Source organism: Staurois parvus, unplaced genomic scaffold (assembly GCF_062004578.1).
Source record: "Staurois parvus isolate SC_StPar_1 unplaced genomic scaffold, SC_StPar_1.0 ptg000997l, whole genome shotgun sequence".
Lineage (NCBI taxonomy): Eukaryota > Metazoa > Chordata > Amphibia > Anura > Ranidae > Staurois > Staurois parvus.
This window is the reverse complement of record NW_028318793.1, coordinates 2,499,796-2,571,884: the sequence shown is the minus strand read 5'-3', so window position 1 is coordinate 2,571,884 and position 72,089 is coordinate 2,499,796.

The window sequence follows — 72,089 nt, the reverse complement described above, 5'->3', positions numbered from 1 at the left end:
CACCAGCCCTGGGTATCACTTGTGGGGTTTATCTCAAGCCACGCTGCCTGGGTCCATAGACATTGACACCACGGCTCAGCCATGCCCTTGCTCCCTTGTCACAGGATGTGACTGGCAGCTCCCTCTGCATTGGCTCTCGATGCTTCAGCAAAGCCTGTGAGAGGGGAGAGAGCCGCTACAGACAGGCAAAGGACTGGATCGAGTGAGGACTATGGTGAGGTAAGTATTTAGGGGGTTGCTTTCCACTAGCAAGTATTTTTGGTGGAGTATGTGATTTTGCAGAATGTTAACATTCACTTTTCATCAACAGGATGAACATGCACAAGTAGTTTTCTTCTACCATATACTACTGGTGATGAGGAGCATTTCAGAAAGAGACTAACCTTTAACTGCCACTTGCAATGGGTCAAATGATCTCTCATTAACTGCCATTTATGTAAAATGTATGAATTATTGTAACTGCCATTTTTTATTTTATCTCACATAGATTTTAGAATAAAACATTCAATTTACATGCATGAAAATTAAAGTGGTTGTAAAGCCTCAAGGTGTTTTACCTGCATAAAGGTAATAATCTTCTGTGTGCAGCAACCCACCCAGCCCCCCTAAAAGTTACCTGAGCCCTCTCTCGATCCAGCAATGTGCACGAGAACCTCCCTCCTCATTGGCTGAGATAGCAGTGGTAGCCATTGGCTCCTGCTACTGTCAATCACAGTCAGTGAGCCAATGAGGAGAGAGCAGGGACTGAGCCGCACTCTGTGTGTAAATGGACACACAGAGCAATGGATCAAGGCGGGGCCTGCTCAGGTAATCCCATAGCAAACTTCTTGCTATGGGGGCATTAGGCAGGAAGGAGGGGCCAGGTGCGCCAGTGGGGGACCTGAGAAGAGCAGGATTGGGGCTGCTATGTGCAAAACCACTGCACAGAGCATGTAAGTATGACATGTTTATTATTAAAAAAAAATTACAATCTTTTGAATCACTTTAAATGAAAACTGCAAAAATGGGTCATGGCCTAAGTGGAAAAGCCTGTCACCTTCCTTTAATATCACTTTAAACATCTGTGCAATATTTTTTTTCTAGCCCATTAAAAGACGAAATAACAAAATAAATATTTAGTGTAGCATTCACCTTCAATGCAGATATTTCTCTCCCAGAGAAATACTAAATACAATCTGCTTCTTGTGAAATATATATATATATATATATATATATATACAGTTGCAAGAAAAAGTATGTGATTACGTGGATTACGTGGAGTTTTGCATGAATTGGGCATAAAATGTGCTCTGAACGTCATCTAAGTCACAACAATAGAAGAACACAGTCTGCTGAACATAATACTACACAAACATTAGATGTTGCCATGGTTTAATTGCACATAACATGTAAACATTCACAGTGCAGGGAGGAAAAAGTATGTGAGGCCCTAGCTTAATGACTTCTCCCAGAGCTAATTGGAGCCAGGAGTGAGCCAACCTTGACTCCAATCAGTGTGATGATATTGGATGTGTTGCTGACAGCTGTCCTGCCCTTAAAAAACACACACCTGTTTTGGGTTTACTGGTTTCAAGAAGCACTGTCTGATGTGAACCATGCCTCGCAGAAAAGAGCTCTCAGAAGACCTACGATCAAGAATTGTTGACTTGCATGAAGCTGGAAAGGGTTACAAAAGTATCTCCAAAAGCCTTGATGTTCATGAGTCCATGGTAAGACAGACTGTCTACAAATGGAGAAAGTTTAGCACTGTTGCTACTCTCGCTAGGCGTGGTCCTCCTGTAAAAATGACTGCAAGAGCACAGCGCAGAATGCTGCATGAGGTAAAGAAGAATCCCAGAGTGTCAGCTAAAGACCTTCAGAAATCTCTGGCACATGCTAACATTTTTGTTGACACATCTACAATAAGGAAAACATTAAACAAGAATGGAGTACATGGGAGGACACCACGGAGGAAGCCATTGCTGTCCAAAAAGAATATTGCAGCACGTTTGAAGTTTGCAAAAGAGCACCTGGATGTTCCACAGCACTACTGGCAGAATATACTGTGGACAGATAGAACCAAGATTGAGTTGTTTGGGAAGAACACACAACACTATGTGTGGAGAAAAAAAGGCACAGCACACCAACATCAAAACCTCATCCCCACTGTAAAACATGGCGGAGGGAGCATCATGGTTTGGGGCTGCTTTGCTGCCTCAGGGCCTGGACGGATTGTTGTCATTGATGGGAAAATGAATTCCAGAGTTTATCAAGACATTTTGCAGGAAAACGTACGACCATCTGTCCCCCAACTGAAGCTCCGCAGAGGATGGGTGATGCAACAGGACAATGACCCAAAGCATACAAGTAATTCAACAAAACAATGGCTGCAACAGCACAGAATACGCCTTCTGGAGTGGCCCAGTCAGAGTCCTGACCTCAACCCGATTGAAATGCTGTGGCATGACCTTAAGAGAGCGATTCACACCAGACATCCCAAGAATATTGCTACACTGAAACAGTTTTGTGAAGAGGAGTGGTCCAAAATGACTCCAGATCGTTGTGCAGGTCTGATATGCAACTACAGGAAACGTTTGGTTGAGGTTATTGCTGCCAAAGGAGGGTCAACCAGTTATTAAGTCCAAAGGTTCACATACTTTTTCCTCCCTGCACTGTGAATGTTTACATGTTATGTGCAATTAAACCATGGCAACATCTAATGTTTGTGTAGTATTATGTTCAGCAGACTGTGTTATTCTATTGTTGTGACTTAGATGACGTTCAGAGCACATTTTATGCCCAATTCATGCAAAACTCCACGTAATCCCAAGGGGTTCACATACTTTTTCTTGCAACTGTGTATATATATATATATATATATATATATATACTGTATATATACTATATTGCCAAAAGTATTGGTCGGCCTGCCTTTACAAGTACATGAACTTTAATGACCTCCCAGTCTTAGTCTGTAGGGTTCAATATTGAGTTGGCCCGCCCTTTGCAGCTATAACATCTTCAACTCTTCTGGGAAGGCTGTCCACAAGGTTCAGAAGTGTGTCTATGGGAAGGTTTGACCATTCTTCCAGAAGCACATTTGTGAGGTCAGGCGCTGATGTTAGACGAGAAGGCCTGGCTCACAGTCTCTGCTCCAATCCATCCCAAATGTGTTCTATCAGGTTGAGGTCAGGACTCTGTGCAGGCCAGTCAAGTTCCTTCACCCCAGACTTGTTCATCTATGACTTTATGGACCTTGCTTTGTGCACCAGTGTGTAGTCATGTTGGAACATGAAGGGGCCATCCCCAAACTGTTCCCACAAAGTTGGGAGCATGAAATTGTCCAAAATGTCTTGGTATGCTGACACCTTGAGTCAACCTGGAAGTGAAGTAGTGAGTTCACCTCAGGACAGGTTGGGAGGCTGTACAGGTCAGAGCTTCTGGAGCCCTCTCACCCTGCCAGAAACGTCTGGCACTTTCTGGAAAAGGGGGAGGGGAGGATACCCAGATTTGCTTGTTTAGGGGAACTTGGCCAATCCCCAGGCAGGAGGCCAGGCATGGTGGCCAAGGGCAACTCTGAAATATGACAGAGCCTGTGCAGCAGGGGAGTTGGGTGGAAGATGGACTGAAGGAAGGTGCTTGAGAGTGGAGCCTGGGTGGGGTCCCTAGGGAGGGGAACCTACCTACAGGCTGGTTGCTGCACAGAGGGATCTCCACTGTGAAAAGTCTCCTAGGGAGGAAAATCCTGTTGGCCAGTAAGGAGCCGGCCCAGCGTAAGGCCTTAAAGCAGCTGCAACCCACCAAGGTAACAGGACAATGTGAATACTTCTACACTTCATGGGCCAGATTAAGGGAGAGAGTGGTCAGGTGCAAGACCCAACGAGGGCTCATTCCGGGACTACTTAAGTGGCAGATTTTGGAATCCTTTGCCCAGGGGTACCCTCACTGCATCAGTGCAGCCGGGTGAAGGAGGAAGCATTCATCTGGGGTCTGAGGAGGTACAACAAAGGGATTTCAGTGCTCCTTAGAGAGAGTGCTGTTTTTGCTGATCCACATTTTTGCACGGTGTACAGTTTGCTAAGATGTTAGTCCTCAATTTGTAGTTCCTTGGGCATCCCTTATATCCCTAGACCCCATCCAAGTTGTTACCCCTCAATAAAAACAACAAAAACATCCCAAGGACTGTTTTACTGACTCTGTATGTGAAGATGTAGGAAATGTGTGTTGCTTGGCCGTGCAGAGCTTAGGGGGGACCCAATCAAATTCATCAAGCTCCTGAGGGGTAGCGCTACATACATATATATATACTCACATGCATACACATACAACCACACATGAGGAAAATTGTAGAAAACCAGTAGGACAGAACACAACAAAGTAGGTAAGAACAGAACAAACCGCATACAGACAGTATAATTGGTGGAACATTAAAGAAGAATTCCGGGTATGGATATTTGTACATAGCTACATTGGTCCAGCTTGCACCAATATATTTATGTAATGTATATACTATACCTGTGGGAACCCACTAGAAGCTGGAAATCCCTATAGTAGACATCGCTACTCCAGTGATCTCCACTAGCTTTCAGGTCCTGTGTTCAGGGTCTGCTCTACTGGATTATGAACACAGAAGGTCGCCTGCTTAGCACGGGACCTGTTCTGTCCTCACTACATGTTTTCCTGTGTGTAACTCAACATGCAGCTAAACCCTCTCATTCTGCAATAAGCCAGACTAAATGTATTATTAAAGATTTATTAACAAAATAAGGTGGGTAAAACTATTAGGAAAAAAAGATGAGAAATACATACAATCAATGTATGAACATACAAAACATAGTACAATAACTAGGCTGCAGATGGCAATAAGGCAATGCTCACTAGTGATGCTGCCTGTAAGGTTTAGTTCACAACATGTGCTGCAATGGCTGGTTCCTTCTCTCTCAGTTTCTAAGATGGAGTCTGAACTTTCAGGATGCAACTGTGTCTTTTTCTCAGAATGATGGGAATTTGTATTAACTCTTAGCTCTTATCTAAACAGACTCTAGTTTCTGTAAAACAGTAAATTTATTGCAGGATCTATCTAGTGACTGAATGTATTACTGCATAATGAATTTCCCTGCTGAAGGCAAAACAGGCCCAATTCAGAGAATATTTTTGCATTTTAGGAATGAATGCAAAGTGTTATTTGATTGCACATGGTGGGGAGCCCACCCTCTCCTGCTCGTCCAATCAGAGAACCCTTTGTATTTATTGAGAAAATGCAAATCATTAGCTGAATGGAGCCCGTTCCGAGTGCTGATGGCTAGTGGAGATCACTAAAGTAGAGGTGCATTCTTTAGTGATTACCAGCTCCCAGGGGGATCCCATAGGTATATATATATATATATATACACACACACAATACATGTAGCCGGCAACTTGTAAAGCTTCTTAATGGAAATCTTTAATGGTTACATAAATACAGGATCCATAAACGGATGTGTTTCAGCTTCACAAAGCCTTATTCGTATGCTATGAATAAGGCTTTGTGAAGCTGAAATGTGTCAGCTTTATGAATCTTGTATTTATGTAACCAATAAAGATTTCCATTAAGAAGCTTTCCAAATTTCTGGCTACTTGTATTGTGGATATTTGCTGTGAGGAGTGGACTCCTCAGCCAGTGCACCAGTATCCTGTCTCCATGTGGTGAATAGAGCAGTTGAGCTTGGGTAAGAGTTGTTTTCATATGGTATATACCTGGGGTCTGCAACCTTTAAGACATAAAGAGCCACTTGGACCCGTTTCCGAAGGGGAAAAAAAGACTGGGAGCCGCAAAACCATTGCAACATTTAAAACAAATCCGACACTGCATATATTGCAAAAAGCGCTCTGGTCATGAAGGGGGTTTAAGGGCCCAGTAAGCAAAGGGTTAATCAGGGCCACAGTGTATCGTCATAATCACAATCATAGCCTTAGGTCAGTGGTGGGCAACCTTTTTTTTCAACTGAGCCAAATCTCGCCAAAACCACGATTGAAATTTATTTTGAGAGACACATTTTTAAAACTGAAAATACATCCCCCATATAGTAATTCATCCCTCATAGTAATTCATCCCCCATATAGTAATTCACCCCCCATATAGTAATTCATCCCCCATAGTAATTCATCCCTCATAGTAATTCATCCCCCATATAGTAATTCATCCCCCATATAGTAATTCATCCCCCATAGTAATTCATCCCCATATAGTAATTCATCCCCCATATAGTAATTCATCCCCCATAGTAATTCATCCCCCATATAGTAATTCATCCCCCATAGTAATTCATCCCCCATATAGTAATTCATCCCCCATATAGTAATTCATCCCCCATATAGTAATTCATCCCCCCATATAGTAATTCATCCCCCGTAGTAATTCATCCCCCATATAGTAATACATCCCCCATAGTAATTCATCCCCCATAGTAATTAATCCCCCATATAGTAATTCATCCCCCATAGTAATTCATCCCCCATATAGTAATTCATCCCCCATAGTAATTCATCCCCCATAGTAATTCATCCCCCGTATAGTAATTCATCCCCCATATAGTAATTCATCCCCCCATATAGTAATTCATCCCCCATAGTAATTCATCCCCCATATAGTAATTCATCCCCCATATAGTAATACATCCCCCATATAGTAATTCATCCCCCATATAGTAATACATCCCCCATATAGTAATACATCCCCCATAGTAATTCATCCCCCATATAGTAATACATCCCCCATAGTAATTCATCCCCCATAGTAATTCATCCCCCATATAGTAATTCATCCCCCATAGTAATTCATCCCCCATATAGTAATTCATCCCCCATAGTAATTCATCCCCCGTATAGTAATTCATCCCCCATATAGTAATTCATCCCCGTATAGTAATTCATCCCCCATATAGTAATTCATCCCCCATATAGTAATTCATCCCCCCTATAGTGTCAATTCACTTACCTTTGCTCCGCGCGTTCCTCTCGCTGTGTTCCCGCGCCGTTCGGGTCTTCAGGGCGGACTGTGAGAGGAGAGGAGTTCGTCACGCTGCCCCGCCTACATCCTGACAGCCAATGTTTGGAGGAGGGAGGGGAGCGGGCGCCCGGCACACAGAAGAGCCACATTAAACTGTGTAAATAGCCGCGGCTTGCCGACCACTGAGCTACGGCAACCCTGTTGCCTGTCACCTGGTGGGCAGTGTGCTCCGGAGCCGCAGCAAAGTTGAAAAAGAGCCACGTGCGGCTCTGGAGCCGCGGTTTGCCGACACCCGGTATATACATAGTTACAGTCCAAACTGTAAAATATCCATACCTGGAATTCTTCTTCAAGCCAGAACCCAGCAGGAAAAGAACGATTTACCACTTAGTCCTAAAACCCCTATACACTCGTACCTTTATTTACAGGTCATTAAAGATCTACTTTCTAAAGATCCATTTGGAAATGTTATTAGTCATGCCATCTTAATTTCTCTGCCGTTCAAAATTAAACCCGAATTCCATCCCAACAATTTCTATAAAGAGGAAGCTTTGTATGTGTTACAAAATGATATGTTTACTTTGGATAGAAATAGCCCAAAAAGTTACAGTTTGTCTCCTCTAGTTGGGCATATCAGAGTCAGTGAAATGATTAATGTAGATTTTGGGTTGGAAGGAAAAGTTTATTGCAAAGCATTCTGGACAATATTATGCAAATTGGGACAAATTTAAAGATAATCATTTTTAACAGCTTTTAAACTTGCCAACAGGTCTATTCTTAGTGCCTGGCAGCTCCTAATGAATGCAGTACCATGACATGAATACAGCTGTTGGCTGTGACACTGGAGGGGAAAACAACTGACATGAGCGGAAAATACAAGAACACTCCAGTCAGGATAATAATTGCCAGTAAACTTACATAAAATGGATACATACTTGGAATGTCTGTCTTTTTTTTCTCCTTTAATTTTCACCCAAAACAAGTGTACTTGCAACCATCATTGATGCCATGAAGCCATCTTTGAAGCCACGTGACTAGTATTTTTTAGGGGGGGTTAGCAGCGGCTGTCTATTTTATTTCTCTCTTGGCAATTTTCCTTCAATCTTATCCCTTAAGACACAGGCTGTTGGAGAGGTACTGTATCCTCTTGTCATATGATTTCATGCGACTTAACCTCCGATTTCACTTGTAATTAGGGATGTGAATCTGCTTGGGTTTATTTAGCAAAACGTTGCACAAATTTTTCTTGAAGTTGGCAGATGTAAAATGTACTCACCAGGGGCGGACTGATAACTCATGGGGCCCCCGGGCAATAGGGGATCATAGGGCCCCTGTGTCCTTGCCCAAACTCAAAAAAGCTATGAAAAAGGTACCAGGGGAATCTCATGGGGCCCCCTACTAACCCCGGGCCCTCGGGCAGTGCCCAAGTTTCCAAATGGCCAGTCCGCCCCTGAAAGCACCACATGTAAAAGTATAGCACCAATGTAGAAAACAAACTTACTGTCAAATAATGCTTGGTGAATTTTTTCCTTTAATTGCGTACCAGCAAAAGTTCTTAGCCCCCCCTTAGATGAGAGTTCACAGCATTCCCCTTTGCATTAGAGTTCCCACTTACATCAGGGTGTTGAAAGCACCCAGGGACGGACTGAAAACTCATGGGGCCCCCGGGCAATAGGGGATCATGGGGCCCCTGTGTCCTTGCCCAAACTCAAAAAGCCTATGAAAAAGGTACCAGGGGCAGCTCATGGGGCCCCCTACTGACCCCGGGCCAGGCCCTTGGGCAGTGCCGAGTTTCCAAATGGTCAGTCCGCCCCTGGTACTCACAAAAAAGGGGAACAAACAAATTGCTCATCCAAGCAGGTGCAATGACATCAGTGCTGTGCTCCTCCCATAGCGGTGACATCATCACACCTGCTCGGATGAGTGGCGGCTGTTTGCGATGTGTTCATTCCCCTTTTCGCTTGTGTTTACCCTAAACGATTTGGAATTGCTGCAAAACGGAGTTACCTTTTCTCGTTCTCTGTGTATGTGGTGAAATTGTGCTGTATGCAGCTATTACCATACAGAAAGAGGGGGAAAAGCCATCCATCCATGCATCCATCAGGGATCTGAGCATTGTTTACAAAGTGCTGTGAGACTTCTTATGAAGTGAGATCTAGGCATCTAAGCAGCCTGGTGTGTTGGTGGTTGGAGAACTGTTGTTGGTGTTGAGCTTTTTTCCACTTACTATAGATTATGAAGGACTATACTTGGTGTTTTCACATTATTTATATATGCTCAAACTTTTTTGTTTTTAACTGGTGTATATAAAAAGACAATGCAACACATTTTTTTGTGTATATTGTGAAAGTGCGTGGCCCTGCCACTGTAAGAATGAAGGTAAAACTGACACAGGGTTCATACTAACCTACACGGAAAAAAAATATATTTTAAATATATTTAAAAAATATTCTTCCCAAATATATTGACATATATTTGAAATACTACAATTTTGGCTGTTTTTGTTGTTGCTGACTTTTATTTTTTTTCACCAGAGACTGGATCTCTGCTTTAAGCCCTCCTCCCAAAAGTTATGAAGATAAGAAGAGGAGGAGGTGTTTGTAGTTCAAATCAGGAGATCATCCTAAGGCAACAACACTGCTCTTTCTTAGATACAGAACAGTGAATGAGTGTTGCCACCAGGGGCGCACTGACAACTCATGGGACCCCCCGGCAATAAGAGATCATGGGGCCCCTGTGTCCTTGCCCAAACTCAAAAAAGCCTATGATAAAAGGTACCAGGGGCATCTCATGGGGCCCCCTACTGATCCCGGGCCCTCGGGCAGTGCCCGAGTTTCCTAATGGTCAGTCCGCCCCTGGTTGCCACCCTAGTATGAGAAGTGTGTTACTGGCAAGATCACCAGGTGAAAATTAAGGGGGAAAAGACTTTAAAAAGCACGATGGGGTTGGACACTGCACTGGGGAAAATGTACTAAAAAAAATAATAAATTCCAATTGGAAGAGAGTAGCAACCCCTTTTTCGACTGCTTAACACATACGTGTGGCACAAAAGGGTGGGCTTCAACACCCATATGCCGCACATACGCATCGCTGGCCACTAATGTTTCTGTACTGAGAGTACCATCACTGTGTGCTCCCAGCTGTGAAAAATAGCTCTTGATCCCCACTAATGATCAGTAATTGGCGGGACCAGGTCCTGATCATGTGAACACAGCGACAATCAATGACAGCGGTCACATGATAGGCCAGTCTTTCCCATCCCCCTCAGCATTCAGAGCTTTTTAAAGGGATGCTAGGTGGACAGGAAATTATTCAAATTGCTTTAAGTAAAACATTAAAAATTGTAAATTCCTTCAAATACCATGTCTGGGAGTGTCCCAACCCTGCCTGTGAAGTGGGGCATCTGTAGCATGTGCAGGGGTGGACTGACAACTCATGGGACCCCTGTGTCCTCACCCCCTCACACCACACACAAAAAAGCCTATGAAAGGTACTAGGGGCATCTCATGGGGGCCCATGCTGACCCAAATGGTCAATCCTCCCCTGAGCATGTGTACAATCTATTACAGTGTAACTAACATGTATAAAGAAATGTCAGTTTCCCTTCATCTATACTAGACTCTTATGCTAACTTAAGGTGTAGTATAGATGGTAATGGGAAATCCCCCCCAAAAACCAGCATGGAGCTTCCCCCCAAGAGAACATACCCTTATCCTTGATGAGGTTCTGGTATGAATGTCAAAGGGGACCCCACACAAAAACTACAAAACAAAATGGTGTTTACCCAGGCAGCTTCCATATGAATCTTCGGGCGTGTTACTGATTTTAAGGGGGAACCCAATGCAAAAAATATAAGAAAAAAGTGTAAGATCCTTCAAAAATCTAAACTAGACCTTTATCTGAGCACGCAGCCTGTCAGGCCAAATGTAAGAGGAAAAGACGATAAAGCCCAGGCAAATGTGCCAATGGCCAATATGGCCGCACTAATTCACGCAAAAATGTGTGAATGCGCACCGGCACGCGCGGGGTGCCATAATTGCTGACACTCAGTGGCCTTTATAAGGACTGCAGCTTCCCACAATAATTGCTGGATTATCATCATTCCCCTGTTTCCATGTTCCTGTGTGTTACTCTACTGCTGATTATCTGTTATGGCCTGACCTGCTTTGGCTCTCTTCCTGGCTCTCCACCCTGGCTTGATTCTGACCTTGCTCCTGTCTGCGGCTCTGTGTATGATCCCTGCTTGATCCTGACCTTGATCCTCTCTTCTGCTCTGTGTATGATCCAGACTTGATCCTGACCTTGCTCCTGTTTGCTGCTCTGTGTATGATCCCAACCTTGCTCCTGTCTGATGCTCTGTGTATGATCCCGGATTGATCCTGACCTGGCTCCTACCTGATGTTCCGTGTTGACCCTGGCTCTGGCTACTGACTTTGTTTCCTGCTCTACCCATCTACCTGGATCCACGTGTCCTCTGGAGGACCTCCTCCTGCATCTGGTCCACTCACGGGTACCTTCTCACCAGGCATCGCCAAGCATCCATATCATTGGCAACCCATGCTTTTTTGAGCACTGCACCTTCTGTTACCACCTTGAGGGGCGCACTGTACTTAGCCGTAAGGGGAGCCCTCTCTCCATTCCAGCCTCCGGTCAGGTACGTGACACCAAAAATGTGAGGGACAAACAATTGCCAAAATAAATGAAATCTTGAGCCCATCCCTAGTCTTAAGTGGACCTGTCGCTTTGCCTTACATGGGCCCACTTCATTAAGGAGTAGAGTTCACCCATTTCTCTCCATCTCATATACCCAACATTAACATTTATTAAACACATAACACTCTATATAAAGTAAATTCACTGCTGTTGTGCGACGTTGCCAATACCCACCATAAAACAAGCCCTATCCAATAGGAAAATTAACCAACAGTCTGGACCCCTGTTCTCTTTATAATTGACTTTCCAAGCAGCCACAATATAAATGAAAACACGGCATCTCATTATAGAGGTGCCATGACCTTCGAGAGCCCCGTCAGAAATTGCATTGCTTACTGTAATATTATTAAGCACATGGAGTGCCCCTCTTGCGCTTAGTAACTAATAATCCCCGATGAATAGATTCTGATTACAATCCAGGAGTGAAAGTCAATTGTACCAAGCACTGGAACCCTGCCTCCGTTGGTGATTAATGTGTTCATCATGTAGGCTCAGCTAAAGAACGTTTGACCAGGCACCCCACCGTAAATAGCAAATGTCAATGTATATGTTAAATGCTCCCACCAGACCCTCAGGGAACTCTCAAACAAATGCGGAGATGGATTGAAGTTGGCTGGCTATGTTGTTAAGCTTGATGGAGCTCTTTCTTCATAATTAAATGAAATACATTACGGGGTACATGCATTATGTTATTTAAAGGCCAATCCCGGCTAAGCAACTAAATAACAGAGTTGAAACAACTACAGTGGGACCATGCTGCCTCAAAAAAAGATTTTAATGGCTAACTTGAGTGAAAACTTTTTTTAAAGCTCAACTGAACTTTCAGTTTTAATTAACGTAATACATTTTAGGTATAACAAAGCAAAAGTTGTTCAATGTCTTACAGTTTCTTTTCATTAGAAAGCAGCCATGGCCTGAATAGAAAAGCCTGTCCCTTGTCTGAACAAGACCCTTGTTTTCCGTGTGGAAGCAGTCTTCTCTTTGTAGAGGTCCATCCCACATCCCATTCTACTAAATCAGAGCCCTGCTGATTGCAAAGTTATACTGTAGGTCTAACTTGTCTGACCTTTGCAAAGAGACCGCTGCTTCAACATACAGTTGCAAGAAAAAGTATGTGAACCCCTTGGGATTACGTGGAGTTTTGCATGAATTGGGCATAAAATGTGCTCTGAACGTCATCTAAGTCACAACAATAGAATAACACAGTCTGCTGAACATAATACTACACAAACATTAGATGTTGCCATGGTTTAATTGCACATAACATGTAAACATTCACAGTGCAGGGAGGAAAAAGTATGTGAACCTTTGGACTTAATAACTGGTTGACTCTCCTTTGGCAGCAATAACCTCAACCAAACGTTTCCTGTAGTTGCAGATCAGACCTGCACAACGATCTGGAGTAATTTTGGACCACTCCTCTTCACAAAACTGTTTCAGTGTAGCAATATTCTTGGGATGTCTGGTGGGAATCGCTCTCTTAAGGTCATGCCACAGCATTTCAATCGGGTTGAGGTCAGGACTCTGACTGGGCCACTCCAGAAGGCGTATTCTGTGCTGTTGCAGCCATTGTTTTGTTGAATTACTTGTATGCTTTGGGTCATTGTCCTGTTGCATCACCCATCCTCTGCGGAGCTTCAGTTGGTCGTACGTTTTCCTGCAAAATGTCTTGATAAACTCTGGAATTCATTTTCCCATCAATGACAACAATCCGTTCAGGCCCAGAAACAGCAAAGCAGCCCCGAACCATGATGCTCCCTTCGCCATGTTTTACAGTGGGGATGAGGTTTTGATGTTGGTGTGCTGTGCCTTTTTTTTCTCCACACATAGTGTTGTGTGTTCTTCCTAAACAACTCAATCTTGGTTTCATCTGTCCTCAGTATATTTTGCCAGTAGTGCTGTGGTACATCTAGGTGCTCTTTTGCAAACTTCAAACGTGCTGCAATATTCTTTTTGGACAGCAATGGCTTCCTCCGTGGTGTCCTCCCATGTACTCCATTCTTGTTTAATGCTTTCCTTATTGTAGATGTGTCAACAAAAATGTTAGCATGTGCCAGAGATTTCTGTAGGTGTTTAGCTGACACTCTGGCATTCTTCTTTACCTCATGCAGCATTCTGCGCTGTGCTCTTGCAGTCATTTTTACAGGATGACCACACCTAGGGAGAGTAGCAACAGTGCTAAACTTTCTCCATTTGTAGACAGTCTGTCTTACCGTGGACACATGAACATCAAGGCTTTTGGAGATACTTTTGTAACCCTTTCCAGTTTCATGCAAGTCAACAATTCTTGATCGTAGGTCTTCTGAGAGCTCTTTTCTGCGAGGCATGGTTCACATTAGACAGTGCTTCTTGAAACCAGTAAACCCAAAACAGGTGTGTGTTTTTTAAGGGCAGGACAGCTGTCAGCAACACATCCAATATCATCACACTGATTGGAGTCAAGGTTGGCTCACTCCTGGCTCCAATTAGCTGTGGGAGAAGTCATTAAGCTAGGGCCTCACATACTTTTTCCTCCCTGCACTGTGAATGTTTACATGTTATGTGCAATTAAACCGTGGCAACATCTAATGTTTGTGTAGTATTATGTTCAGCAGACTGTGTTCTTCTATTGCTGTGACTTAGATGACGTTCAGAGCACATTTTATGCCCAATTCATGCAAAACTCCACGTAATCCCAAGGGGTTCACATACTTTTTCTTGCAACTGTAGAGATCAAGGATCCTTCACTGCAGCATCCTGGCAGGGGGTCAGGATTTTTTACAAAAGCTGTAGCAGCTTTAGGCCCCTTTCACACTAGCAGACTGATTAGGTCCACCTGTCCGTTTTTCAGGCAGACCAAATCAGACTTTCCAATCTCCTCTATGGATGTAAATGGACAGATGGGTGGGGATCTGTTCCTCATTCGTCTTTCTGATCGGATGGCAGTCAGGTGTAAACGGATAGGTGGTCTATATACATCTGACCGCCCACAAAGGAGAGTGGGCTGTGTCTGTGTCAGGCACGAATCAGCCATCTGGCTGCTCAGTCGGGATCAGTGGACAGATCCCCTGCTGAGCAACTGGACTTCAAGGACACACACTTTGTGTGGAAGGGGCCTTAGAAAGAAAAGAAACAAAAGCTTTACAGAACTTTTGTTTTGATGCTCCTGGAATGTATAATAGATAATAAAAGCTCATTTGGGCTTTAAATATTAGATTTTGACACATCAGATAGTCATAGAGGAGATCTTCCCACACCTCCTGTTTTGCGTGGTGCTCCTCATATAGAAATATAGTACAGAGATTTCCCCTCACTTCCTGTTCTGCCTGATACATATCAAATAGAAACAAAATGTATAGACTTCTATTCTCTTCCTGTAATGTCTGATACTCATCAAATAGACACAAAGGGGTTTATTGACTAAAGCTGAAGACTGCAAAATCAGGCTTAGTTCTGCATAGAAACCAATCAAATAGACACAATGTGGGCTGGCTTCTCCTTCACTTCCTGTTCTACCTGGTACCCATCAAGTACTGTAGACAAAACGTTGGTAGATTTTCCTTCACTTCCTGTTCAATCTGGTACCCATCAAGTACTGTAGACACAACCTGGGGCGGACTGAAAACTCATGGGGCCCCTAGGCAATAGGGGATCATGGGGCCCCTATGTCCTTGCCCAAACTCAAAAAAGCCTATGAAAAAGGTACCAGGGGCATCTCATGGGGCCCCCTACTGACCCCGGGCCCTCGGGCAGTGCCCGAGTTTCCAAATGGTCAGTCCGCCCCTGGACACAACGTTTGGTAGAGTTTCCTTCACTTCCTGTTCTATCTTGGTACCCATCAAGTACTGTAGACACAACATTGGTAGATTTTCCTTCACTTCCTGTTCTACCTGGTACCCAATAAATAGACACAAAGTGGAAGGATTTCCCCTCACTTCCTGTTCTGTCTGATACCCATCATATAGACATAAAGTGGGTTGACTTCTCCTTGCTTCCTGTTCTACCTGGTACCCATCAAGTACTGTAGACACAATGGTGGTAGATTTCCCTTCACTTTCTGTTCTACCTGGTACCCATCGACTACTGTAAACACAACATTGATTGATTTTCCTTCACTTCCTGTTCTACCTGGTACCCATCAAGTACTGTAGACACAATGTTGGTAGATTCTCTTTCACTTCCTGTTCTACATGATATCCATCAAGTACTGTAGACACAACATTGGTAGATTTTCCTTCACTTCCTGTTCTACCTGGTATCCATCAAGTACGGCAGACACATTTTTGGTAGATTTTCTTTCACTTCCTGTTCTACCTGGTATCCATCAAGTACTGTAGACACAACATTGGCAGATTTTCATTCACTTCCTGTTCTGCCTGGTACCCAATGAATACACACAAAGTGGGAATATTTCCCCTCACTTCTTTTTTTTTTCGGACATCCAACAATTAGAAACAAAGTGGGTAGCTTTTCCCTCATTTCCTGTTCTATGTGACAGCGTCCAATAGACATAAAGAGGGGGGGTTTCTCTTCATTTCCTGTTCCGTTTGTTTCCTATCACATAGAAAAATGAGAAGAAATCTCCTTAAATAGACAGAGCGAAATAAAATCTAGACAGAAGTTCTAAAATGTTATCCTCAATTCAAAACCAAAAAAGGTGGCTAGAGTTTGTCTTTAAAGCAGTGCACTTGCTCTTAGAATCCAACCATCCCTGCTGTACAATACGGTTTCCTAGTATAAGCATGATAAGAACACTTTTCAACAAAAAGACAAGCCCCCCAGACACAGGTGCTTAGCTGTTGTGGAACTACAAGTCCCATTGTGCCTCTGCCCTTGAGAGTCATGCTTATAACTGTCAGCCTTGCAATGCCTCATGGGACTTGTAGTTCCTCAACAGCTGGAGGTCCACAGGTTGAGCACCCATGCAAGTCCCAGAGTCTAGGAGGCTTATCCTGTAGATTATTTTATTCCAGCAATGTTTCTGAAGCTAACTGTGCTGACTGCACACCGCCAGTAGTAACACAATGAAAGTTACTTTCAGGTAAATTCGATGAAATTATAAAATTACCAAATAACAAGTGAACGAAAAGTATGAGTGTTTCCCTTTAAACTTGTCAGGGAAAAAAGTTGCATTGTGATAATTATGTTTATTTGGTAATTCCCTCTAGCATCCTCTAAAATTGTTACTCTGTCTCTCGTGTCCGACCGTTGAGAAACTCTTATGGTGCCGCTCCAAGCTGGAAATAAAAAGAAGTCACCCCGCTGGTGTAAGGAAAGGAGGAAGCAGCGTCCCAGAACGATTCCGTTGTGGTGAAGGGACGCACGCCGCTCAGATCGACCTAAAGAGTCAGATGTATAGGATGGCCTCAGCCAGCGCTCTGGCCACACCCACTGACGCATTTCACCTCGCCCATTGGGGCTTGGTGACAGAGGAGAGGTTTGGGCACAGAGGCCTCTGGTGGGGGGGTGTGTGAAATGCATCAGAGGGCATGGCCGGAGCGCCAGCTAAGGCCATCCTATGCATCTGACTCCTTAGGTCGGTCTGTGTGGCATCCATCCCTTCACCACACCGGAATCACTGTATCTCTTGTACAAAAGCTGTATGCATTTCCTATGCTCCTCAGCTCCATATCATGGACTTAACCTCTTCCCCGCCACTCTATAGCAGAAATATTGCTACCGGGCGACAGGGCTGTGCAAAATCATTTATATATGTGATTTTTCATTTACAGGTAGGGTACACCCTACCCACGTCGACATTGGCGGCTACAGCTGTTGATCACCGGGTCCTGGCTGGAGATTCCCTGCTGGCACCCAACGATCGCTGAGGAACAGTGACAGGGGAGAGGTCTGTATGTAAACAACATAAATCTCTTCCCTGTCAGCACCGACATGCTGCTTTGTATTGCTCTGCATAGCAATACAAAGCAGTATGTTTCCCTAGTAAAATATCACACAGCTCACAGTTAACCCTTTGATTGCCCCAGATGTTAACCCCTTCCTGCCCAGTGCCATTAGTACAGTGTCTGTGCTTTTTATTAGAACTGATCACTGTATTAGTGTCATTGGGATGTCAGTGACACCAAGCCAGTCCCCTCCCCCCCATGTCAGAATGTCCACCGCAGTCCCACAGTCCCGCTATAAGTCGCTGATCACCGCCATTATTATTATTATATTAAAAAAATTCCAGTATCTTAGCACAGTGGCTAAGTGGTTAGCACTTCTGCCTGGCAGTACTAGGGTCATTGGTTCAAATCCCACCCATGGCACCACCTGCCTGGAGTTTGCATGTTCTCCATGTGCCTGTGTGGGTTTCCTCCCACACTCCAAAGACATGCTGGTAAGTTAATTGGCTCCTGTCTAAATTGGCCCTAGTATGTGTGTGTATGAATGTGAGTTAGGGACCTTAGATTGTACACCTTTTGAGGGTTAGGGACTGATGGAAATCAACAATATATATGTAAAGCGCTGCATAAATTGACGACGCTATATAAGTACCTGAAATAAAAAATAAATACTGCCATTTTTAGACGCTATAACTTTCACGTAAACCAATTAATTTACAAGTATTGGGATTTTTTCAGCAAAGACATGGAGCAGAATACATATTGGCCTAAATTTATGATGAAATTTGATTTTTTAAATTTTTTTACTGGATATGTTTTACAGCAAAAAGTCACAAGTCGCAGAGGCGATCAACTATCACTGAAAGAAAGCTCCATTTGTGGGAAAGAAGGACATCATTTTCATTTGGGTACATGCATAACTGCGCAATTGTCAGTTAAAATAACGCAACGCCGTATCGCAAAAAAATGGCCTGGTCAGGAAGGGGGGTAAATCCGGTACAGTAAAAACCGGATCCCTAGGCACATGAAATGGTAACTGAATATATAGTAAATATGCTGACTCACCTAGGGTGGTGTCCTCAGGACAGTAGAAAAGTGAACCAGTGGGTAAGACTCCAGTAGAAAAGAAGATCTGAAGAAAACATACTGCGGCTTAAGATTTTTGTATTTTGCCATTACGATGTTTATAAACACTATGTTTTAAGCCGCAGTATGTTTTCTTGAGGATTTCTTTTTTAGTGGGGTCTTAGCCAATGGTTCACATTTCTACTAGGGGGTAAATCATTTGGAGGGCAAGTGGTTAAAGTGATTGTAAAGCTTCATTTTTAAAAAAAATAATATGCATGTTATACATACCTGCTCTGTGTAATGGTTTTGCACAGAGCAGCCCCGATCCTCCTCTTCTAGGGTCCCCCGCCAGTGCCTCTGGATCCGACTCTTCTGCGAATGCCCCCATACGAAGCTGCTTCCAAGGGGAGCATTCCTGCTGGTTAAATCACAAGCCACCCTGTCTGTGTCTACAGACACAGACAGCACGACTCGGCCCCGCCCTCCTTCCTCTTGTCACAGAATTTGATTGACAGCAGTGGGAGCCAATGGGTCCCTCTACTATCAATCTGCCCTGTGAGGAGGGAGAGTGTGGAGAGAGCCATTTTTGCACAGTGCTGGATCATGATCAGGCTCAGGTAAATATAACGGGGGGGGGGGGGGGGTTGGGGGAATCATCTGCACAGAAGGTTTTTTTCCCTTAATGCAGAGAATGCACTAAGGTGAAAAACCTTAGGGATTTAGAACGACTTTAACACTGTAATTTACTACTGCCTATAATAAAAGAACATTCATTGAAATGATAAAGTAGCCTAAAGAACATTCGCTATTGCCCAAACTTGCACATAACAAATGTACATACAGATTCACTAGATGAATGGCTATGCACATTTTTTTTTAATAGACCCCAAAATATTGAAGTCAAAGGGTCTACCATGAAAGCTAGCTAGATAGCATTTTTAGAATGATAAGTCAACGATAACAGCTTCAAACGTTCACAACCAGCAACTAATCCATGCTGGCCATGCTGACACTTGTAGTCCCCTATATCTTTACTGGTCTTTAGGCTCTATTTTCTCTCCTCATTTTTATGCCCCTTACAGCCCATCGCTGACATCTTGACAGTTCCATGCTTCAGGAAGATTATCCTGTGAAAAGATTCATATTTTTGGTGACTTGGGTGCTAGATAAAGACAGAAGATTGACAATTATTGTGAGCTAAAACCATCATCCGTCCCCAGCTACTCAAAGCTTGTCTGACAGATAGAAACTCTTTTTAAACTTGTCTCTCAAATGTAATTTCATTCTGAGAACGACTATAACGAGCAGCACTAATACCACTTTAATTGTGCGTCAAGACCGGTGGAGGTGTTAAAGTGGAGGCCTACCTTATAGCGGATTATCGGTTAGTGTTGTGACGGGTTATCTAAATAGGTTATATTATGTATTTTTGTTTTATTTAGTCATATTATATCCTTTTTACTATTATTTCTTTTTTCCTTTTAAGACCCCATTCATACGGGCATGCCTATTCATGCACCCATGTGAAGGGCCGTCTTTGTCCACATGGGATGCACAAATGTTCCATGTATCTATAGCAGTCTCATTCATGTGTATTGGGATGCAGAAGCTGTGTGGACGCAGCCGCTGTTCCCAGTTTGACAGCCACATGAATGTGTAGCTCTGAAAACACTCTATCTGCGTTTTGGGGATTCACACCTGCAACCATACTTATATGGGAGTAGTGGCGGTGTCTGTGCAGCTGTTGCATCCCAATAGACATGAATGGGACTACCTGCATGGGGATGCATGGAGCACTTGTGCACACTGTGCAAGAAAGATGGCCCTTCGTATGGGTGTATGGATAGGTACACATGTCTGTGTGAATGAGGCCTTAGAAGAAGAGGTTCACATTTGCTTTATACACTGCTCAAAAAAATTAAAGGAACACTTTGAAAACACATCAGATCTCAATGGGGAAAAATAGCATGCTGGATATCTATACTGATATGGACTGGGTAATGTGTTAGGAACATAAGGATGCCCCATCGTTTGGTGGAAATGAAAATTATCAACCTACAGAGAACTGAATTCAAAGACACCCCAAAAATCAAAGTGAAAAAATGATGCATCAGGCGAGTCCATTTTGCTGAAATGTAATTTTAGCAACTCAAAATGGTACTCAGTAGTTTGTATGCTTATATGCTGGCCTGACAACATTGGGGCATGCTCCTAATGAGACCACGGATGGTGTCCTGGGGTATTTCCTCTCAGATTTGGACCAGGGCATCACTGAGCTCCTGGACAGTCTGAGGTGCAACCTGGTGGCATCGGATGGACCGAAACATGATATCCCAGAGATGTTCTATGGGATTTAGGTCAGGTGACCATGGGGGCCATTCAATGATATCAATTCCTTCATCCTCCAAGAACTGCCTGCATACTCTCTCCACATGAGGCCGGGCATTGTCGCGCTCCAGGAGGAACCCAGGACCCGCTGCACCAGCGTAGGGTCTGACAATGGGTCCAAGGATTTCATCTCGATACCTAATGGCAGTCAGGGTGCCATTGTCTAGTCAGTAGAGGTCTGTATGTCCCTCCATGGATATGCCACCACAGATCATCACTGACCCACCACCAAAACGCTCATGCTGAACGGTCTTACAGGCAGCATAACATTCTCCAACGCTTCTCCAGACCCTTTCACGTCTGTCACATGTGCTCAGGGTGAGCCTGATTTCATCTGTGAAAAGTGCCAGTGGCAGACCTGCCAATTCTGATGTTCAATGGCAAATGCCAATTGAGCTCTATGGTGCCGGGCAGTGAGCACAAGGCCCACTAGAGGACGTCGAGCCCTCAGGCCACCCTCATGTTTCTGATTGTTTGGTCAGAGACAATCACACTAGTGGCCTGCTGGAGGTCATTTTGTAGGGCTCTAGTAGTGCTCATCCTGTTCCTCCTTGCACAAAGGAGCAGATACCAGTCCTGCTGATGGGTCAAGGACCTTCTACGGCCTTGTCCAGCTCTCTTAGAGTAACTGCCTGTCTCCTGGAATCTCCTCCATGCTCTTGAGACTGTTCTGGGAGACACAGCAAACCTTCTGGCAATTGCACATATTGATGTGCCATCCTGGAGAAGTTGGACTGCCTGTGCAACCTCTGTAGGGTCCAGGTATGGCCTCATGCTACCAGTAGTGACACTGAACCTAGCCAAATCAAAACTAGTGAAAAACAATCAGAAAAGATGAGTAGGGGAAAAAATGTCATTTAGCTGCCTGTGTGTCCTCTCTTCTTTCCGCTGTTGCTGTCTTCATCACACAAGGGCAGAGTGCAGATAGAGGGTTTAAGCTGCTCTGCTTTCCAAGTTAATAAGAGGCTGATTGGTTGCTATGACATGTGGCAGTCCTAATAACCAATCACCCCTTGTTAAAAGGAGTTGGGAAGCTCTCACCCTTCATCCAGAACTATCGCTCCACCTTCCTCTGCTATGAAAGGAATGAAGGGAAGTGGGAGGGATGTTCTCACCAATGTACAGGTAGAGGGGCTATATTGTTAGGCTATGTAAAGAGTGGAATGCTATGGAAAGGGAGAACTGAGATGGTATGGGGGTGCTGCAATATAACGGGGGGTGCTATAACATAAAAGGGGGGGCTGTACTGTAAAGGGAGTGGACTTTAATGTAAAAGGCGGCTGCTATATAAAGAGGTAACTTTGATTTGAAGGGGTGCACTGTGATGTGAAGGGGGTCGGCAAAGTAAAGGGGGCCTGTGATGTAAAAGGGGAGCTATAATGTGGAGGGGGAACTGTATTGTAATAAGTGGGGACTTTTATGTGAAGGGGACTGTAATGTAAAGGGTCACCTATGATTGTAAACAGGGGAACTGCAATGTAAAGGGGGGCCTGCTAAGTGGGGGACTATAATGTAAAGTTGGGGAACTGCGATGTAACAATGGGGGATTGTGATGTAAAGTTGGGTTGACTGTGATGTAACAACGGGAGGCTGTGATGTAAAGATTGGGGACTGTGATGCAAAGGGGAGGGCTGTGATGCAAAGACGGGGGACTGTTATCTAAAGGGGGGGATACTGATGCAAAGAGGGGAGGGCTGTGATGTAAAGTTGGAGGACTGCGATGTAACAATGGGGGACTGTGATGTAAAGATTGGAGACTGTGATTTAAAGGGGAGGGCTGTGATGTAAACATGGGGGATTGTTATCTAAAGGAGAGAGACTGATGCAAAGGGAGGAGGGCTGTGATGTAAAGTTGGGGACTGCGATGTGACAATGGGGGACTGTGATGTAAAGTTGGGGGCTATTATCTAAAGGGGGAAGACTGATGGAAAGGGAGGAGGACTGTGATGTAAAGTTGGGGGACTGAGATGTAACAATGGGGGACTGTGATGTAAAGTTGGGGGATTGTTATCTAAAGGAGAGAGACTGATGCAAAGGGGGAGGGCTGTGATGTAAAATTGGGGATTGTGATGTAACAATGGGGGACTGTAATGTAAAGTTGGGGGACTGCTATGTAACAATGGGGGACTGTGATGTAAAGTTTGAGGATTGTTATCTAAAGGAGAGAGACTGATGCAAAGGGGGAGGGCTGTGATGTAAAATTGGGGATTGTGATGTAACAATGGGGGACTGTAATGTAAAGTTGGGGGACTGCGATGTAACAATGGGGACTGTGATGTAAAGTTGGGGGATTGTTATCTAAAGGAGAGAGACTGATGCAAAGGGGGAGGGCTGTGATGTAAAATTGGGGACTGTGATGTAACAATGGGGGACTGTAATGTAAAGTTGGGGGACTGCGATGTAACAATGGGGGACTGTGATGCAAAGATAGAGGACTGTGATGCAAAGGGGAGGGCTGTGATGCAAATATGGGGGACTATTATTTAAAGGAGGGAGACTGATGCAAAGGGGGAAGGACTGTGATGTAAAGTTGGGGGATTGTGATGCAAAGGGGAGGGCTGTGATGTAAAGATGGGGGACTGTTATCTAAAGGGGAAGACTGATGCAAAGGGGGGGGGGGGGCAGAGGCTGTGATGTAAAAATGTGGGATTGCCCTCTAAACTGTATTGAGACTGTATAGTAAAGGGGGCTGTGATATAAAAGGGATTGAGCAATAGCACAAATATTGGATCTGGAAGAAATATTTACTGAGCGGGCCTCTATGAATTTTAATTCATTATCGCTGCTCATTAGAGATCTCTACAATAAGTCACTTTAATGTAAGTGACAACTTTCTGCAGAGAATGTAAACATCTCCCCCTAAGGAGAAACTCCTGATACATTGTTCCTGCTCCGATATCATCGCCACGGCAAACTTTGCTGTAGCGGCTTTTGATGAATTGTCTGGTGCTTGTCATGCAGAGTTATTGCCGCGGCTCTGCACTTTAAAGTCCGTTTGCTTTTCCGATAACACAGACAATCATTTTCACAATTGTCCTTAGCGACTCCCAACTACAATAAATTTTCCTTTATTTAAAAAAAGGGATTTCTCTCCTTTTGGCTGACAGACCAAGGTTAAAAAGTACCATGATAGAGCGGAGTTTGAGATATTCTCTAATAGGGTTTTGTATCTCGCCAGATCTTGCCGTAAATAATGTTATATGGGCTTCATGTGCCAGTCATATCGGTGCACTGTCATAAAAGACTTTGGAACAAATTAAAGGAAACTTGCATTGAGTGAAATATGGACATTGTCAATGATGACCTTCTTCTAGAAATGCTAATTTCCTGGATCAGAACCCCTGTAGATGTGTTTTGGGTCTGAACCTTTTGATCAGGCAACTAGCTGAGAAATGGGAGCCTACAGATTCTCTCAGTATCATTTTTTATAGGTACACTTTGGTCAAAAGAGAGCATAAAGGTACACCTGTCCTAAGAGAGGTGCAGGGGCTGACATTTCTGGTCATCTGAAAATGTTAGTTGTCTGGATTTAAAACTTTTTAGTTACAGACGTAAAAAAGTATGCTGTACATAAGTGCCAACCTGTGTTAGAAATCCTTATCGCTATTGTTATTTCAGGGCAGTGAGCTGGAAAGCACTGATGCCAAATATCAGTATGACAGGCAGGGAGCTAATAAGAAGTAGCATTGGAAGCCAGTATAGTTATCTCATGACAGGTGAACCTTAAACCCTGAAAGGCACACAGGGAGCACAGCCTATCTGATAAGCAGTTAGTTTTTCATCTAGCCATTGCTGTTCTGCACCTGCCTCCCCTTCATGTTCTGGTGAACATGGAACACACCTACTGTTAATTCTGAAACATACCGATTGGTGATCCTGGAACATACCTGCTGGTGATGATGGAACACACCTACTGTTGATTATTGATGGGCTGAACACCCCCGTTTGGTTCGCTGTCGAACATTCGAACATACAGAATGTTGAATGCGAACTTTGAACACAAACAAATTACTGAGCGGTATCTTACCGCATCTGAGTATGTGGTAAGATACCACTCAGTTACTAAAATACTGCATGAGTTATCTTATTAAATCATGTGGTGTTTTAGTAGTGAAACATTCATTATTGTTTCAGCTGTCAGTGGGGTTCCCTGCTGACAGCTGAATGTAAAAAAAATTGTCTGCATTTCCTGACAATTAAAAGAATAAAAAAAAATGACATGGGGTTGACCCTTCAGGTCTGGTATGGAATCCCCGTGCCAAAAATAAAAAACAAAATGGCGTGGGGGTCCCCCCCAAAATCCATACCAGACCCTTATCAGAGCATGCGCCCCACCCCTCCTGAACCATACCAGGCCACATGCCCTCAACATGGGGGGATGCTTTGGGGCAGGGGGGGGCTCTCCCCCCAAAGCACCTTGTCCCCATGTTGATGGGGACAAGTGCCTCTTACTCACAACCCTGGGCTGTGGTTGTGGGGGTCTGCGGGCGAGGGGCTTATCAGAATCTGGAAGAATCCTTTAACAAAAGGGCCCCCAGATGTCGGCCCCCTCCCATGTGAATGAATATGGGGTACTTGGTACTGCTACCCATTCACAAAAAAAAGTGTAGTGTAAAAAAGACAGGAGACAATCTTTAACAAGTCCTATTAAAAATAAAAATGAAAAAAAGTCCCCTGAAGTACACCCTGTTCCACATTATTATGCAAATTCTATTTAAGTGTCACAAAGATTAAATATTTTGTTTTTCAGTTTAACTCATGGATGGCATTGTGTGTCAGGGCTCTTTTGATCACTGAAAACAATCTCGGACACCTGTGATAATTAAATTAGCCGGTGAGCCCAATTTAAGGAAAAACTACTAAAGGAGGGTGTTCCACATTATTAAGCAGAGCACCATTTTCAAGCAATATGGGGAAGAAAAAGGATCTCTCTGCTGCCGAAAAGAGTGAAATAGTTCAATGCCTTGGACGAGGTATGAAAACATTAGATATTTCATGAAAACGTAAGCGTGATCATCGCACTATGAAGAGATTTGTGGCTGATTCAGAGCACAGACGGGTTGGTGCAGATAAAGGCACATTGAGGAAGATTTCTGCCAGATCCATTCATCGGATCAAGAGAGCAGCTGCTAAAATACCATTACATAGCAGCAAACAGATATTTGAAGCTGCTGTTGCCTCTGGAGTCAGGTGCATTGCTTTGACCAGTCACAATGCACTGTCAGGGCGCAGTGCACTGTGGGGCGTGGTGGGGAAATAGCCCACCGAACACTCTTATGGTTTGTGTGTTCAGTGAACACACAAACAGTCAATGTTTGAGTCGAATTTAGGTTCGAATTTAGGAAACATCGTGCCCCATCGTTGGCGTCATGTTGGTGTTATTGGTGTCAATGAGAGGAAAAGTGGACTATTGTTGGTGTCAGTATGCAGAATAGTGCCGTATTGTTGGTATCAGTGGAAGGAATAGTGCTCTATGGTTGGTGTCAGTGGGAGGAATAATGCCTGTTGTTGATGTCAGTGGCAAGATTTATGTCCCATCATTGGTATCAGTGGGAGGAATCATGCCCCATTGTTGTCAGTGGGAGGAATAATGCCCGTTGTTGATGTCAGTAGCAGGAATTATGTACAATTGTTGGTGTCAGTGGGAGGATTAGTTTCTTGTATAAAGCGGAGGAAAAGTGCCCCAAAGGGCCAGATAAAGGCAAGCAAAGGGTCACCTCCAGCGCCCGGGGCCACAGTTTGGAGACCATTGAGCTCTCCTTGTTCTGATGAAGTATGCAGTGATTAGAGGAACGAAACGCGTCAACACAGTGGCGTCATCACGCCTGGTAACAAGGTCTGCGAGTGTCCCCTTGACGGACTAAGAATGGCTGGATAGGAACTGTATGCGGAACATCCTTGATACCGGGGACCTACTCCACACAGTCTGTTCCTTACAGCAGTATGTTGTTTTTGTTACCTAAGGGAAGTTCCATTCCATTCAAATGCAGCATTCAGGTCCATTCAAATGCAGCCTTCCTAGGAATACCCATTCCTCCATTCTAACATTTACCCACCAAGCCATGTGGATTGTAGCATAACTCCTCCCATGAGCCAGCCCACTGCTTGCATCAAGGCTAAGGGCTCTGGACAGGAGTATTGAGGCAAGTCACTGGGTCTCTGCTTCTCTATGCAAAGTCAGCTGATCATGGCCAATAGATAGGTTCCAGAAAACATTACAGCACTGTATTGGCCCCTCCCTTCAGCCATTACCTGTCTCCATTGCATAGAGAAGCACAAAGATCCAATGATGACATTACTAGGTATAAGGTATGTAATTAAAATGGAAAGGTTTTATATTAAAGCTTCATTAGCATGTTGATGGGGGGAGGGTGCTGTTATGCGCAGGTAGACTGTTGGGGTTGGCCATCGCTATTTGTAACATTTTCTTTTTTCATGTTGCTCTATAGCTTCATCTTCTGAACAGTAATTTGCGTTTTGTCTGCTGCTGTTGTTGTCTGAGTATCTCTTGACATTGGCACAAATTGCTTTTGTTATACTTATATTCATCTCATTAAAAGGGACTAACTATTGTTTAAAACAGAACAAAAAAAAAAGCATGCGAAAAATTCTTTCAAAATGATTTAATTGGCGCGGCGCTGTGTTGGATCAGTTCCACGCTATACATTTAGCAAAAGAGAGATTAAAATCACAAGAAGTAGATTAATCCCTTTCTATGCACTCCGTTATTTTTTTTCTGTTTCTTTTATTTACTGCTCGGAGACGAAGTTTCAGATGTCGAGCGCACACAGCCGACACGCTGAGCAAATATTTATGGCTGTACTTTAGTATTGGGTGTTTCTTGTTAGAGCGCAAAAAAAAAGATACAAATACCAAAGACAAGGATTTCATTTGCAGGAGTTTTATGCTTCGTTTTATTTTCTTATATTTATACAGCACGAAAATATTATGTATGCAAAGCTTTTTCAGACTTCATGGAATCACTGACTTGCCCCTAAACGAATTTACAGTATTACAGAAGGTTGTGCCAGTGAAAAAAAAATCTATCTATCTTTCTATCTATCTATCTATCTTAAATATTATAATAATATAAATAGATAAATAAATATAAATATTATAAATCAAAATGTAAATGCTTATTATCAATGGGAAACCTGAGCCTGCACACAGCTGCCTTGATTAAATTACCATCACATTGGAAGCCTTCCTTCACATCAGAGGTTCCCCCATCACATTGCTTCTGTCTGCCTTTCTGGAATCCCTAATCACTTATACTTCACCTAATACCTAAAGTGATTAAATAGCTTGTAGGCAGGTTGAAGTATGTTCTAGTCAGGTGCTGTCCTGGATGAGAGGGTAGGGGTTAATGCCTTTCCCGGTTCTTTGGTTTTGGTGAGTTATCTCTAGTTCCGACCAGGGGCAGGGTCAGTAGGGGGCCCCATGAGATGCCCCTGGTACCTTTTTCATAGGCATTTTTGAGTTTGGGCAAGGACACAGGAGCCCCATGATCCCCTATTGCCCCATGAGTTGTCAGTCCGCCCCTGGGTCCGACCCACTGATCCTGTGATATAAAAGAGGGACAGTGGTCTGGAAGAAGGAGCCCTGGACCTGAGTGCCCCTGAGAGGGGAGAGAAGAAGAGAGCAGAGAAGACTGGGAAGCCGGGAGTAGTACAGAGATGTTGCCTGCTGCTGCCATAAAGTAGAGGGCTCTCTGTACATGTTCACCCCAAAGACACCAGCTGCTGGGAAATTCCACTGATGGACATTTTAGCACATGGAATCTACCTTTTGCAGGTATGCCTGGGCAGCAGATAGCCTGAGGTAGGGACGTAGGAATAAACCTGTTTTGCATGTTGAACGTTGAGATTTTTTTTTGTACTTTTCCAAGTAAAGCTTTGAAACGTTGTTCCTGCCTGGTCTGAAGTTACTCAAAAGGGTGTAATGCAAGGAACTAGCACCTATAGTCTAAGGTTTGGGTCATGTAACACTGTGGGGTATGAAGACAGCTCAGCTAGATTTAACACAGTGTGAAGTGCAAATTAATGGTTACCAAGGTTAATGAAACTTTGACTAGCAAACTTTCGTTAGTGTGAACCTGGTATAGGTGGACTAGACTGTAGCAGAGAGGGAGATGTTGTCTGCAGTCCTTCTGTCAGCAGTCTGTCTCCCACAGCAATGGGAGTGGATCTGCATAGCAGAGGTCTCCATCCAGGTATGGAAGTTCAAGAGCAAAGTAAGTGTATGTGTGGAGCCCACGCAGGGTGCACGACAGGACCCACTCTGCTACAGAGGAATGGTAGTAGAAAAGGTTGGGTAGGTGGTAATCGGCAAGGCTCAGCGTGTTCCTCCTAATTTGAAGTCTACAATAAGAAGATGTACATTTACACAGGGACCCGAGAGTTAACTGGAGAACAGTTATGGTGCAAATGTACATGGTGTATGCTCACCTTTAATAGTAGAGGTCCACCTTAAGGTAGAGTATTCTCCAACAGCAACCTTAGTCTTGTCCCAGGGCATTGGTGAAAATGGCAAAGAGTAAAGGTACCCCATGTGTATTGAAAGTGATCCTGTAACAGGCCTACCATAGCCCAGTAGAACCCACACTACGGGTAGTCCTCTCATGTGCCCCAAAGAGTTAATGGGAAGCATGGAGGAAGTTCCACCATCACCCGCCTTACAAACTCATAACCCACTTCGCCAATACTTAACTAACCTACTAAAATGTAACCTTCACCCTAAATGTGGAACTAAACCCAAAATACCGGACTCTAATGTTCTTACCACTAAAACAAATCCTAATACTAAATTATTTCCTTCTTCATTATACTTACCTTATACCATGTCAAATCCTTACAGGTTGTCTGCCAAGTACTTCTCTACTAACAGGAACTCCATCTAAACATGGGAAAACCATACAGAATACAATAATTTCAAGCAATAGAAACCTTTCAGTGGCTCTAACCCATTCCATAACTGGGGAAAGAAAATCATACACAGCTACACTTTAAGCGTAACTAATACCAAGAACAAAAATATAATCTATTGTAGTATACCAATCCTTAGATGTTGTGGCTGCATTATTATTCTTTTTTAGACTTTTATCTTTTGTTTTCAGTTGGTGCTTCTGCAAGCAACACAAGTCCTAGGGTGACAATATTCAATGAATGTACTGTATCTGTGGAGGAGTAGAGTTGTCATCCTAGAGCTTAGAGCTGAGCTTCAGGTTTGAGTCAGCAGAGGATTTGACTCTAGCTGTTCGATTTTCACTGAATGGGCAAATCAAATAGTAAGACTTGATCTGTTTGCCAGTGTGTTTGCCAGTGCCAAAACTCTGGCTGCTTCTGCAGTCGGAAGTCGTTTTACTAGTGGTATTACTATAACCACTAGAGTTTTTTATTTAATGGACCAAAAGGGTGCCAAAAAAGTTCATTGTTAGGGTTTACATACACTTCAAGGACATCTAAACTGACACAAAAATGTAGAATAGCCTTTCTCAACATTTTTACCACAGCGAAACTCTTGCAATAATTTTCAGGTCTCAGGGTACCCCTGTTAAAGTGAAGTTATCAGGGGAGAAATGACCTTACATTGGCGGTCAGTGGGAAGAATGGGCCCTTACAATGGTTGTCAGAATGCCAACTTTAGATACAGATAAAAAGATCATTGGCATAATGTCAGGATAGTATAGTGGCTCAATGCTTTGCATTGGGGACCTTAGCTCAAATCCTGGCCAGGACACAATCAGTATGGAATTTACATGTGCTTGCGTGTGTTTCCTTCAGGAACTCCTTATACTTGCATGTTTTTCCTCCAGGAACTCCCTGTATTTACATGAGTTTCCTCCAGAAACTCCGTTTCCTCCCACACTCTCACAAACAGTTAGGTTATTTGCAATTGTCTAAATTGGCCCTAGTCTTTGAACGCATATAAAAATCCCAGCTGCAGACCTTGGTAACACTACATTAAGTGGCTACTGCAGCTTTGGTATGCTCTTCAGGTCATAGAAAAATTAAGGTTCCTTCCAAGGTTACCAGTGCACCAAAGACCGCAATATAGTCATTGTAGTAGGGATGGAGGTATAATTCTGTTGGCTCTGCAAAGTGGCATTGGACCCGGAACTTTGCAGGCACCATCTGGCCTGGTAGGTCAATCAGTCACAACTCAAGAAGCCCCTAGCAACTTCTGGTGGAGCTCTAGTGTTCCATAGTTGACATTGGCTGATCTAGAAATGATCAGAGACCTCTATTAAGCTAATCCTGTAACGGGAGTAAGAATGTAAGAGCACCCAGTAAAAGCTGGTGATATTGTTTTAGAACTTTAATAAAGAAGCAAAGGTTACAGGTGGATTCAGCATGTTTCAGGGGAACAGCTTCCCCCTTCTGAAGGGCTATTGATAAGACAAATTATAGAACAGTCACATTCCAAAGGAGGTAATTGAATGTTGTCAGGAGAATACAATGGATCCACCTTTACTTCTTCAATACAATTCTAAAACAATGCCATCAAGTGAGCTGACCATCTGTTACCAGGCATTCTTACTCAGGTTACTCCAGCAGAGACGGCTTTGCCACCATATCAGAAAAGTAGCAGCCCCAAGATCTGAACAGAAAAATCTATCACTACCTACTTTTGGGGATTAACACCCCTGAAGAGTCTCCTACCATATCCATCGATATCCGCCAATAAACTATTCCGTTGGTCCACCAGTCCAGCGTGGTCTTCCACACACACTAGAGATGCCAATCCTGTGGCTTCAGTACTGTCTAAAATATATGCCAATCAGGAATTATTCCTTCAATAGCTACTTTCTTGTTCTGAAATTTAAAACACATATTAGCCAGCATAGCGGCCACATCACTACCATTTTCAGGAGGTCGAGAGCAGCAGCCTCTTTATGTCTCTCAGGGTTCCTTTAACAAAAAAAGAGATTTACTGAAGATAAAAAAAACTTTATGAAAAGAGGAAACACTGAATGAAATTGTTTTGAAGACAAAGCTGAGAATTGAAGAAAGGGCTCTGCTCACCTGCTGGAGTATTCCGACTTTTATGTGATCTTCTATTTAATCACCGGCGCTCCCCGAGGATTGTTATGATTAAAAATGTCAGCTGCGATATAGCAAATTATTTACAATCTGCAAAGGGTCAAAACATGTCCATCACTTACAATTTACTTTATTATGCTGGATGGTAACCCTTCAAGCACTTGAATGACTAAGTAGCTAGCATTGTTGTTTTTCGTAACAAGGACGTGACACTCTAAAATAACTCTCATTGAATTACATTTTTTTTTTGCTAAGGTAGTGTGTATTGTTTATGATACAGGCTGCTGTAGCAAATACAATGTTCATAAAGTATTTAATTTAATCTTTTTTTAAATTAAAGTATTTCATTTAATCTTTTTTTAAATTCTTTCTTGCATCTTGGGGCTGCTGATATCCTGCAGCTTCTATGCAGAAACCTCCTGACTACATGCACTCCAGCAATGGCTGCATGGCATTTCTCAAGGTAGGTTTCCTGATGGTGACAAAAGTAGACAAGGCCTGTGTAATGTGTGTCAAAATGGCTGCTTTTAATCTCAGGGTGACAGGCAGACAACAAAAAGGTCCCTGCAGCACTAGATTCTCTAAAATAAAAAAAGAAAAAAAATGACTTCCACCAGGTAGAGTGGTGCTCTACCCAAAATCAGATTTCAAACTCACATGATCTATTGACCTCAAACTGCAAAAAGGGGTCAGTTTGTGTTTGTTTATGGTAACTTTATAGAAGTTCAAACATTTATACAAGTCACTGACCAACTCAATCAACTGTTGTCAGATATAACAGATATAAAATATGACATCCAACCATGTAAGAAGAAAAACATAATGGTGCTCCATCAAAAATGGAATTTCATACTTGCCAGATCCAAGGACCTCAAACTGCATTAACCTCCCTGGCGGTATGATTATGTCAGGAATTTTGTACCAAAAGCGGTACCATTTTTTTGCATGGAAATATGTATTTTTTTTATTGTAGGCCTGTAATTTAGGAATAACTCCCTGAAATCTGTTCGAACAAGAGTCTAGTAAACATTCCGGATATGATAAAACTTGAAACACGAAATCATAAATTATAATTTAATAAATACTCATAAAAAATAATAATATAATAATAATAATAAATTTAATTCAATAATATAATCAAACCAAAAACACTGAAATTTGAAATATAGCGCCAAGTTCGCACATCACTGAGCAAAGTCGCAAAATCGTTTTCAGTGTCTGATGACGAATTTCCCCCACAAATCATTATCACTCAATTCTGCAAGTGGTTCTAATTTACTATCGCTGTTCTCTAGCTGGTCTAAAACCGCTTTTGACCTAAAGGGACGCTTTTTGGACGACGTGGACTTTTCTAAGTTTCCAGGCAGAAAGAACAGTCAAAATGCAGGCAGGGTGCAGGACAAGGCAGTAGGGACAAAATTTATGTGAAATGCTTTGATACAGGAATGTTTTGCTATGAAATAATCGTTTTAAAAAAAATGTCATTTTTTAAAATTTTCAAATTTGCCGCCCATTCCGGCGCCCGTACATCCCGACGTCACAGGGACCGGAACACGGAAGCCAGATGCCAACATCGGCCGGAGGAGATGGCCGGGGACGCTGCAGGGGACGCATCGCAGGAGCGAAGGACAAGGTAAGTGCTGTAGGGAATCCCTGTGCAACGCTGCAGGGTATTCCCGAGTGGAGCTCGGGGTTACCGCTTGTGGTACTGAAACTTTACCCCGAGCTACACTCGGGAATACCGCCAGGGGGGTTAATAAGCTCGGTATATGCTTATGGTATGCTTGTGGAGAATGCATTTTTTTAAAATAAATTCATCCCTAGCTGTTTCCCTATGCTGTACAAGACATCCTGGGAAGACTGGGAACAACAAGTAGTTCCTGTAACATCTTTCTGGAAAGTCATTCTATCAAGCAAACCTATTTTATTAAGAAGCTAATATAAACATATAAACGTTTGAACAAGCATTATAATTATAATTAAGTGTTCTTGCATGGCAAGACCACTTACTGTTATCTCACGTATATATTCTTATTATTATAGCCAAATTTACCACCCTAACTCCTCCCACAGTTTTTACGCTACATAGACAGTAATATACGGAAACATGTGGATTGTTCCCGATTGGTGTGCTATTACTTTGTGGAATGTTTCGCCAAATGGTTCACGAAATATCGGCATTTTTGTGGTGAAATTGGACCCATAGGAATGAATAGTGGAATGCTCAAAACTAGAGTGTGAGCTGACAAAAGCTAGAGTGTGAGCTGAAAAATCAGGACATGATTTCTAAACTGCTATCACTCCCTCATTTTCAAGCCCACCTACACAAATCTTATATCAAAATGTTCAGCTATGCCTGCTGCCACAAAAAATGTCCACCGCTAAGCCATAGTCCTGATAGTTTTCACAATATGACCATTTGTTTGCAACTCAAGCCGCCCATTGACATTCATTGAAACTCCACTCTAGCGACCTCAAATTTGAAGGACAATTTCTAAGCTGCGACTGTGCCTTTATTTTTAATATTTCAGAGATATACTATGCCTCAAAATGTAGGTCTGGGTCTTGTGTTTTTTACAATATAAAGCTCTTCACTGTAGGATTTATAGTTTTTAAACTACAACCGTTTGAAGATGGCAACCGCCAGTGAAGTGAGCAAGTTGGAGCAGTTTGTTTTTAACCGCTCTTCTCTGCCCTTGCTGTAGAGTGAGTTGCCATAGGAACCCAGGTGTGTGAGCAGGCAGCAGAGTGACAAGCCACTCCACCCAGTTACTCCGCCCACTCCATTTGTAGACTACTGGTGGAGGCAAGAACACTTCACACAATTTCCCCAGAAATTGTAGCTTTTCTAGTTAATAAATATAATGTTATTGCAATAATAATAATAACAATGTATGATAATATAATATAGTAAATTATAATTTTTAATATAATATATAATTATATCAAACAATAATAACAATAATTGTATTATCATTATTAATTATATTGTATGTTAAGGTTTAAGTGCTTTTATGCTAAAGTTAACTTAACCTCCCTAGCGGTCTGATTTTGTCCATATTTCTGTGCTCAAAGCGGTACATTTTTTTTGCATGGAAATATGTTTGTTTTTTTTTTATTGTATGGCCTGTAATTTTTAGGAATAACTCACTGAAATCTGTCCGAACAAGAGTCTAGTAAACATTCCGGGTATGATAAAATTTGAAACACGAAATCATAAATTATAATTTAATAAATAATCATAAAAAATAATCATATAATAATAATAAATGTAATTCAATAATATAATCAAACCAAAAACACTGAAATTTGAAATATAGCACCAAGTTCGCACATCACTGAGCAAATCTCGCAAAATTGTTTTCAGTGTCTGATGACAAATTTTCCCACAAATCATTATGTCTTAATTCTGTAGGTGGGTCTACTTTACTATCGCTGTTCTCTAGCCGGTATAAAACCGATTTTGACCCAAAGGGACGCTTTTTGGACACCATGGACATTTCTCAGTTTCCAGGCAGAAAGAACAGTAAAAATGCAGGCAGGGCACAGGACAAAGCACTCGGGACAAAATGTATGTGAAATGGTTTGATACAGGAATGTTTTACTATGTGATTTTAGTGTATTTAGTGAATGTCACTTTTTGTCATTTTCCAAATTTCCCGCCAGTTCCGTCCTTGTTCGTCTCTACGCTCGCAGGGGACGGAACCCAGATGACAGATGCTGGCAATGGCCGGAGGACATTACAGGGGACACTGCAGGAGGGACATCGCAGGAGCGCAGGACAAGGTAAGAGAAGAAGAGTTCCCGCAGCAACACCGCATGGTAAGCCCGAGTGTAGCTCGGGGTTACCGCTTGTGGTACTGAAACTTTACCCCGAGCTACACTCGGGAATACCGCCAGGGAGGTTAATATAATAAGAGGTTTGCTTGCTAGCAGGGGCGGACTGAAAACTCATAGGGCCCCCGGGCAATAGGGGATCATGGGGCCCCTGTGTCCTCACCCACACTCAAACCACACCCACAAAAGCCTATGAAAGGTACTAGGGGCATCTCATGGGGCCCCCTACTGACCCTGGGCCCTCGGGCAGTGCCTGAGTGCCTAAATGGTCAGTTCGCCCCTGGTCCAAAGTCAAGGTAAGGGTACAAAGTCAAGGTAAGGGTCCAAAGCAGGGGCGGACTGACAACTCATGGTGCCCCCTGGCAATAGGGAATCATGGGGCCCCTAATGGTCAGTCCGCCCCTGCTTGCTAGAATGACTTTGCATAAAGATGTTAGTGGATAATTGTTACATTATTATATTATTATATATTATATCATAAATAATAATAATATATTATTTGTAAATATATTAACAATTATTATTATAACTTAAACATTTTGCGCTATAATATATATGTGACTCCCTAACAATAAGACACTCAATAGAACATAAGCAGCCACCTTAATATTACAGGCAACAATATATCAAATAATAAAACATAACAGTGCGCCGCACTTTTATGTTTAATTATTATTATTCCTATATTGCAAGCTCTAACAAGCAGGGTCCTCGGTTTCCTCTTTTATCAAATTGTATTGTAACTATAATGCTATAATGTCTACCTTCATTTTGTAGACATTACTGTTGGCGCTATATAAATCCTGTATAATAATAATCATTATATAATCATAATAATTAGAGATGAGCGAAGAAATGAAAAATTCGATTCGACTGATTCGGCGAATTCGTGGACAATATTCGATTCGAGTCGAATAAATTCGCTGTGAATTTAACTTAAAAAAGGGTGTTTCTAGGCTTCAGAGAGACTTAATATTAGTGCAGAACACTGTACCTTTAATTTAAATGCCCTTGGAGTCTGCTGGGGAAGAGAAATAATACTGTCTGTCAGTATGACATGCAGATGAGTGCCGTCGATCTTAGAATCACTGCACACTTCACTCCTTTGGCCAGTCACGGGGCCAAAACCAGTGTTTGGAGCCACAGTGTGGCGGTGGAGGCAGCAGCAATGGGAGGCCATACAGCAACCTATGACAAAATGGAAACCAGCAGGAGCGTGAGGAGACCTGAAAGTGGCACATGGCAGAGTGGGAGCAATGGGAGGCGGTACAGGGACCCAGGTCACACTATGGGCCCAGCAGCAGCGTGACCAGGCGGTACGGGGGCCCATGGCCGATATGGGGCTTGGTGGCACCTATGGAAGGCCTGTAATCTGCCAGCAACCTATGACAAAATGGACAACCGCAGGAGTGTGAGGAGATTTCAAAGTGGCACATGGCAGAGTGGAAGCAATGGAAGGCCGTACAGGGACCCAGGTCACACTGTGGGACCAGCATCAGCGTGAACAGGCGGTACGGGGGCCCATGGCCGATTTGACCTCATTCATCCCATAGTCCTGCCGACTCACGAATAGCGTGGCCTCCTCAAAGGGCCTGAGCAAGCGCAGGTGTCACACATGAGCTGCCAATGGCTGACATCTAAGTTACACAGGGAGTACCTTTATCCGCTTTTAACATCAGGAAATCTGTGATGGCCTTTAGCTGTTCGTAAAGGCGGTCTAACATATGTAGGGTTGAATTCCACCTTGTTGCAACGTCACAGCATGAGGAGTCGGTACGGGGGCCCATGGCAGATTACATGTCTGGCAGCAGCTATGTGAGGCCCGTAATCTGCCTGCACCCTATGTCAAAAAATTTAACACACCAGCAGTGTGAAGAGACCTGAAAGTGGCACATGGCAGCAGAGTGTGGCGATGGAGACAGCAGCAATGGGAGGCCGTACAGGGACCCATGAGAGACTCTGGACTTGGCAGCAGCATGAGGAGGCGGTATATAGGGGCCCATGGCAGATTAGGGGCCTGGCAGCAGCTATGTGAGGCCCGTAATCTGCCTGCACCCTATGTCAAAAAATTTAACACACCAGCAGTGTGAAGAGACCTGAAAGTGGCACATGGCAGCAGAGTGTGGCGATGGAGACAGCAGCAATGGGAGGCCATACAGGGACCCATGACAGACTCTGGACTTGGCAGCAGCATGAGGAGGCGGTATATAGGGGCCCATGGCAGATTAGGGGCCTGGCAGCAGCTATGTGAGGCCCGTAATCTGCCTGCACCCTATGTCAAAAAATGTAACACACCAGCAGTGTGTGAGGAGACCTGAAAGTGGCACATGGCAGAGTGTGGCGATGGAGACAGCAGCAATGGGAGGCCGTACAGGGACCCATGAGAGACTCTGGACCTGGCAGCAGCATGAGGAAGCGGTATATAGGGGCCTATGGCAGATTAGGGGCCTGGCAGCAGCTATAGGAGGCCCATAATCTGCCAGCACCCTATGTCAAAAAATTCTACACACCAGCAGTGTGAGGAGACCTGAAAGTGGCACATGGCAGCAGAGTGTGGCGATGGAGACAGCAGCAATGGGAGGCCGTACAGGGACCCATGACAGACTCTAGACTTGGCAGCAGCATGAGGAGGCGGTATATAGGGGCCCATGGCAGATTAGGGGCCTGGCAGCAGCTATGTGAGGCCCGTAATCTGCCTGCACCCTATGTCAAAAAATTTAACACACCAGCAGTGTGAAGAGACCTGAAAGTGGCACATGGCAGCAGAGTGTGGCGATGGAGACAGCAGCAATGGGAGGCCATACAGGGACCCATGAGAGACTCTGGACTTGGCAGCAGCATGAGGAGGCGGTATATAGGGGCCCATGGCAGATTAGGGGCCTGGCAGCAGCTATGTGAGGCCCGTAATCTGCCTGCACCCTATGTCAAAAAATTTAACACACCAGCAGTGTGAAGAGACCTGAAAGTGGCACATGGCAGCAGAGTGTGGCGATGGAGACAGCAGCAATGGGAGGCCATACAGGGACCCATGACAGACTCTGGACTTGGCAGCAGCATGAGGAGGCGGTATATAGGGGCCCATGGCAGATTAGGGGCCTGGCAGCAGCTATGTGAGGCCCGTAATCTGCCTGCACCCTATGTCAAAAAATTTAACACACCAGCAGTGTGAAGAGACCTGAAAGTGGCACATGGCAGCAGAGTGTGGCGATGGAGACAGCAGCAATGGGAGGCCATACAGGGACCCATGACAGACTCTGGACTTGGCAGCAGCATGAGGAGGCGGTATATAGGGGCCCATGGCAGATTAGGGGCCTGGCAGCAGCTATGTGAGGCCCGTAATCTGCCTGCACCCTATGTCAAAAAATTTAACACACCAGCAGTGTGAAGAGACCTGAAAGTGGCACATGGCAGCAGAGTGTGGCGATGGAGACAGCAGCAATGGGAGGCCGTACAGGGACCCATGAGAGACTCTAGACTTGGCAGCAGCATGAGGAGGCGGTATATAGGGGCCCATGGCAGATTAGGGGCCTGGCAGCAGCTATGTGAGGCCCGTAATCTGCCTGCACCCTATGTCAAAAAATTTAACACACCAGCAGTGTGAAGAGACCTGAAAGTGGCACATGGCAGCAGAGTGTGGCGATGGAGACAGCAGCAATGGGAGGCCGTACAGGGACCCATGAGAGACTCTGGACTTGGCAGCAGCATGAGGAGGCGGTATATAGGGGCCCATGGCAGATTAGGGGCCTGGCAGCAGCTATGTGAGGCCCGTAATCTGCCTGCACCCTATGTCAAAAAATTTAACACACCAGCAGTGTGAAGAGACCTGAAAGTGGCACATGGCAGCAGAGTGTGGCGATGGAGACAGCAGCAATGGGAGGCCATACAGGGACCCATGACAGACTCTGGACTTGGCAGCAGCATGAGGAGGCGGTATATAGGGGCCCATGGCAGATTAGGGGCCTGGCAGCAGCTATGTGAGGCCCGTAATCTGCCTGCACCCTATGTCAAAAAATGTAACACACCAGCAGTGTGTGAGGAGACCTGAAAGTGGCACATGGCAGAGTGTGGCGATGGAGACAGCAGCAATGGGAGGCCGTACAGGGACCCATGAGAGACTCTGGACCTGGCAGCAGCATGAGGAAGCGGTATATAGGGGCCTATGGCAGATTAGGGGCCTGGCAGCAGCTATAGGAGGCCCATAATCTGCCAGCACCCTATGTCAAAAAATTCTACACACCAGCAGTGTGTGAGGAGACCTGAAAGTGGCACATGGCAGAGTGTGGCGATGGAGACAGCAGCAATGGGAGGCCGTACAGGGACCCATGAGAGACTCTGGACCTGGCAGCAGCATGAGGAGGCGGTATATAGGGGCCTATGGCAGATTAGGGGCCTGGCAGCAGCTATAGGAGGCCCATAATCTGCCAGCACCCTATGTCAAAAAATTCTACACACCAGCAGTGTGAGGAGACCTGAAAGTGGCACATGGCAGCAGAGTGTGGCGATGGAGACAGCAGCAATGGGAGGCCGTACAGGGACCCATGACAGACTCTAGACTTGGCAGCAGCATGAGGAGGCGGTATATAGGGGCCCATGGCAGATTAGGGGCCTGGCAGCAGCTATGTGAGGCCCGTAATCTGCCTGCACCCTATGTCAAAAAATTCTACACACCAGCAGTGTGAGGAGACCTGAAAGTGGCACATGGCAGCAGAGTGTGGCGATGGAGACAGCAGCAATGGGAGGCCGTACAGGGACCCATGACAGACTCTAGACTTGGCAGCAGCATGAGGAGGCGGTATATAGGGGCCCATGGCAGATTAGGGGCCTGGCAGCAGCTATGTGAGGCCCGTAATCTGCCTGCACCCTATGTCAAAAAATTTAACACACCAGCAGTGTGAAGAGACCTGAAAGTGGCACATGGCAGCAGAGTGTGGCGATGGAGACAGCAGCAATGGGAGGCCATACAGGGACCCATGACAGACTCTGGACTTGGCAGCAGCATGAGGAGGCGGTATATAGGGGCCCATGGCAGATTAGGGGCCTGGCAGCAGCTATGTGAGGCCCGTAATCTGCCTGCACCCTATGTCAAAAAATGTAACACACCAGCAGTGTGTGAGGAGACCTGAAAGTGGCACATGGCAGAGTGTGGCGATGGAGACAGCAGCAATGGGAGGCCGTACAGGGACCCATGAGAGACTCTGGACCTGGCAGCAGCATGAGGAAGCGGTATATAGGGGCCTATGGCAGATTAGGGGCCTGGCAGCAGCTATAGGAGGCCCATAATCTGCCAGCACCCTATGTCAAAAAATTCTACACACCAGCAGTGTGTGAGGAGACCTGAAAGTGGCACATGGCAGAGTGTGGCGATGGAGACAGCAGCAATGGGAGGCCGTACAGGGACCCATGAGAGACTCTGGACCTGGCAGCAGCATGAGGAGGCGGTATATAGGGGCCTATGGCAGATTAGGGGCCTGGCAGCAGCTATAGGAGGCCCATAATCTGCCAGCACCCTATGTCAAAAAATGTAACACACCAGCAGTGTGTGAGGAGACCTGAAAGTGGCACATGGCAGAGTGTGGCGATGGAGACAGCAGCAATGGGAGGCCGTACAGGGACCCATGAGAGACTCTGGACCTGGCAGCAGCATGAGGAAGCGGTATATAGGGGCCTATGGCAGATTAGGGGCCTGGCAGCAGCTATAGGAGGCCCATAATCTGCCAGCACCCTATGTCAAAAAATTCTACACACCAGCAGTGTGTGAGGAGACCTGAAAGTGGCACATGGCAGAGTGTGGCGATGGAGACAGCAGCAATGGGAGGCCGTACAGGGACCCATGAGAGACTCTGGACCTGGCAGCAGCATGAGGAGGCGGTATATAGGGGCCTATGGCAGATTAGGGGCCTGGCAGCAGCTATAGGAGGCCCATAATCTGCCAGCACCCTATGTCAAAAAATTCTACACACCAGCAGTGTGAGGAGACCTGAAAGTGGCACATGGCAGCAGAGTGTGGCGATGGAGACAGCAGCAATGGGAGGCCGTACAGGGACCCATGACAGACTCTAGACTTGGCAGCAGCATGAGGAGGCGGTATATAGGGGCCCATGGCAGATTAGGGGCCTGGCAGCAGCTATGTGAGGCCCGTAATCTGCCTGCACCCTATGTCAAAAAATTTAACACACCAGCAGTGTGAAGAGACCTGAAAGTGGCACATGGCAGCAGAGTGTGGCGATGGAGACAGCAGCAATGGGAGGCCATACAGGGACCCATGACAGACTCTGGACTTGGCAGCAGCATGAGGAGGCGGTATATAGGGGCCCATGGCAGATTAGGGGCCTGGCAGCAGCTATGTGAGGCCCGTAATCTGCCTGCACCCTATGTCAAAAAATTTAACACACCAGCAGTGTGAAGAGACCTGAAAGTGGCACATGGCAGCAGAGTGTGGCGATGGAGACAGCAGCAATGGGAGGCCGTACAGGGACCCATGAGAGACTCTGGACTTGGCAGCAGCATGAGGAGGCGGTATATAGGGGCCCATGGCAGATTAGGGGCCTGGCAGCAGCTATGTGAGGCCCGTAATCTGCCTGCACCCTATGTCAAAAAATTTAACACACCAGCAGTGTGAAGAGACCTGAAAGTGGCACATGGCAGCAGAGTGTGGCGATGGAGACAGCAGCAATGGGAGGCCATACAGGGACCCATGACAGACTCTGGACTTGGCAGCAGCATGAGGAGGCGGTATATAGGGGCCCATGGCAGATTAGGGGCCTGGCAGCAGCTATGTGAGGCCCGTAATCTGCCTGCACCCTATGTCAAAAAATTTAACACACCAGCAGTGTGAAGAGACCTGAAAGTGGCACATGGCAGTAGAGTGTGGCGATGGAGACAGCAGCAATGGGAGGCCGTACAGGGACCCATGAGAGACTCTGGACTTGGCAGCAGCATGAGGAGGCGGTATATAGGGGCCCATGGCAGATTAGGGGCCTGGCAGCAGCTATGTGAGGCCCGTAATCTGCCTGCACCCTATGTCAAAAAATTTAACACACCAGCAGTGTGAAGAGACCTGAAAGTGGCACATGGCAGCAGAGTGTGGCGATGGAGACAGCAGCAATGGGAGGCCATACAGGGACCCATGACAGACTCTGGACTTGGCAGCAGCATGAGGAGGCGGTATATAGGGGCCCATGGCAGATTAGGGGCCTGGCAGCAGCTATGTGAGGCCCGTAATCTGCCTGCACCCTATGTCAAAAAATTTAACACACCAGCAGTGTGAAGAGACCTGAAAGTGGCACATGGCAGCAGAGTGTGGCGATGGAGACAGCAGCAATGGGAGGCCATACAGGGACCCATGACAGACTCTGGACTTGGCAGCAGCATGAGGAGGCGGTATATAGGGGCCCATGGCAGATTAGGGGCCTGGCAGCAGCTATGTGAGGCCCGTAATCTGCCTGCACCCTATGTCAAAAAATTTAACACACCAGCAGTGTGAAGAGACCTGAAAGTGGCACATGGCAGCAGAGTGTGGCGATGGAGACAGCAGCAATGGGAGGCCGTACAGGGACCCATGAGAGACTCTGGACTTGGCAGCAGCATGAGGAGGCGGTATATAGGGGCCCATGGCAGATTAGGGGCCTGGCAGCAGCTATGTGAGGCCCGTAATCTGCCTGCACCCTATGTCAAAAAATTTAACACACCAGCAGTGTGAAGAGACCTGAAAGTGGCACATGGCAGCAGAGTGTGGCGATGGAGACAGCAGCAATGGGAGGCCATACAGGGACCCATGACAGACTCTGGACTTGGCAGCAGCATGAGGAGGCGGTATATAGGGGCCCATGGCAGATTAGGGGCCTGGCAGCAGCTATGTGAGGCCCATAATCTGCCAGCACCCTATGTCAAAAAATTCTACACACCAGCAGTGTGTGAGGAGACCTGAAAGTGGCACATGGCAGAGTGTGGCGATGGAGACAGCAGCAATGGGAGGCCGTACAGGGACCCATGAGAGACTCTGGACCTGGCAGCAGCATGAGGAGGCGGTATATAGGGGCCTATGGCAGATTAGGGGCCTGGCAGCAGCTATAGGAGGCCCATAATCTGCCAGCACCCTATGTCAAAAAATTCTACACACCAGCAGTGTGAGGAGACCTGAAAGTGGCACATGGCAGCAGAGTGTGGCGATGGAGACAGCAGCAATGGGAGGCCGTACAGGGACCCATGACAGACTCTAGACTTGGCAGCAGCATGAGGAGGCGGTATATAGGGGCCCATGGCAGATTAGGGGCCTGGCAGCAGCTATGTGAGGCCCGTAATCTGCCTGCACCCTATGTCAAAAAATTTAACACACCAGCAGTGTGAAGAGACCTGAAAGTGGCACATGGCAGCAGAGTGTGGCGATGGAGACAGCAGCAATGGGAGGCCATACAGGGACCCATGACAGACTCTGGACTTGGCAGCAGCATGAGGAGGCGGTATATAGGGGCCTATGGCAGATTAGGGGCCTGGCAGCAGCTATAGGAGGCCCGTAATCTGCCAGCACCCTATGTCAAAAAATTAAACACACCAGCAGTGTGAGGAGACCTGAAAGTGGCACATGTTTGAGGCATGATTCATGGCGGATTTAGTCAGTTGTGTCAGGAACTGGTGGTTTGAAATCCAGACTAATCCACGCCTGATTCATTTTCACAAACGTGAGTCTCTCCACACTTTGGGTGGACAGTCGTGTCCTCCGCGGAGTTACAATACCTCCTGCCGCACTAAACACGCGCTCCGATGCCACGCTACTGGCCGGGCATGACAGCCTTTCAAGGGCAAATTCAGCTAGTTGGGGCCAAAGGTCAAGTTTCGTTGCCCAGTAGTCAAGGGGATTGTCTACCTCGGTTGGCAGGGTGCTGTCCAAGTAGGCCCAAGCCTGTTGTTTGAGCTCCTGCTCCAGGTCCACCTGATGCTGCTGCTGCTGCTGCGGCTGGTTAGTAGTTTCCTCACTGCGCTGGTGAAGAAAGCTACTCATCATCGACTGCAGACTGAGGCAGCCGCTGCTGGTGGAGCTGCCACTGCTCCTACCACCCCACCCCTCCCCTGCTGCCATGCCAGCGGAACGCGAGCGCACAGGGCCCACAGTGTCTGAGGATGGACGTTGGCGCACAAAGGCAGAGACCAACTGACTACATAGGTGGTTTTTATAGTACGTAATTTTGGCCTCCCTCTCAGCAGGTGTGAAAAAGGCCACCATTCTGGACCGGTAGCGAGGGTCCAACAAGGTGGACAGCCAAAAGTCATCCCTCTGTCTGATGGTTATTATTCGGCTGTCGCTACGCAAGCAACCGAGCATGCTATGGGCCATTTGTGCCAAGGAATGCGAGGGACTCCCTGCCTCCATCTCCACAGCATACTGCCACGGTGCGTCTGGGTCCTCTGTCTCCTCCTCCTCCTCTACCAGATGCTCCTGCTCCTCCACTCCTGTCCGCTGAGTGGAAAAACCACCCATTTCACTCAATAATTCCTGAGCACAAATGTCCTCCTCTACCTCCTCCTCTTCTTCCTGTCCTGCCCCCACAGGGGTCATGTGGCGTTGAGATCTGTGCGCCATGTCTACCGCACCCTGACCAGCCATTGTTAACAGCATTTGTTCCAGGACGTGCAACAGAGGAATGACGTCGTTCATCCCATAGTCCTGCCGACTCACGAATAGCGTGGCCTCCTCAAAGGGCCTGAGCAAGCGGCAGGTGTCACGCATGAGCTGCCAATGGCTGACATCTAAGTTACACAGGGGAGTACCTTTATCCGCTTGTAACATCAGGAAATCGGTGATGGCCTTTCGCTGCTCGTAAAGGCGGTCTAACATGTGTAGGGTTGAATTCCACCTTGTTGCAACGTCGCAGATCAGGCGATGCTGTGGAATTCCGTTCTGCCGCTGCAGCTCAATGAGGGTGTTCTTTGCGGTGTAGGAATGGCTGAAATGCATGCACAGTTTACGTGACATTTTAAGGATGTCTTGCAGTGGGATGGTGGATTTTAGGAACCGCTTGACAACCAGATTGAACACGTGAGCCATGCATGGCGCATGGCACAACCTTCCTTGACGCAGAGCAGACACCATGTTCTTTCCGTTGTCAGTCAACATGGTTCCGATTTTTAGTTTGCGCGGAGACAGCCATCTGTCGATTTCTCTGTTCATTACACTCAGCAGTTCCTCCCCTGTGTGACTACGTTCGCCAAGGCATACCAGGTGCAGCACAGCGTGACACCGTTGCGCCCTGCACATGTGATATGCCGGTCGGGTAATGGGACTTGGCACGGGGGTGGCGGCTGAGGACACGGCGGAAAAAGAGGTGGTAGAGGCGGACATGCTTGCTGGACCAAGGACGTGCAAACGTGGAGGCAAAAGCGTCGTGACCTGTCCAAGTTGCTGGTGCGGCTGTGCCGGCACCACGTTCACCCAGTGGGCCGTAAATGACATGTACTGTCCCTGACCGTAGTTACAGCTCCACACGTCGGCGCTGCCGTGCACTTTGGCAGAGACCGACATGCTCAAAGACTGGCCCACCATCTCTTCTACATGTGAATGCAGGGCTGGCACTGCCTTTTGGGCAAAGAAATGACGGCTTGGCACTCTCCACCGCGGCGCGGCACAAGCCATCATTTCTCGGAAAGGTGCTGAGTCCACCAGTTGGAAAGGGAGGGACTGCAGCACCAGCAACTTGGACAGGAGGACGTTCAGCTTTTGCACCGTCGGGTGCGTGCTCGCAAACTGTTGTCTCTTGGATACGGATTCCAAGAAAGACTGTTGACGGAATCCGAGAAGAGGAGTAGCAGGAGAAGGAGCATCTGAACGAGCGGAAGATGCCAATGAGCGACAACTCCCCTCAGCAGAGGTGTTGGAGCCTTGACTGGCTGATAGAGGGCGATTGACGACGTCGGGTGACGGAGCAAGTAACGGAGCGGGTGATGGAGCGGGGGCTGGGGCAGGCAGAACCGCCGTATGTTTATCACGGTTTTCCCAGGCCACCGAATGGTGACGCTGCATATGCTGACGCAACGCTGTAGTCCCAACATGGGCCCCCTGGCCACGCTTGCATTTCTGGCCACATAGTCGACATACGGCTACGTTTACTTCCTCGGGCGGCTTGAGGAAAAATTGCCACACCACCGAGTAGGAAACTTTGCCCCCGCTACTCTTCACTGGCTGACTGCTACTTCCTCCGTGCGCAACGGCACCACTACTGGCCGTGGTGGTAGGCTGCAGTGGAGCTGGTGCTCTACTCCGTGGACGTTTGGCTCCACTGACACTGATGCGACCCTGCTGCTGTCTCCTGGGCAACCCACCGACTGTTTTGCTCGCTGCCAAGCTGCCACCCTCTTCTCCTGATGATGCGGAAGAAATTGCCTGATGACGACGAGGCTGCCAAGTGCGATCAACCTCCTCATCATCAAGTAGGGTCTCCGCCTCACTACTAGCCCCCTCGGCTGCGTCTGGGTCAGGAGACAGACCTGTCTCTAGACCGGCTACCGAGCCACTCTCCTCGCCAGTACTTGTTCGCTTGGCTGCTGAAAAGGCCGATGTCTCCCCCCGTTCCTGACCGCCCTCTGTTAGCTCTTCCTCACTGTACAGTGGGGCTGAGCCCACAGCATGCGATACTTCGCTTGGTGAGGGAACAGCAAAGGACAGGGGCAGGTAGAGGACACGTGATTTCAGTGGGCTTGGTCCCGGGCCATGCCAACTAACGGTTGTGTCTGACGTACCCACCGACCGTTGGCTGTAGGTGTCAGAGGTGACCTGGGAAGAGGAAGACGACCGAGCCAACCAATCAATGACGGCAGGGTTGTCGGTGGAGACACGACCGCTGGATGACACCGGGAGCACTGGCCTCTGGCTGCGAATACTGCTGCCTCGACCCCTTCCTCTGCTGCCACGTCTGCTCGCTCCTAAAACATTGCCTCCTCTGCCACTCCTCTGCATGTTGTCTGACATACTATTTAATTCAACGATTAGGTGTCCCTGAGTAACAATTCTCTGGCACTCAGTAACAATTCTGTCTGTCCCTGAGTATGAATTCTGTGGCCCTGAGTAACAATTCTGTGTCTGTGCGAGTAACAATTCTGTGTCTGTGCAAGTAACAATTTTGTGTCTGTGCGAGTAACAAATCTCTGGCACTCAGTAACAATTCTGTCTGTCCCTGAGTAACAATTCTCTGGCACTCAGTAACAATTCTGTCTGTCCCTGAGTAACAATTCTCTGGCACTCAGTAACAATTCTGTCTGTCCCTGAGTATGAATTCTGTGGCCCTGAGTAACAATTCTGTGTCTGTGCGAGTAACAATTCTGTGTCTGTGCAAGTAACAATTTTGTGTCTGTGCGAGTAACAATTCTCTGGCACTCAGTAACAATTCTGTCTGTCCCTGAGTAACAATTCTCTGGCACTCAGTAACAATTCTGTCTGTCCCTGAGTATGAATTCTGTGGCCCTGAGTAACAATTCTGTGTCTGTGCGAGTAACAATTCTGTGTCTGTGCAAGTAACAATTTTGTGTCTGTGCGAGTAACAAATCTCTGGCACTCAGTAACAATTCTGTCTGTCCCTGAGTAACAATTCTCTGGCACTCAGTAACAATTCTGTCTGTCCCTGAGTAACAATTCTCTGGCACTCAGTAACAATTCTGTCTGTCCCTGAGTATGAATTCTGTGGCCCTGAGTAACAATTCTGTGTCTGTGCGAGTAACAATTCTGTGTCTGTGCAAGTAACAATTTTGTGTCTGTGCGAGTAACAAATCTCTGGCACTCAGTAACAATTCTGTCTGTCCCTGAGTAACAATTCTCTGGCACTCAGTAACAATTCTGTCTGTCCCTGAGTAACAATTCTCTGGCACTCAGTAACAATTCTGTCTGTCCCTGAGTATGAATTCTGTGGCCCTGAGTAACAATTCTGTGTCTGTGCGAGTAACAATTCTGTGTCTGTGCAAGTAACAATTTTGTGTCTGTGCGAGTAACAATTCTCTGGCACTCAGTAACAATTCTGTCTGTCCCTGAGTAACAATTCTCTGGCACTCAGTAACAATTCTGTCTGTCCCTGAGTATGAATTCTGTGGCCCTGAGTAACAATTCTGTGTCTGTGCGAGTAACAATTCTGTGTCTGTGCAAGTAACAATTTTGTGTCTGTGCGAGTAACAATTCTCTGGCACTCAGTAACAATTCTGTCTGTCCCTGAGTAACAATTCTCTGGCACTCAGTAACAATTCTGTCTGTCCCTGAGTAACAATTCTCTGGCACTCAGTAACAATTCTGTCTATCCCTGAGTATGAATTCTGTGGCCCTGAGTAACAATTCTGTGTCTGTGCGAGTAACAATTCTGTGTCTGTGCAAGTAACAATTTTGTGTCTGTGCGAGTAACAATTCTCTGGCACTCAGTAACAATTCTGTCTGTCCCTGAGTAACAATTCTCTGGCACTCAGTAACAATTCTGTCTGTCCCTGAGTAACAATTCTCTGGCACTCAGTAACAATTCTGTCTATCCCTGAGTATGAATTCTGTGGCCCTGAGTAACAATTCTGTGTCTGTGCGAGTAACAATTCTGTGTCTGTGCAAGTAACAATTTTGTGTCTGTGCGAGTAACAATTCTCTGGCACTCAGTAACAATTCTGTCTGTCCCTGAGTAACAATTCTCTGGCACTCAGTAACAATTCTGTCTGTCCCTGAGTAACAATTCTCTGGCACTCAGTAACAATTCTGTCTATCCCTGAGTATGAATTCTGTGGCCCTGAGTAACAATTCTGTGTCTGTGCGAGTAACAATTCTGTGTCTGTGCAAGTAACAATTTTGTGTCTGTGCGAGTAACAATTCTCTGGCACTCAGTAACAATTCTGTCTGTCCCTGAGTAACAATTCTCTGGCACTCAGTAACAATTCTGTCTGTCCCTGAGTAACAATTCTCTGGCACTCAGTAACAATTCTGTCTGTCCCTGAGTAACAATTCTCTGGCACTCAGTAACAATTCTGTCTGTCCCTGAGTAACAATTCTCTGGCACTCAGTAACAATTCTGTCTGTCCCTGAGTATGAATTCTGTGGCCCTGAGTAACAATTCTGTGTCTGTGCGAGTAACAATTCTGTGTCTGTGCAAGTAACAATTTTGTGTCTGTGCGAGTAACAATTCTCTGGCACTCAGTAACAATTCTGTCTGTCCCTGAGTAACAATTCTCTGGCACTCAGTAACAATTCTGTCTGTCCCTGAGTAACAATTCTCTGGCACTCAGTAACAATTCTGTCTGTCCCTGAGTATGAATTCTGTGGCCCTGAGTAACAATTCTGTGTCTGTGCGAGTAACAATTCTGTGTCTGTGCAAGTAACAATTTTGTGTCTGTGCGAGTAACAATTCTCTGGCACTCAGTAACAATTCTGTCTGTCCCTGAGTAACAATTCTCTGGCACTCAGTAACAATTCTGTCTGTCCCTGAGTAACAATTCTCTGGCACTCAGTAACAATTCTGTCTATCCCTGAGTATGAATTCTGTGGCCCTGAGTAACAATTCTGTGTCTGTGCGAGTAACAATTCTGTGTCTGTGCAAGTAACAATTTTGTGTCTGTGCGAGTAACAATTCTCTGGCACTCAGTAACAATTCTGTCTGTCCCTGAGTAACAATTCTCTGGCACTCAGTAACAATTCTGTCTGTCCCTGAGTAACAATTCTCTGGCACTCAGTAACAATTCTGTCTGTCCCTGAGTAACAATTCTCTGGCACTCAGTAACAATTCTGTCTGTCCCTGAGTAACAATTCTCTGGCACTCAGTAACAATTCTGTCTGTCCCTGAGTATGAATTCTGTGGCCCTGAGTAACAATTCTGTGTCTGTGCGAGTAACAATTCTGTGTCTGTGCAAGTAACAATTTTGTGTCTGTGCGAGTAACAATTCTCTGGCACTCAGTAACAATTCTGTCTGTCCCTGAGTAACAATTCTCTGGCACTCAGTAACAATTCTGTCTGTCCCTGAGTAACAATTCTCTGGCACTCAGTAACAATTCTGTCTGTCCCTGAGTATGAATTCTGTGGCCCTGAGTAACAATTCTGTGTCTGTGCGAGTAACAATTCTGTGTCTGTGCAAGTAACAATTTTGTGTCTGTGCGAGTAACAATTCTCTGGCACTCAGTAACAATTCTGTCTGTCCCTGAGTAACAATTCTCTGGCACTCAGTAACAATTCTGTCTGTCCCTGAGTAACAATTCTCTGGCACTCAGTAACAATTCTGTCTATCCCTGAGTATGAATTCTGTGGCCCTGAGTAACAATTCTGTGTCTGTGCGAGTAACAATTCTGTGTCTGTGCAAGTAACAATTTTGTGTCTGTGCGAGTAACAATTCTCTGGCACTCAGTAACAATTCTGTCTGTCCCTGAGTAACAATTCTCTGGCACTCAGTAACAATTCTGTCTGTCCCTGAGTAACAATTCTCTGGCACTCAGTAACAATTCTGTCTGTCCCTGAGTAACAATTCTCTGGCACTCAGTAACAATTCTGTCTGTCCCTGAGTAACAATTCTCTGGCACTCAGTAACAATTCTGTCTGTCCCTGAGTAACAATTCTGTCTGTCCCTGAGAATGAATTCTGTGGCCCTAAGAATTCTCTGGCACTCAGTAACAATTCTGTCTGTCCCTGAGTAACAATTCTCTGGCACTCAGTAACAATTCTGTCTGTCCCTGAGTAAAAATTCTGTGGCCCTAATAACGTTTCTGTGGCCCTAAGTAACAATTCTCTGGCACTGAGTAACAATTCTGTCTGTCCCTGAGTATGAATTCTGTGGCCCTAACTAGCGTTTCTTTGTCCCTAAATAACGATTCTGTGGCCCTCATTAACAAGTCTGTGTCCCTGAGTAATGGTTCTCTGTCCCTAAGTAACTTCTCTCTGTCCCCAATTCTCGTTTCTGTGGCCCTAACTCTGTCCCTGTCCCTAGTACAGAGCGGTCTGCCTCTGTTCAATGACTGCAGGCAAATGAAGATTTCCAAAATGGCCGCTATATATACCTCGACCATTACACAGTGCTGGCTGGCTGGCTGCTGATTGGCTGATGCGATCACATGTCGTTGAGGAATGCATTATGGGGCAGCGCGCCTTGTCTGCGCGCCTTCCCCGACATCCCCGCTCCGTCGCCGCACATGTCAGCCGCCATTTTCGGAAAAATTTCGATTCGCGCGTCCGAATTAGGCTGTTTTTCGGATTCGGCACGAATCGAAATTTTTCCGATATTCGACTCGAATTCCACTTCGGATGCTTCGATTCGCTCATCTCTAATAATAATAATGATAGTAATAATTATTATTATCACATATTATCATAATTAGTAATGTAATATATTATTAGATATGATATTAATAATAATTACTGTTTTTAATTATAAATAATATATCATATGTATAATAAAAACAATACTACTACTACAAATACTACTGCTACTACTACTAATGATAATAATAATAATTATTATTATTGTATAATTGATAACATGTATAAATAATATAAGCATTATTAATGCTTATAATATTAAATAATAATAATCATTAGTATTAATAAATAATATAATCATTAGTAAAATATGTGGTAATCATTATTTTCTTCATCACAACCATAAACCTTTATAATTTCAGGTACTATGGTAAACATCTGAGGGAGTGCGTCATCAGAAAAGAGTCCGAAAAAGTAAAATGTCACCAACACATTTTGTATTCGAATGGTGTGATGGTGACATTTTGCTTTATTGGATTTTTGGTGGATATTTTGTGGATATTTTTTCTTTTAATTCTGCCTCTTCCAGTTTATACCCAAGTTCACAATCCCCATACACTTTAACCCTTGAGGGTTTGTTCTGTGACAATTTTCCAAATGTAAATACAGATTGTGTGCTATCAAACTCTTCCTAATATTACAAATGTGTTCAGCAATCCTAACATGCCATTCCCTCGTGGTGCGTCCAATGTATTGAAGTCCGCACGGACAGTCCTCAAGATAACTACATGTGTGGAATAACAAGAAATGTATTATGTTAAAATTCTCCATGTGTTACCACAGAACAAAAAGTGTCTCTTTGTACAGTTTGATATATTCAATTTACAGAATGCACAATGTTTGCAAAGAAAAACCCACAGAGGAGGAAATGTCACCTTGCGAGGTTGCTGTGTCCCAATTGAGGCTAATATATTTCTGAAGGAAGGAACCATTTGGAATATCACAGCTGGATTAACTGAGAGAACTTCTGATAATAATTCATCCCTAATTAAAGCAGGACTCCAGCCCAAAATAACAAGATACAATTTAAAAGCTCATTAAAAGATAACATAGAAAAAAACAGCTTTTGTTGCAATATTCACTTTTAAATAAGAGCTCTTCTACTTTTTTTCAGCCACTAGATGTCCCAAGTCTGATGGTCATTATCAGTTAACCCACAGTCTCTGAGCCCAGATCATCCTGAACCCACCCAAGCTGGTGGACACTGGAATTACAACCCTCCACCCAGGGAACCACAGTGTCACCAGCAGGTGATCCAGGTCCTGACACTATCACTCTACTCTTTCCTCCTACCAGCATGCATCATGTCAGTACATTAAATAATTGGCTCTTTATGTTGCTTCCTCTTCTCACACTTTAGCCCTGTTGTACAGGGACTGCAGGAGGCTAACACCAGGTCATGTTCAGGGCAGGGGCGGATTGACCTGCCCTGTGAGGAGGGAGAGCGTGGAGAGAGCCATTGCTCTTTTGCACATTGTTGGATCGTGATCAGGCTCAGGTAAGTATAATGGGGGGGCTGGGGGGAATCATCTGCACAGAAGGTTTTTTTACCTTAATGCAGAGAATACAGAGAAGGGTGAAAAACCTTAAGGATTTAGAATGACTTTAACACTGTAATTTACTACTGCCTATAATAAAAGAACATTCATTCAGATGATAAAGTAGCCTAAAGAACATTCGCTATTGCCCAAAACTTGCACATAACAAATGTACCAGGGGCGGACTGACCATTTGGAAACTCGGGCACTGCCCGAGGGCCCAGGGTCAGTAGGGGGCCCCATGAGATGCCCCTGGTACCTTTTTCATAGGCTTTTTTGAGTTTGGGCAAGGACAGAGGGGCCCCATGATCCCCTATGGCCCGGGGGCCCCATGAGTTGTCAGTCCGCCCCTGGTTCAGGGACTTTCGCTGCTTGTGTTTTTATGATGTATTAAGGATTGCATTAATTGTGTCTTTTATATCTGTCTAGAGTTCAGCTTTAAAAGTGGGACTTCAGCCCCTGTTCTTTATGGTTCAGCCCCCTTCCTGTGCCGCTATTGTGGTGTATGAGCAGAAATGCTGAGGGTTGAGTCCTGGCAGAGCAAAGTATTTTCTGCACGTGCGCAAAGACACAGAATTCTTGTGTGTCCCCTGCTACCTGTCTGCATGTGCATGGGGAAACCCCACATGTGCGTAGATGTACGAGGGAACTTGCACAAGCGTAAATGTGCCACAGGGCTGTTGAGACCTGAAGGCTTGCAGCACATTTCCACATGTGCAGAATCTTGTTGGGGGGGCGGAGAGAATTGTGAAAGTGTTGCTTTGTAGCACATTAAATGTTAAAAGAAAATTAAAAATCCAATTTAAAGACAGGGAGCGGGCAAGAGGAGATATGTTTTAGGGATAAGGTCTGCTTTAAAATAGGACAAATTTTTGTTACCTTGTTCCATGGATTGAAAAAAAATAAATCAACGACAAGTTCTGTGACCAAGCCTTGATGAGAGGGGTGAAACATGTCAGAGGGCATGGCTGGAGCAGCACTGGCTAAGGCCACATTCATCTACATACTAATGCATTGGGTTGGTGAACGGCGCCTTTTCTTCTCTTTGATAAATTCTATCTTGATAAATTACTTTTAATTACTATCAACTATTTTTCTTCCAATAATAATTTTCTATCCATTATTATACCATTCCTTATAACATAAAACTTTCTCATTAAAGTGTTTGTAAACCTCAGATATAAAATCTGAAAAAAGTACATATTTCTATAGTATTTACTTACCTCTCTCCAGATCACTAAGTGTAATTTCTCTCTGCTGCTTCATCCCTCTGCTATCAGCATGAATAAATTCTGATGCGTTTTCCTGACACCAAGAGAAAAATGGTGACAGAGGAGGGACGTCCAGTTGACTGACAGCCTCAGCTCTGTTTCTGTGAGCTGTTTGAAGGGGGTGTGTCTCTTCCCTCCAATCGGCTCCCAGAGCTCTTCTACTGTGTGTAACTGCAGCTCCCCACCCCTTGCTTTGTGAGTCTGTGAAAAATCCTTTTCACCTCTGAGTTTTACAAGTATGCACATGACAAATGGCTAAAGATAAACAGGTACAACGTATGTAGGATGCTTTGTTTCATCTCTGTGTATCACCTGAGGCCAGTCACTTCACTGGGTATATGGAAGGGTTTACAAACACTTTAAGTATACTTTTTCCATAAATAGTTTTTTCTTATTTTTATAGCCTGCTTCCTCTACAAAGTCACTCATCTGATCACAAAGTTGTAAAATTTCAAACTTCCCCTCAGGGATTCACTTTATGTAGTTGGTGACAACTTGTGAAAATGTATCCATGCCAGTCCATGGATATAGAAATGTCTTAGTATGGTTTTTTTCACAATTCTAATGATATCCAAAAAATGTAAGTATAACTAATGGCAAAATGTTAACTTTTTTTGCATTTTGGATAGATTCCTCCTACTGACTCCAACGATAGGGCACTATTCCACTGACTGAGAGCAATGATGGGGCACTATTCCTATGACTGACACCAACAATGGGGAATTATTTCTCTCACCAACACCAATAATGGGGCACTATTCCTCCCACTGACACCAATAATGGAACACTAGTCCTCCCACTGACACCAATGATGGGGCACCATTCCTTCCACTGATACCAATAATGGGGCACGATTCCTCCCACTGACACCAATAATGGAACACTAGTCCTCCCACTGACACCAATGATGGGGCACCATTCCTTCCACTGATACCAATAATGGGGCACTAGTCCACTAACTGACACCAGCGATGAGGCACTCACTATTCTTCCTGCTTACAACAAGGATAGGGCACTATTCCACTGACTGAGAGCAATAATGGGGCACTATTCCTGTGAATGACACCAATAATGGAACACTATTTCTTCCACTGACACCAATAATGTGGCACTATTCCTGTGACTGACCCCAACGATGAGCCACTATTTCTCCCACTGACACCAATAATGGAGCACTATTCCTTCCACTAACACCAATATAGTGGCACTATTCCTGTGACTGACCCCAACGATGAGCCATTATTTCTCCTACTGACACCAATGATGGGGCATTATTCCACTGACTGACACCAACGGTGAGGCCCCTGTTCTAGAACTTGCCCCAGCATTTTTTTCTTTTGCTTTTTATTACTCCCTTTGATATCATATATTCATATGCTAGCGATCAGGTACGGGGGGGGGGGGGGTGGTGGTGAGTTGGAGTAGGGGGGGGGGTGATAGGTGTCACCCAGAGATCAGCATTAAATAATACACTTGAAGGCATTGTGTGCTCGGCTGTTTTTCACCAAAATAGTAACTTTATTTTAATTGTTGCATTCTGACAAGATCCTTCTTGTATGTGAAAAATAGCAGATTCTAACAGTTTAAATGCAATACTTGTTATTTAACGGTCTTAATTAGACATGATTCCATCCACTGAGAGTTTCTCCATTTGTCAGTTGCTAACTACCCAATTAGATTCGTTGACAGGCTTCCTCTTTGAAACCAAATCTAAGCAGTGACACCAGCCTTTGTCCCAGCCGGAGGACTAATCAGATCACAATGGGGTTAACCGGTAAATGGTGTGAACGCTCCAGAATTATGGGAGAACAATAGGTCCAAGCTTAATATGTTAATGGAAGACGAAAACCATGGGTAATTTTGCCATATATTACTAAAATCTTTATGACAGGCTATTATGGTAGCTTCTATTATAATTAATGGAGCAACGAGAAGGATTTATGGTTTTGGAATCATTAAAAATAGAGGGAGAAGGGAGGAGTGCGGCATTACTTGGCAGTTAAGTTAAATTAATGACAGCAACGCTTTATGGATATTTAAGTGCTGTTTTCCATCGCTTTTCTAGAAGAATTGGGTTTTACTGTTATAACTAGCTGTTCAAAGCTGAATTCTAGGCGAACAGCTGAATTCACAGATGAAATATATATAATGGAGCTGTTTTAACTGTTAAACTGTATTTCTTTCCATCCAGTCCTGAGATTTAACCAGCTCTGCCTTCCACAAATCTTTGTCTGGAAGGAGAGCAGACCAAATTTTTCTCTGATCTTTCACTTACAGGTCTGCTCTTCACCCCCGACCTGTGACTGGACCAGGGGCGGACTGACCATTTGGAAACTCGGGCACTGCCCGAGGGCCTGGGGTCAGTAGGGGGTCCCATGAGATGCCCCTTGTACCTTTTTCATAGGATTTTTTGAGTTTGGGCAAGGACACAGGGGCCCCATGATCCCCTATTGCCTGGGGGCCCTATGAGTTGTCAGTCCGCCCCTGGACTGGACAGTGAAAAGAGAAGCAGCAATAGGGTGAGCTCATCCCGCTGCCATCAGCAATTTCCTTGTACTGCAGCATAACTGATTGGCTCTTTTTGCTGTTTCTTGCTCAGCCATTCTGAGCATTACAGGCAGGGCCATGGATAAGAGAGTACCACCAGTTCTCCTGTAAGGGGCCCAGGCCAGCAGAGGGGCCCAGGCAGCTGGGTGAATCAGATGTGGGCAGAGAGGGTGATTGGCACGTTGGGGGCAATTACTGGAACCGATCCCCTGTATGGCTCTCTCTGCAGCAGCTGAAAGCCAGCAGGAGGGAGAGGGAAGAAGCCAGCTTTCCGCTGCTGCAGAGAGAGCCATACAAGGAAACTGCCCCACCGCGGTGCACCCATCACCTCCCTGTACACCATACATTTCTCTCTGCTGCCCCCACCCCTGTAATGTTGCCGACTTCCCTCCTCTCATTCCCAGCTGCAAGCATACAATAGGATCATTCAGGATGGAGAGTGGGTGAAGGGTCTGGTAAATATGTCACATGTAACAGCTCCCTTTCTTTCCTGAATGAACACAATGAGTGATTGGTACCAATGAATCATTGTGTTCATTCATAATTGAAGCATACTAAACTGTTTTCTTGTGGGGATGGGATGGCTTGTCAGGTTGGCTTTATGGGGCCCCATGGTTTGGGGGACCCTGTCAGGTTGGCTGTATGGGGCCCCGTGGTTTCTAACTGCAGTCCTAATTACAGGTTCAGGTACCCTAACATTTTGCATTTAAATTATACATTTAATGTGGTTGCAAACCTCAGAAAATACATATGAACAAAGCATATCCATCTATAGTGTCTACTTGTCTCAATTAAGAGTGCTAAGCATCATTTCTGTCTGATGCTTCATTCCTTTGCTATCAGCATAAGTCACTTCTGACAAGTTTTCCTGACACCAAGAGAAAAAAGGTGACGGGGAGGGAGCTCCAGTTGATTGAAAGCCTCAGCTCTGTTTCTGAGAGCTGTGTGAAGGGGGGTGTGTTTCTTTCCTCCAATCAGCTCTCAGAGCCTTCTTCATGGACCTCTGCAGAGTGTAGCTTCAGCTCTCTACCTCCCTTTTTCTGAACACTCAGACAAGAGCCATAAATTCTGGATTTTGAACGGATGTACAAAAGAGAAGAGAGCAGATAAATAGGTACAACTTATGTAGGAGGATTTGTGTGTCATCTGAGGCCAGTCGTTCACTTGGTATATGTAAGGGTTCACAACTACGTTAAGGATGTATTAACACTTTCGCTGTCAGGTTCATACATCGTATGGAACTGACAGCAGAGGGGGGGGTTATACACAACTTCAGCTTCAGCTCCTTGGATTTCTTTTAATCCTTTTAACCATGAGGTTAAATTAATAGCACCTTTTGCAGCAAAACTCATCCTCTTCCTATGCTGTCGTTCCAAAAGTCCGATTTCTTCTGTAACTCTGTGCCATGGCAATCCTAGACATTGTCCTCGGTAGTCCTCAGGACTAATGGCAGGGTCATCATTATGTTGCCTATGTTCACTGCAGTGAGCAGATTTATACATTCCGTCCAGTAACTCCCACTGCAAAATACTGACCCTGCAGCTGTGTATGCTGGGATTTGTAGTTTTATAGCAGTGACACATGCTACAGGTGTGTTACGCGCAGGGCCGTGGATAAGGGGGCACCACCAGTCCTGCTGTACGGGGTCAAGGCCTGCAGGGGGGCCCAGGAAGCTGGATGAATTGGATGAGGGCAGGGAGGTTGATCAGTAGGGCAGGGGGGCAATTACTGGAACCGATCCCCTGTATGGCTCTCTGCAGCAGCTGAAAGCTGGCTTCTTCTCTTCTCCCTCCTGTTGGCTTTCAGCTGCTGCAGAGAGAGCCATACAGGGAATCGGCTCCAGTAATTGCCCCCCCCGCCGCACCTATCACCCTCCCTGTCCCCTATACATTTCCACCTGCTGCCCAGGCCCCCTGTGTGCCCCCACCACCCGCAGTGCTGCCAGCTTCCCTCCTCTCCTTCCCACCAACAGCTGCAAGCACACAATAGGATCCTTTAGAAGAGTGGGGGAATGGTCCTGTAAATATGTCACATTTACCAGCCCCTTCCTTTCCTGAATGAGCACAATGAGTGACCAACACCAATCAGTCACTGTGTTCATTCATAACTGAAGCATAGTAAACTGTGTTTTTCTTTTTTGGGGGGGGGGGCTCTTAGGCTGGCTGTATGGGGCCCCATGGTTTCTAACTGCAGCCCTGGTTACGCGCGAGCACTGTTCAAATCCACGCATGGCATGGCACTGCATGGTAGGCAGAAAGGACTCAGGTGGTCATGTGATGAAGACTTTTAGTGCCGGTCATATGAGTGCAATTTGTGAATCGAAATCTCAACTGAAATCTCTAATGAATGTGAATGTGTAAGGGATTTCCAGCTAGAAGAATTGAGATCAGGAACGCGCATGCGCATAGGAAATCCCGCAGAAGAATTGCTGGTTGTGCGCATGGGCGCAGGAACGTGCAATCACGCACATGCACACGCACGGCCCATTTAAGGAGTGCCTCTGCTCAGGTTCAGTGCTGACTGGTCTTCAGCTCCCCCCCGTGTCCTGCTTTTTCCTGTACGATTCCTCCGTTACCAACCCGGCTTGTTCCTGACCCGACTTCGATTACTCTTCTGCTACCGGTTCCTGACTTTGGCTTTTCCTTCTGATTCTGTACCGAGCTGCCCGACTGCTGATGACCCTGGCTATTTGAAACCCGTCACCTAACTCATCACCTGACCCGTCCTCGCATCCCTATTGATTGACCTTAGGTTCCGGACATCAGTGCGTTCCACGCTGGTTATGGTGCCTGTCACGGCATCCACTGCTGACACCGCCGACAGTCCACCACACACATCTCTCTCTTGGGACCTCGGGCATCACTGGACACCATCAGCTCCTATACTGGTCCTCCTGAGGACATATTATCAACACCATATTACATTTCTTCTTTGTGAGTAGCTATTTGGCTAATTTTAACAAGAAACCTTTTTATACATACTGCACTTAGGTTGGTGCCCCCTTTTGTTTTTCTTATGTTTATAAACACTGCTGCAGTAATAACCTGCCAGCAGCCAGGACCAGATGGCTTGGTTCATAGACGCAGTGTACAGAGCCAATCTGAGTGGCTCTGTACCTTATGATCACTGTGATGACCAATCAAAAAGAATAATAGTGCACTATTATCAAGCTTCCAGTTTTAACCCCATCAATTACTGCAAAGTGAAACAAAAAAGAAAGCACACCAACCTTGCGCATTACCTCAGTAAACCATCATTTTATTAAATTCAGAATGATACTCACAAACAAAGAAGTAACTCAAGCATGTAAGTCCTCAAAGGAACTTTAGAAATGTGAAGCCTGTGCAAGTCACATCGTAGGGGTAGACACAGAGTACGGCTGACGCATTTTGAAGGGTATCCCTTCTTCATCAGAGCTCTGCGCAAGGTTGGTGCGCTTTCTTTTTTGTTTCACTTTGCAGTACTGGTCTGGCTTCCCCAGCCTTGTTTAGAGCTGCACAACCCTATATGCATTGGTGGTCGAATTTTTCAAGTTCTGGTTCCATCCATCCACACTTAGTCTGGGTCATAGAGCACAGGAGAGGTTGTTTCTGGTTCTGTTAACCCCATCAATACCAGCATGTTTCTTCATTTGAAAAATATAAAATGGCAAAAAATGAGATCACCTTGGGCTGTTTACATTCAGAAAGGGGGACATTTTGGGGGTATCTGTACTGTCTTGGCATTTTTGTATTATAAAGAAAGTAAGAGAAACTGCCCTTTTTTCAACATTTTTGGTCTTTTTCCCTTTATATAGTAAAAAATAATAAAGGGATAAACATCCCTGAAAAGAGGATACGCCTACGTGAACCTAAGGAAGAGAAACCTTTTTTTGTGTTCCTCCAGGAAACACATTTTGTGTCATACTCGATACCATTAAAAACTATGGTTATTAAATGCTATTGTGTTGCATGATGGAGCAATTGTCAGTCACACTATCACAGCACTGAAAACTGACAACTGGTTTGGTAATGAAGTCGTAATGGTATACAGGTAGTCAACTGGGAAATGGTAATTAGAGGGCGAAAAGTTTTTTTTTTTAAATTGCTAGGTATGCAGGGAGCAGGACACTGAAAAATTGCTTTACAATCATCCTAGAATTTTATTAAACATTTTGGCTAGGGTATAAAACAAATTAAAATCAACTTAAAGACCCATCCATTAATAAACATAATTTAAAATGGAGAGCAAAACATATTCATCCAGTATAATCAACATCCCTTTTGCCAGCTGTGTAACATACGTGAAATGCGTAAAAATATGACCTGCTGTATGTTATATTGTGATCTAAACAGTTCCTGAGCTGATGATGCAATGCACGGACGTCAGCCCTCAAAGTACATTTGATGTTAGTTGAGTTATTGTACCTGGATTTAATAGTCTTTTTTTCAATTCTGCCTGGTTTTTAATCTTTAAAAGCCCATCTATACATTAACTCTATGTAAAATGGGACCCCAATATATGAAAGTCTATAATGAACGCTGACTCATCCACCTTACTAACCACTCCATATGTGCCATCCTTCTCTGCCAATCCCTCCACTGGCTTCCCATTGCCCTACTAATAAAATTCAAAACATTAACAATAATATATAAAACAATTTATAAATCTACCCCAAATTACATCACCAATCTTGTCTCCAAATATCACCCAAACTGTACTCTCCGCTCCTCCCACGACCTCCTGCTATCTAGATCCCTTGTCTCCTCCCATGTTCATCTCCAGGACTTCTCCAGAGCCTCCCCCATCCTGGAAATGGAAAGCATGGTTGTCATTAGTAGTCATGTATGGAAATGGAAAGCATGGTTGTCATTGAAAGGATCTAGATAACCTCCATTTTGTATTATGTACGCCATTTTAAGTATTAAGTTAGCTTTTTGCAGATATATTAGAAGTTTAATGAAACTGTTTTAGTTGTTCAAGGATGTATCAACAGAAGCTAACATGACCCTGACAATGTTGGTTGTTTTCAGAAAGTTAGCCAAAACAATTTGTACCAAGAAATGTATATGTCATGTTTTATGTAGTTAGCTCATGATGGAAATTTACAAGTTACAGTTTTGAAACTCGCTCCCCCCTCCCTTATTATTATCTGTAGTCTATATAATCTTATTAATGTCTAATAAACTTTGAACATCTCTGAACATAAGCTGCCGTTATTCCCGTGTTCAAGGGGTGTTCCCAGAATTCTGCTGATAAACCAGGAATCTCTCCACAGACCGGGGGTCTCTGAGGGGAAAAGAAAATCATTCCTTTCAGTCATTAGTAGTCATGTACGGAAATGGAGAGCATGGTTGTCATTAGTAGTGATGTACGGAAATGGAAAGCATGGTTGTCATTAGTAGTCATGTACAGACATAGAAAACATGGCTGTCATTAGTAGTCATGTATGGAAATGGAAAGCTTGGTTGTCATTAGTAGTCCTGTACGGAAATGGAAAGCATGGTTGTCATTAGTAGTCATGTATGGAAATAGAAAGCATGGTTGTCATTAGTAGCAATGTACGGAAATGGAAAGCATGGTTGTCATTAGTAGTCATGTACGGAAATGGAAAGCATGGTTGTCATTAGTAGTGATGCATGGAAATGGAAAGCATTTCCATGCATGAAATGCTTTCCATGTACGGAAATGGAAAGCATGGTTGTCATTAGTATTCCTGTATGGAAATGGAAAGCATGGTTGTGATTAGTAGTCCTGTACGGAAATGGAAAGCATGATTGTCATTAATAGTCATGTACGGAAATGGAAAGCATGGTTGTCATTAGTAGTCATGCATGGAAATGGAAAGCATGGTTGTCATTAGTAGTCATGTATGGAAATGGAAAGCATGGTTGTCATTAGTAGTCATGCACGGAAATGGAAAGCATGGTTGTCATTAGTAGTCATGTACGGAAATGGAAAGCATGATTGTCATTAGTAGTCATGTACGGAAATGGAAAGCATGGTTGTCATTAGTAGTCATGTATGGAAATGGAAAGCATGGTTGTGATTAGTAGTCCTGTACGGAAATGGGAAGCATGGTTGTCATTAGTAGTCATGTACGGAAATGGAAAGCACGATTGTCATTAGTAGTCATGTATGGAAATGGAAAGCATGGTTGTCATTAGTAGTCCTGTACGGAAATGAAAAGCATGGTTGTCATTAGTAGTCATGTACAGACATAGAAAACATGGCTGTCATTAGTAGTCATGTATGGAAATAGAAAGCTTGGTTGTCATTAGTAGTCCTGTACGGAAATGGAAAGCATGGTTGTCATTAGTAGTCATGTATGGAAATAGAAAGCATGGTTGTCATTAGTAGCAATGTACGGAAATGGAAAGCATGGTTGTCATTAATAGTCATGTACGGAAATGGAAAGCATGGTTGTCATTAGTAGTCATGCATGGAAATGGAAAGCATTTCCATGCATGAAATGCTTTCCATGTACGGAAATGGAAAGCATGGTTGTCATTAGTATTCCTGTATGGAAATGGAAAGCATGGTTGTCATTAGTAGTCATGTACGGAAATGGAAAGCATGATTGTCATTAGTAGTCATGTACGGAAATGGAGAGCATGGTTGTCATTAGTAGTCCTGTACGGAAATGGAAAGCATGGTTGTCATTAGTAGTCATGCATGGAAATGGAAAGCATGGTTGTCATTAGTAGTCATGTACGGAAATGGAAAGCATGGTTGTCATTAGTAGTCATGCACGGAAATGGAAAGCATGGTTGTCATTAGTAGTCATGTACGGAAATGGAAAGCATGATTGTCATTAGTAGTCATGTACGGAAATGGAAAGCATGGTTGTCATTAGTAGTCATGTATGGAAATGGAAAGCATGGTTGTGATTAGTAGTCCTGTACGGAAATGGGAAGCATGGTTGTCATTAGTAGTCATGTACGGAAATGGAAAGCATGATTGTCATTAGTAGTCATGTATGGAAATGGAAAGCATGGTTGTCATTAGTAGTCCTGTACGGAAATGAAAAGCATGGTTGTCATTAATAGTCATGTACAGACATAGAAAACATGGCTGTCATTGGTAGTCATGTATGGATATGGAAAGCATGGTTGTCATTGGTAGTCCTGTACGGAAATGGAAAGCATGGTTGTCATTAGTAGTCCTGTATGGAAATGGAAAGCATGGTTGTCATTAGTAGTGATGTACGGAAATGGTAAGCATGGTTGTCATTAGTAGTCATGTACGGAAATGGAAAGCATGGTTGTGATTAGTAGTCATGTACGGAAATGGAAAGCATGGTTGTCATTAGTAGTCATGTACGGAAATGGAAAGCATGGTTGTGATTAGTAGTCATGTACGGAAATGGAAAGCATGGTTGTCATTAGTAGTCATGTACGGAAATGGAAAGCACGGTTGTCATTAGTAGTCATGTACGGAAATGGAAAGCACGGTTGTCATTAGTAGTCATGTACGGAAATGGAAAGCACGGTTGTCATTAGTTGTCATGTACGGAAATGGAAAGTATGGTTGTCATTAGTAGTCATGTACGGAAATGGAAAGCATGGTTGTGATTAGTAGTCATGTACGGAAATGGAAAGCATGGTTGTCATTAGTAGTCATGTACGGAAATGGAAAGCATGGTTGTGATTAGTAGTCCTGTACGGAAATGGAAAGCATGGTTGTCATTAGTAGTCATGTACAGAAATGGAAAGCATGGTTGTCATTAGTAGTCATGTACAGAAATGGAAAGCATGGTTGTCATTAGTTGTCATGTACGGAAATGGAAAGCATGGTTGTGATTAGTAGTCCTGTACGGAAATGGAAAGCATGGTTATCATTAGTAGTGATGTACGGAAATGGAAAGCATGGTTGTGATTAGTAGTCCTGTACGGAAATGGAAAGCACGGTTGTCATTAGTAGTCATGTACAGAAATGGAAAGTATGGTTGTCATTAGTAGTCATGTACGGAAATGGAAAGCATGGTTGTCATTAGTAGTGATAGGCCAAACACCCCCTTGTTCAGTTTGCGGTCGAACATTTGAACCTTACAAAAGTTTGACCTCGAACTTCGAACTGGGACAATTCACTAAGCGGTATCTTACCTCATCTGAATATGCAGTAAGATACTGCAGAGCTACTAAAATACTTCGTGAGTTATATTATTAAGTCATACGGTATTTTAGTAGTGAAAACATTCTTTCATGTTTTAGCTGTCAGCGCAGTTCACCGCTGACAGGTAAATGTAAAAAGAATTGCTGCCAATTCAAAAATTAAAAAACAAATGCGTGGGGTCCCTCAGCCCTTCGGGTCTGGTATGGATTTTGAGGGGAACCCCAAAAAAATGCCTTAGGGGGCCCCCAAAATCCCTACCAGACCCTTATCTGAGTATTCAGCCCGGTTGTTCAGGAAAGGAGGGGGAAGAGCAAGCACCCCCCCAAACCATACCAGGCTACATACCCTCAACATGGGGGGGATGCTTTGAGGTAGGGGGCTCCCCCCAAAGCACCTTGTCCCCATGTTTATGTGGACAAGGGCCTCTTCCCCACAACCATGGCCGGTGGTCATGAGGGTCTGCAGGCTGGGGGCTTATTGGAATCTGGAAGTCGCTGCTGGCTCCTGCCATCTGACAGCTACGCTGGCCTGACAGTTCTTAAACACTGTGATGATGTCACAAGGGAACATGGTCACCTGGTTGACTTCACCAGGTGACCCCGCCCCTTTGTAACACCATCATGAGCTGTGATTAGCCAAAGCATTGCACCTGATCTGTGCTAAAAAATAATTTTGCTGAAGGATGCACACTCACAAGTAGCTGAAATTTATCTATTCATGTACAATTTAACCCTACATGTAAAAGCTGTAAGAAAAAAGTGAAACCACACAATAATTAGGCAGATTCTAAACCAGTTTAGGTGTTGAAAGATAACACCTGATTGGTTCCTCGGATCAATTTACATATTTACTTTATTTCATACATTATTACAGCGCATGGTTGAAATGCGGATTTTAAGCTAAGGTTCATTTTAAAATTCCACATAAATCCTTTTCTAGTAAGAGCACATTAATGCAACGGCCATGGGTACCAAGGGTGCAGCTCAATCTTGACACAATGCAAAGCTGATGACAATCAAATCATTTTATAAAAAAAAAAAATACATGTCATAAAGGCTGAAAGTTGTAATTTGAAGCAAACACTTTTATACATTGATTGACTGGTACAAAATTACTTTGAAATTCAAATTATTTCATGTAGAGATAATGTCAGCCAGGATAATGGATCATGCATGACAATTTCAGCAACAACAATCACAACAACAAGAAAAAAAATATTTATATCAAAAATAACATTAGCAGAAGAAAATTAGCAGGAGGTTTAGGTTCCCGTTACATAAGCCCCCTCCTCTTACAGGTGAACATGCTGCTGTGTATGAAGGAAGAGGTAATATAGTTCCCTCAGTGTTGGGCTCAAATCAAAGTGTTTATATATTCATCAAAATCTGTAGGAAAACAGACCTGGATGGGGCCTTAGAAAGGGTTCAGAAACTAGGGAACATTTGCAAAGTAAAAAAAAAAAAGAAAAAAAAAAAGGTGTCTAGTCCACTTTTCAGGATAGTGGGTGGAGCCTTGCAAGTTAATAAAGTATAAGTAAACCCAATCACTAAATGCTCATCTTATCCACTTGCCCTCTAAAGGATTTACCCCCCTTCCTGACCAGGCCATTGTTTGCGATATGGTGCTGCTTTACTTTAACTGACAATTGCGTGGTCATGCAACGCTGCACCAAAATGAAATTTTTTATGCTCTTTTTCCCATAAATGGAGCTTTCTTTTGATATTTGATCGCCTCTGCGTTATTTATTTTTTGACAAGACTGACAATTTTGAGAGAAAAACATTTTTTTAACTTTTTGCTATAAAACATGTCCAGTAAAAAAATTTTAAAAATCAAATTTTGTCAGTCAGAAGACTGCTATATACTGCTGATGAGAAAAAGTATTTAGCAGTTTATATTTACTAAACAAATTACAATTCCATGTTCTGTGTACTGTAGGAGACCAGATATAGTGGATGCAGGGTCCTGGGTTTAGTAACACTTTAATACATAGTTTCAATGGAAAACAGAATTTTTTTTTACTATCCAGAACATGTTGCTGAGCCAACCTCAACCTGAAGATTTTATATTTTATATTTTCAGCAGACCCTCCCTCATGGCCAGATTTCTAATGAATCAATATTTTCTGAGAATGATGTTTTACAGTTTGACAGACAATATATTGTAGCATAGTATGAAATTATGATTTGATAGACATCAGACATGATATTGATCTTATGTGTATTCTCCTTTGGAAATGTATTGTAATTAATTCCTGCTGTACTTTATATAACTGGCATGTGTGGTATCAAACAGATTGGTATTCTCTTATGCATAAGTGTAGTCATTCATTATTGCTGTAATTGTATCAGATCAGGGTACACAACAGGACGATATTGTGAGTGCTGGCAGTTAACAAAACTCAGAAGAATTACCTTAACTGCCTCCTAAACTATTTATGACTGTCATTAAGGCCTGTTAGGGGGCTTTTATGACCTAGCAGTTTTGCAATGTGCTTCATTAAGAGTCTCTGCCTATTTCTGTTTTACAATTATAATTATAAATGCTATTATAAGGTGCTCTACCTTACCAGACCTATGCTAGGTACTGTTCATGTTACTGATAGAAAGTTCCGTGGCAAATTTACAATGGGCTTTTGCAGGCTTGCTTAAGAGATATCCTGCTAATGGGTTTCATGAAACTGGGCTATCTTTTGTAACGCCCCTCCCCCGCACACAAAGTGCATCATGAGGTTTGCTTTGCTAACCCATTTAATCATCATTAAGAACTTAGTGAATATTGTGGGTTACAATGAAAGTTATAAACATCAGCCCCCTACTGCCTTTAAAGTGGTTGTAAAACTCTTACATCTTACATACACCCACTGAAATGACTCGCCTCAGGTGATACACAGAGATTAAACAAATCCTCCTACATAAGTTATATCTGGTTATCTGTAGCACTCTGTTCTCCATAGCACTATAAAAGTACATAATTTATACAGCTTGCCTGAGCTTTCAGAAAGCAGGGGGTGGGGTGCTGATGGTACATCCTGTAGCTCTGAGCTCTGATTGGAAGGAAGAGACACCCACCCCCCTTCACACAGCACACAGGAACAGAACTAAGGCTGTCAATCACAGGTCGGAGATCCCTCCCCTGTCACCATTTTTCTCTTGGTGTCAGGAAAACATTTCAGAAGTGACTCATGGAGATATCAAAGGAATTAGGAAGTGCTCTAGATTGAGATAGGAACACAGTATAGGAGGATATGATTTGCTCATATTTCATGCCTGAGGTTTGCAACCACTTTAGGTGTCAAGGGGCAGAGTTGGACAAAGATATGTTACCTAAGCATTTGTATAAGAGAAACAAATAAAATACTAAAACTAAATAAATAGCTAAGCTTCTTTTCTTTAATCACTTTGGTCCCAAAGATATAAAACATTCCAGTTTCCAAAGGGTTAACATGGCCGTTGACTCCCATTGGGTAAAGAAAAAACAAAGTCCTATTGAACTCATTCCATTGACATAATGATTAAAGCAGTGCTTTGAAATGGGTACATTTTTCTCTATATTATATATCTGAATCGTAATCAATGTGTCACAAATCCATCCATTACCTTTAATCATCTTCAGCTTCTATACAGACCTCTTTAATGTCCTTAGAAAGTATTGAACTTCTTTAATAGTGTCAATAAACTTTATTAAAAAAATGCCCACAATTAGTCTAAGTCTTTAATGCCAATGAGGCCGTTTGATGATTTCAAGTTTTGAAGCCGCCTCAGAGAAGACTTCACCTTTCTCTTTTATTTATCACCAAAAGGATTAGTTGGATCATTTTCTTCCTGTCACGTCTATGGGGCATAAAAAGCAGCATTGAAAGAATTCTATTTTAGACTAAAAGCCCAAGTGTACTAGGTGGTATTGATTTGTATGTGATGGAAAAATAGTGCTCTCTGAATGCCCCGAGGTACATCAAACAGACAGAAAGGATTCGGAGAGTTTAGAAATCTGACAAGTTCCCACAGAATCCCACTGCACTTTTTTTTTTTGTTCTCCAAGAGGACAATGCTGAGTTGAAGCAACATTTTGTGAATTGTTTTCTGTGCTGTTTCTTTGTGAAGAAACAAAATTCATTCTTTTATGGTGCTCTTTTTGCTCCCGGTGGGGTTGAAGGCAAGCTCGGTTTTGTATGGAGACCCATCATGGTTTACATTTCACTGGCAATGCTATTAGACTGATCGCTGGAATGGTTTAAGGAAGAGCTCTACGAAATACTGTGGGGGCTAGTCATAAAAACACACTCAGATAGAAGGCTGGTTGCCATAACTTGGGTTTGCTATGTTTTAGAATAAATTTGACATATCAATTTTACTATATTTATAAATCAATAAACAGCTATAAGCTACTTTGTTACTAGAATAAAGATGTCTCTACAAGGAAAATAATTAAATTATGGAATCGGCTTACCAATTTTAAAATACCATTTTAAATAAAGGAAAAGAAAGTTGGTGCAAGAAAAGTATTTACAGAAAAGATATTACAAAAAACAGAGAACTGCAACAGTAAAATAAACATGATAAAAAGGGAAATGTACTTAACAAGGTTTCCTGGTCTTTGGTTCAGACAGAGACCAATTCACTGAAGTGTAAGTCAGATTCTGATGGAATCACTGGCTCTTGTGTATGACTCTCAGCCTTAAAGTGTTACTAAACCAACAACAGTAAAAATCAGTCTGTATATGCAGTAAAGCATGCTTGTTAAACTCACTGATGAACCTAAGGGGTTAATCCTCTGCATTGTGTAAAAAGGATGTTTGATCCTGTCTTCTCTGATCCTCCCCTTCTATTGTCCCCAGTGCACCTCCTGAGCCTTGGGGGCAAGCTGCACATGCTCAATTTGGTGTGTATTGCTAGAGAGTGTTTTTTTTTTGGAGAGTATATGTGATCAGCACATGTCCAGACAGAGGTCAAGGGTTCTCCATCCTCCTACAACAGAATGAAAACTCCTCCTACAAGCTTTAGCATGTGCTCTGTTAGACACTGATAGAAGTCACAAAACTGCTATATGCTGCTAATAAGAAAAGGTATTTAGTGAATGCAGGGTCCTGGGTTTAGTAACACTTTAATGCATAGTTTCGATAGAAAACTGAGAGATGTCAGCTGCCAATTGCAGCAGATATGGGATCTCCAGAATGTGTTGCTGAGCCAACCCCAACCTGAAGATTTAATATTTTCAGCAGACCCTCCCGCATGGCCAGATTTCTAATGAATCAATGTTTTCTGAGATTGATGTTTTCCAGTCTGACAGCCAATATATTGTTACTTAGCATGAAATTATGATTTGATAGACATCAGACATGATATTGATCTTATGTGAATTCTCCTTTGGAAATTCATTGTAACTAATTCCTGCTGCAGTTTATATAACTGGTATAAAAGTCACAAGACTGCTCTAACTGCTGACGAGAAAATGTATTTAGCAGTTTATAATTACTAAAAGAATTACATTTCCATGTTATGTGTACTGTGGGAGACCAGATATAGTGAATGCAGGGCCCTGGGTTTAATAACACTTTAATATTTACCTGTCCTGCTGACCATGCTACCAACAGTCACATCTTATACAAGAGATACAAGCAGCATAACTAGAAATCACAGGGACCCATAGTAAAAAATGTAATGGGCCCCCCAAAAACAAAAAACAACTCCAGCATGGCAGGTGATGAAGGGCTGAAGAGGATTTAGTGGTAATATTGAGGTAATGAATCTGTGCAGAGTGAGTCGTATTCACCAAGCAAAATTATACATATACACTGAATAAAAGCACACTTTCTTTTCAGGCTGCATCAGCATTATGGTTGCTCTCAAAATGCCGATAGTATCTGTAAGACTAGATGTCCAGAACACACCACCCCTCCCCCTACATCACATGTCAAGAGTCTCCCCACCATCAGAAATCAAGAGTCCCCCATCCTCCCGTACATCACAGGGCACCCCCTTACTTGGTACTGCTGCTGGAAAGAAGCTGGGAAGCACAAAGAGCAGGGTGTGGAGGAAGACCACAGGAGGGCGAAGTCAGCTGCTGAGGTCTGATAAATGCTGAGTAGTGATGGGCGCGTGAGTTATATTATTGAGTCATGCAAAATCCATACCAGACCCTTATCCAAGCATGCAGCCTGGCAGGTCAGGAAAGGGGGAGGATGAGCAAGCAACCCCCTGTCCTGAACCATACCAGGCCACATGCCTTCAACATGGGGGGGTGCTTTGGGGCAGGGGGTTCCCCCAAAGAACTTTGTCCCCATGTTGATGGGGACAAGGGCCTCTTCCCCACAACAGTGGCCAGTGGGGGGGGGGGGCTTATAGGAATCTGAAAGCCCCCTTTAAAAAGATCCCAGGACCCCCCTCTCCATGTGAATGAGTATGAGGTGCATGGTACTACTGCTCATTCAGAAAAAAAAATGTAGTGTAAAAAATGACAGTACAGCCTTTGACAAGTCCTTTATTAAAAATAACAATAAAAAAAGTCCCCCGAAGCAGATCCAATGTCAATCATGATGCCGGCCACCACCACC